At 43.7% G+C, this 72,089-nt stretch overlaps 2 protein-coding genes across 2 annotated transcripts; one reads left to right on the top strand and one right to left on the bottom strand.

The window, feature by feature from the left end:
- Positions 1-7,818: 7,818 nt before the first annotated feature.
- Positions 7,819-8,640, bottom strand: LOC142662938 (olfactory receptor 5V1-like). Its single transcript, XM_075841232.1, has one exon. It carries the CDS (start codon positions 8,638-8,640, stop codon positions 7,819-7,821), a length of 822 nt encoding a protein of 273 aa, XP_075697347.1.
- Positions 8,641-25,382: 16,742 nt separating this feature from the next.
- Positions 25,383-55,219, top strand: LOC142663651 (natural killer cells antigen CD94-like). Its single transcript, XM_075842403.1, has 6 exons — positions 25,383-25,558; positions 26,862-26,972; positions 37,829-37,942; positions 51,567-51,715; positions 52,773-52,885; positions 55,072-55,219. Exons 1-6 carry the CDS (start codon positions 25,471-25,473, stop codon positions 55,193-55,195), a joined length of 699 nt encoding a protein of 232 aa, XP_075698518.1. The 5' UTR covers positions 25,383-25,470; the 3' UTR covers positions 55,196-55,219.
- The last annotated feature ends 16,870 nt before the right edge of the window (positions 55,220-72,089 follow it).

Raw genomic sequence — 72,089 nt, 5'->3', positions numbered from 1 at the left:
CGACCTCACAAATGTTCTTCTGGATGATTGGTCAAATATATTTCCACAGGCACACTCCAACAGTCTTCCCAGAAGAGTAAAAGATGTTTTAGCTGCAAAGGGGGACCAACTCCATATTATTTCCTATGAATTGAGAATAGGATGTCATAAAAGCTCCTGTAGGTGTAATGTGTCGGTGTCCCAATACTTGTGTCCATATAGTGTATTTAACATGTGTAGTGTTTCTTATAAACAAGAGACAAATGAAGACATGTATTCATTACCATCTACCAGGGGACTTTTTCTTTCTGTGGAAGAATTATTTATAACTACAGTATTCAACGTGGCTTCAAAAACAATTAACTATCTTAGCTTATATGAGAGTTCGCCTCTAAATCTTATCTGACAACTAGAGGCATTTTTAAGGAGCCTGTATGGCAGTGCACAGAGCTATACAGCTTTCTATATTGTAACCACTGGGGCTTAACTATAGGGGGTGCCGTAGCTCCCGGGCCCATGAGCGTGAGAGGGCCCAAAAGGATAGATGATTATTGTCTGATTACTCGGGCTTCACCTCTGGGCCCCCCATCGATCGCGAGAACGGTAGTTTCAATCCCCCTTCCTTCTCACTGCACCTCCCGTAGTGAGGGGGAGCTTGAATGAAGTGGAAATCGATCATGTGCCCGCCGCTCCATTTAATGTCTATGGGACTGATGGAAATAGCCAAACGCTGCATACGGTTGTTTCTGTCATTCCCATAGACTTTGAATTAAAGGGCAGCGCGCATGCTCGACCGCCGCTCCATTCAATGTCCTCCTCACTGCAGTCAAGCAGTGAGGAGGAACAAGGGGTTCCAGACCCCTGTTTTCGTGAACGGTGATCAGACAATTATCACCTTTGCTATGAATAGGTAATAATTATGGATCCTGGGATTACCTATTTAACCATGATTAACCCTTTCTGCTACTGGAGATTGATCCTATTTTTCCTCAAGTCATAGAGGGGACATTCGCTTGAGAAAGCGGACATGAGTTCCATTATCAACTTAGCCCCTCCCCTTTTCAAATATCTGCGTTTTTTTCCGCACAAAGCAATAATAAATTTTTTTACATTGATTTGTGCCAAAAAATAAGGCGCAACTTAGGCTAGAATTCTGGTGCAACAACAATCGTAAATCTGCCTGGGACAAATATGCATGTTTTACAGATATTGAGGGTTTGTAGTATGTATGTACTGATGCTCACAAGACCTTAGCACCCTTCCCTGCTCTAGATACTAGAGCATACATTTCAGGGAAGTCATGTCCACACATCCATCCGGAAAAACGCAACATCTACCTTATAGTCTAATATAGCAGAACTCCAGCATATTGGGTTACTTTTACCTTTATACTACACACTATTGCTATAGTGCATATTTTTTTACATCACTTTGAAAATATTTAAAGGAAAATATATAATTTTTTTCCCTCACTAAAAGGATTGTCTTTAATGGATACGTGCATATTTATACACTTAGCTTTTATTGGTACCATTCTGGGGTACATATCATTTATTAATTATACAAATAATGACGAAAACTGCAGATCAGCGATCATTTTTTATATTCTATTTTTAGACTATGCACCGTGTGGTATAAATAATATGTTAACTTTATTCTACAGATTTTTTTTACGATTGCGGAGTACCTTTATACTTTTTTCTTGTTTAACTTTTTTTTTTTTTTAAATAATATATTTTTTAACGAAAAAAAGTGGTTTATTTCTTTTTTAAAAAAGGTGTTTCTGCAAATAGCGCATGGTAATATGATAGACTGACCTTTATGATTTGGAGAGTCAGAGTTCTGTTACATGGTACAACGAAAGGACAGGAACAGAGGCTAATAAATCGGGAATAAAGTGTTGAGTAGGATTTTTAACTACACAACTATGTACCCGATGTCCACTTCAAATGGGGGAAAAGATGACACATTTGGTGGAAGTGCTTCTTTAACTTAGTTGAATTGTTTAATTTTGAAAAACAAAACCATATGTAAAGGATCTGCCAGGCACAGCTTCGGGGTTAACTCCCAGAACTAATCAGTCAGCACCTGAGAATACATCCCTGAGACTGACTCCTGCTTCCACCATTCAGGCTGGCAGGCTTAGGAGTGGGAGAGCCTATCGTAACCTGGCCAGACTCAGCTAGCTCCCGCCCTCGGTCTATTTAAGCCTGCACTTCCTGTCCCTCGGTGCTTGTTATTGCTTGTGTTTCCCTCCTTGTGGTTTCCTGGCCCAGCTACAGCTCCTGCTATTTTTGATCCTGCTCCATACAGACCCTGGCTTACCGACTACTCTTCTGCTTTTCGTTTTGTACCTCGCACACTCCTGGCTTGACTCGGCTCGTTCACCACTCTGGTTGCTCACGGTGTTGCCGTGGGCAACGGCCCCTTTTCCTTGCTTGTGTTCCTTTGTATGTTTGTCGTGTTTGTCGTGCACTTACTGAGCGCAGGGACCGCCGCCCAGTTGTACCCCGTCGCCTAGGGCGGGTCGTTGCAAGTAGGCAGGGTCAGAGTGGCGGGTAGATCAGGGCTCACTTGTCCGTCTCCCTACCCCCTGCCATTACATAATAACAAGCCCATACCTAGTCTACCCCTGGTCCCTGACACCACTATGGATCCCCGTGAGACCCTGGCTCAGCAAATGCAGGGTCTCTCCCTACAGGTCCAGGCCCTGGCTCAGAGGGTCAACCAGCCTGATGCTACCCTGGTAGTTCCCCTCACTGCACCTCTTGAACCCCACCTCAAGTTGCCCGACCGGTTCTCAGGGGACCGGAGGGCTTTTCTCTCCTTTCGGGAGAGTTGTAGGCTTTACTTTCGTTTAAAGCCTCATTCCTCAGGTTCTGAGAGCCAGCGGGTGGGTATAATTATGTCCCGGCTCCAGGAAGGGCCCCAAGAGTGGGCCTTCTCCTTGGCTCCTGACGCCCCTGAACTTTCCTCCGTTGATTGTTTCTTTTCTGCTCTCGGACTTATTTATGACGAGACTGACAGGACTGCCTTTGCCGAGAGTCAGCTGGTGACCTTAAGTCAGGGTAAGAGACCTGTTGAGGAGTATTGCTCTGACTTTCGGAAATGGTGCGTAGCTTCTCGGTGGAATGACCCTGCCTTAAGGTGCCAGTTTAGGTTGGGTCTGTCGAATGCCCTGAAAGACCTGCTAGTTAGCTATCCCTCTTCTGACTCCCTAGACCAGGTTATGGCTTTAGCGATACGACTTGACCGACGTCTCAGGGAACGACAACGTGAACGTTTATGTGTTTTCTCCTCCGACTCCCCCATGATGCCTCCCGAAGCTCCGTTGCTTCGTTCCTCCCCGAAAGATTCAGAGATACCTATGCAACTCGGGGCCTCCGTGTCCCCCCAACAACGTAGAGAATTCCGCAGGAAGAATGGTCTCTGCTTCTACTGTGGGGACGACAAGCATCAAGTGAACAACTGTCCTAAGCGTAAGATTGCAGCCAGAGAACTTCCGCGTCTAAGTGATCATCGGGGAGGTCACTTGGGCGCACAGGTATTTCCCGTAAATATGAAACGTACTAAGATCTTGCTTCCCTTTCAGGTCTCTTTTGGTGGTAGGTCTGCTACCGGCAGTGCCTTCGTGGATTCAGGGTCCTCTACTAATATCATGTCTGTGGAATTTGCTATGTCCCTTGCTATGCCTCTGATTGATTTGCCTAAACCTGTCCCGGTAGTGGGTATTGACTCCACTCCTCTTGCTAATGGTTATTTTACACAGCATACCCCTGTTTTTGAACTCCTTGTTGGCTCCATGCATTTGGAGCAATGCTCTGTACCGTTGATGCAGGGATTATCGTACGATTTGGTTCTAGGTCTTCCCTGGTTGCAGTTGCATAATCCTACGTTTGACTGGAATACTGGGGAGCTAACCAAATGGGGTAATGAATGTTGTACGTCATGTTTTTCTGTTAATTCTATTTCTCCCCCTAAGGAGGCGAATACGCTACCAGAGTTTGTTCAGGACTTCGCTGATGTTTTCTCTAGGGAGGCCTCCGAAGTGTTACCTCCTCATAGAGAATACGATTGCGCTATCGAATTGGTACCAGGAGCTAAACTTCCTAAGGGTAGGATATTTAATCTTTCTTGTCCCGAACGTGAAGCTATGAGAGTGTATATCCAGGAATCCCTGGCCAAGGGTTACATTCGACCCTCTTCTTCTCCGGTAGGTGCTGGCTTCTTCTTCGTGGGGAAGAAGGATGGTGGTCTTAGGCCATGCATTGACTACCGTAGCCTGAATAAGGTCACGGTAAGGAACCAGTATCCCCTTCCTTTGATTCCTGATCTCTTTAATCAGGTTCAGGGGGCCCAATGGTTTTCTAAATTGGATCTACGGGGGGCGTATAACCTTATTCGCATCAAAGAGGGGGATGAGTGGAAGACTGCGTTTAACACGCCCGAAGGCCATTTCGAATACCTCGTCATGCCCTTTGGGTTGTGTAATGCCCCTGCGGTCTTCCAGAATTTCATAAATGAGATTTTGAGAAATTACCTGGGGATTTTTCTGGTAGTGTACCTTGATGACATACTGGTGTTTTCCAAGGACTGGTCCTCCCACATTGAGCATGTCAGGAAGGTGCTCCAGGTCCTTCGGGAAAATAAACTGTTTGCCAAAACCGAAAAATGTGTGTTTGGGGTACAGGAGATTCCATTTTTGGGTCAAATCCTCACTCCTCATGAATTTCGCATGGACCCCGCCAAGGTTCAGGCTGTGGCGGAATGGGTCCAACCTGCCTCCCTGAAGGCGTTACAGTGTTTTTTGGGGTTCGCTAATTATTACAGGAGATTTATTGCTAACTTCTCGGTCATCGCTAGGCCCCTTACGGACCTCACTCGCAAAGGTGCTGATCTCCTCCACTGGCCTCCTGAGGCTGTCCAGGCTTTTGAGGTCCTTAAGAAGTGCTTTGTCTCGGCCCCGGTGCTGGTTCAGCCCAACCAAATGGAGCCATTTATCGTGGAAGTTGACGCATCTGAGGTGGGAGTGGGGGCTGTCTTGTCCCAGGGTACCAGGTCCCTCACCCATCTCCGCCCCTGTGCCTACTTCTCCAGGAAGTTTTCGCCAACTGAAAGTAACTATGATATTGGCAACCGCAAACTCTTAGCCATTAAATGGGCATTTGAAGAGTGGCGCCACTTCCTGGAGGGGGCTAGGCACCAGGTAACGGTCCTTACCGACCACAAGAATCTGCTTTTCCTAGAATCTGCCCGGAGGCTAAACCCGAGACAAGCTCGATGGGCGTTATTTTTTACCAGATTCAATTTTTTGGTTACCTATAGGGCTGGGTCTAAAAATATTAAGGCTGATGCACTGTCGCGTAGCTTCATGGCCAGCCCTCCTTCGGAGGAAGATCCTGCTTGTATTTTGCCTCCAGGTATAATCATTTCCTCGATCGATTCTGATTTAGTCTCTGATATTGCTGCTGATCAAGGTGCAGCTCCCGGGAACCTTCCTGAGAACAAGCTGTTTGTTCCCCTGCAATTCCGGCTAAGGGTACTTAGGGAAAATCATGACTCCGCACTATCTGGTCATCCAGGCACCCTGGGTACCAAACACCTCATTACCAGAAATTATTGGTGGCCTGGGTTGCCTAAAGACGTTAAGGCCTACGTCGCCGCTTGTGAGGTTTGTGCTAGGTCCAAGACTCCCAGGTCCCGACCAGCGGGCTTACTGCGTTCGTTGCCCATTCCCCAGAGACCTTGGACACATATCTCCATGGATTTTATCACCGATTTACCTCCATCCCAAGGCAAGTCGGTGGTGTGGGTGGTGGTGGACCGCTTCAGTAAGATGTGCCACTTTGTGCCCCTCAAGAAACTACCCAACGCCAAAACGTTGGCTACCTTGTTTGTCAATATTGTTTCGGACAGAGGGGTACAATTTGTTTCATTGTTTTGGAGAGCCTTCTGTATGAAGTTGAGGATTGATCTGTCCTTCTCCTCTGCCTTCCATCCTGAAACCAATGGCCAAACGGAGAGGACTAATCAATCTCTAGAACAATACTTAAGGTGTTTTGTCTCTGACTGTCAATTTGATTTGGTCTCTTTCATTCCCCTCGCCGAATTTTCCCTTAATAACCGGGTCAGTAACTCGTCAGGGGTCTCTCCTTTTTTTTGTAATTTTGGGTTTAATCCACGGTTCTCCTCCGTTTCACCTGGTAGTTCCAACAATCCCGAGGTAGAGGTCGTTCATCGGGAACTGTGCACAGTCTGGGCCCAGGTTCAGAAAAACCTAGAGGTGTCCCAGAGCGTACAAAAAACTCAGGCTGATAAAAAACGTTCTGCTAACCCCCTGTTTATGGTCGGGGATCTGGTGTGGTTGTCGTCTAGGAACTTGCGTCTCAAGGTTCCGTCCAAGAAGTTTGCTCCCCGGTTTATTGGGCCATATAAGGTCATTGAGGTCCTCAATCCTGTCTCCTTCCGGCTGGAGTTACCCCCGTCTTTTCGGATACACGACGTGTTTCATGCCTCCCTCCTCAAACGCTGCTCCCCGTCCTTGGCTCCCTCGAGGAGACCTCCTGTTCCCATCCTCACCCCGGAGGGGGTGGAATTCGAGGTGGCCAGGATTGTGGACAGCAAGATGGTCCAAGGCTCCCTCCAGTACCTGGTCCATTGGAGAGGATACGGGCCCGAGGAGAGGACTTGGGTACCCGCCCGGGATGTTCACGCTGGGGTATTGGTCAGGAGGTTCCACCTGCGTTTCCCCAGTAAGCCAGGTCCACTTAGAAAGGGTCCGGTGGCCCCTCATAAAAGGGGGGGTACTGTAAAGGATCTGCCAGGCACAGCTTCGGGGTTAACTCCCAGAACTAATCAGTCAGCACCTGAGAATACATCCCTGAGACTGACTCCTGCTTCCACCATTCAGGCTGGCAGGCTTAGGAGTGGGAGAGCCTATCGTAACCTGGCCAGACTCAGCTAGCTCCCGCCCTCGGTCTATTTAAGCCTGCACTTCCTGTCCCTCGGTGCTTGTTATTGCTTGTGTTTCCCTCCTTGTGGTTTCCTGGCCCAGCTACAGATCCTGCTATTTTTGATCCTGCTCCATACAGACCCTGGCTTATCGACTACTCTTCTGCTTTTCGTTTTGTACCTCGCACACTCCTGGCTTGACTCGGCTCGTTCACCACTCTGGTTGCTCACGGTGTTGCCGTGGGCAACGGCCCCTTTTCCTTGCTTGTGTTCCTTTGTATGTTTGTCGTGTTTGTCGTGCACTTACTGAGCGCAGGGACCGCCGCCCAGTTGTACCCCGTCGCCTAGGGCGGGTCGTTGCAAGTAGGCAGGGTCAGAGTGGCGGGTAGATCAGGGCTCACTTGTCCGTCTCCCTACCCCCTGCCATTACACCATAATTTTATATATACACAAAATTAGGTTCATTAAAACACAAGTAATGTATGTTACAATTTATTGTTCATAAGTTCATTACAGCATAATTCTACTCTTAGATGGTTAGGAACTTTCAGTAGTACATTTTTGCAGATTTGGACATAAATTTTTCTCCCCAAAAAAATTATTCTCCTCATTCTTCTGCCACCTATTATATCCTCTATATAACAGGACTAGTTTTATATGCAGGATTTCTTCAAGGTCGGTAGGTGTCATCATTAATATAAAGACTTGCGACACATGAACCCAGGTTTGAGTACAGCTGCACAGAGACAAAACAATAATGCCAAGTTCTGCCAATTGCCGTTGTCGTAGTCAACTTGGAGGAGTGTAGAAGAAAACTCCTGTGGCCATAGCTTTAAGCCAGTAGAGTGGAGGTATTAACCCTTATTCACCGTCTTCCATACGCCATAACTACCTGGAAATTCCTGGAAATTTACTGAATTGAAATATAATTTTAAGAGCCTGATTGAGTTCCCTATTCCTCAGACTATAAATAACAGGATTTATCAACGGAATAATCATGACATAAATTAGAGTGATTATCTTGTTGACTTCCAGTGAAAATGTAGAAGTAGGACGCATGTACATGCTTAATGTTGTACCATAAAATATGACCACAATTATCAGGTGAGAAGAACAGGTGGAAAAGGCCTTTGATCTTCCTTCCGTAGACTGAATTTTTAAGATGGTATTAACAATAAAAACATAAGAGGTCAAAGTGAGTACAAATGGACCAAACCCTAAAAATGCTCCTTCCACATACGTAATTCTTTCTATACTGTGAGTTTCAGAGCAAGACATTTTCAGTAGAGCTGTTAAGTCACAGAAGAAATGATTTAGCCTATTAGACCTGCAGTAGCACGCCCTGAGAGTAAACCAGGCATGTGGAACTGTATCCGCAAAGCCTAGCAGCCAACAACCGGCAGCAAAACCGGAACAAAATCTCTTGTTCATGGTGACGTAGTAATGTAGCGGGTTACAGATGGCTACGTAGCGGTCATATGCCATGGCTGAGAGCAGTAGAAACTCTGAGCTTGTGAAAGACAGGAAGCCATACATTTGCATGACACAAGACGTTAGGGATATTGTCCTGTTGTTTAGTAAGATAGAGGTGATGATCCACGGCAACGTGACTGAACTAAAGCAAATATCAGCTGCAGACAGGTTCATGAGAAAGAAAAACATGGGCTTCTGCAGTTGGCGACAAGTACACCCAAGAAAAACTATCAGCATATTGGCCACAATGACCTGCAGGTAGGCTACAGAAAACAGAGTGATGAAGATGAACTCATGTCCGCAGTAATATTTGAATCCCAAAATTAATAATACATTTGCACATGTTCCATTTCCATCAGTAAGTAGGGTTTCTGCAATAAATTAAAGAGAATGGGGTTTGACTTTGAACACTGAAACAAATACACAGTACATTTAATTTATTTATTTCTGAGAAAAATTAGAAAATTCAGCAAAATCTAGGTAAAGGTGTTAACTGTTTTAGAAAACCCATTTTGAATAGATTGGGAGTCAATCATTTAGGACCTTTACCAATGAGAGAAGCAACAGAGAACGTCTCTGTTAGGGTATGACCAGACGTGGCATATTTCTTCCGCCACTGTCCGCATCAATGCCGCACATAATCTGCGTTGCAGATTCTGTTGCGGCTCTGCCTAAAATGGGCATTCAATTGATCCGGATTAGCCTTTGCGTATTGAGGTGAAAATAATTCCCTTCTCTCTATCAGTGCAGGATAGAGAGAGGGGACAGCCCTTCCCCTAGTAAAAGAAATTCATACTTACCCGGCCGTTGTCTTGGTGACGCGTCCCTCTTTCGACATCCAGCCCGACCTCCCTGGATGACGCGGCAGTCCATGTGACCGCTGCAGCCTGTGATTGGCCTGTGATTGGCTGCAGCCGTCACTTGGACTGAAACGTCATCCCGGGAGGCTGGATTGGAGGAAGAAGCAGGGAGTTCTCGGTAAGTATGAACTTATTTTTTTTTACATGTCAATCTATATAGTGATCGGTAGTCACTGTCCAGGGTGCTGAAACAGTTACTGCCAATCGCTTAACTCTTTCAGCACCCTGGACAGTGAGTATATCCTGACGTCGCCTAGCAACGCTCCCGTAATTACGGGTGCACACACGTAGTCACCCCTAATTACGGGAGCCCCATTGACTTCTATGGGCCTGCCCGTGCCTTAATAACGGCCCGTGATTACGGGCGTTCAGTCTGGCTATAGACCTAGAAATACATAGGTCAACCCAGAATGAAGAAAGATCATGTTCTTAAAACCAATACGCTACGCAACACACATAACATCTGCGGATTTCATTGCGGAATTTTGAATCTCCATTGAAGTCAATGGAGAAATTCCGCAATGAGTCCGCAACAAGTCCGCTACACGTCCGCAACAGCCAGTGTATGCTGCGGACACCAAATTCCGCACCGCAGCCTATGGTCCACAGCGCAGTTTTCCGCAACATGTGCACGAACCTTACTAAAAAGCAGTGGAAAGCAATGGAGAATATGTCTGCAGCGGAATTCCAGAGCAATTCCACAGCGTCTGGCCATGCCCTTACAGCCAGCAGGGTGTGTACCCACTTGGCTTCTCCACCGATGAGAGTAGCGTCTGGCTGCAGATAACAGGACGCTGGCAGTAGCGGGTAGCTGGATACAGGCTGATAACAGAGGTCTGGATAAAGGCTGGTAGCGGTTAGCTGGATACAGGCTGATAAAAGAGAGCTGGATACAGGCTGGTAGCATGTAGATTGACACAGGGAGGATGTAGGCACCTGGACACCTGCAGATAAGAGATAGCAACAGCGGACTGGATACAGACTGAAACAGGCTGACCACAGATAGCAACACTGTATTAAATATATAGGCTGATGATGATTAACTGGATGCAGGCTAACCACAGATAGCATTAGCGGACTGGATACAGGTTGGTAACGGACAACTGGATACAGGCTGATAACTGATAGTAAAAGCAGACAGGAGCAAACACGCGGCCTGCGGGCTGTCATCTGCGGCCCGTGGGGCACCTTAACTCCCTCGGGAGAGGAAAGGGCAGGACGAAGGAGGAGTGCGTCGGCAAATGACGAAGCTCTGAGGAAGCCCCTGACATCAGTTTCCATATATGGACAGTGATGTCAGGAGCAGAGTTTGAGTCCCGGGCAGAGCGCTAGTATAGGCTCTGCCTGGGACTCCGGATCTGGGGTAGCCCGTGACATCACTGTCCATATATGGACAGTGATGTCAGGAGAAGAGCTGGAGTCCCAGGAAGAGCGCTTCTAGAGCTCTGGGACTCCGGCTCTATAATTTCAGCCTAAAAAACGATAGTAATGTAGTATTATTATAGTAATGTAGTATTATTATAGTAATGTGGTATTGTTATAGTAACGTAGTATTATTATAGTAATGTAGTATTCTTACAGTAATGTAGTATTATTATAGTAATGTGGTATTATGGTAATGTAGTATTATTATAGTAATATAGTATTGTTATAGTAATGTAGTATTATAGTAATGTAGTATTGTTATAGTAATGTGGTATTATTATAGTAATGTAGTATTATAGTAATGTAATATTATAGTAATGTAGTATTGTTATTGTAATGTAGTATTATTATAGTAATGTAGTGTTATTATAGTAATGTAGCACTGTTATAGTAATGTAGTATTATTATAGTAATGTAGTATTGTTATAGTAATGGAGTATTATTATAGTAATGTAGTATTGTTATAGTAGCTTAAATAACTAATTGATTAACAATAATTTTGTATTGTATCAAATCTGAAAGTAATGCGGCCCGTCAACTTCAAATTTTTTCTATGTGCGGCCCATTTACCCATCCGAGTTTGAGACCCCTGCATTAGACTGTCTTCACTTAGTATAAATTCTTTATTTCTTTAATCCGTAATCTGGCAGTGTGCATGAAACCTACATCTGGATTTGCTCAGGGTATTTTGTCCAGTATTTTTGTGTTTTTTCCATCTGAAAAGGTAGTGTACAGGTGTTAACCCCTTCCATATCAGGCCGTACTATTGTGCCCGCTCCATCAGTAAAAGGTCTTAGCTATTCTATATCCCACAAAAAAATCCATAAACAACCCATACGTTTGATTTAAAAAAAAAACACAAAAAAACATAAAGCTAAAAAAAATTAGGCTGCTCTAAAAAGTCAAAAATACAGTTTGTAAAAAGGCTGTGTGTGAATAGAAAAACCTCCTTTCTGTATTCACTCATAGGTTACATAGGGCACGTTCAGACGTGGAGGAATTGCTGTGGAATTCCGCTGCGGCCATTTTTAAAATTTCTTTCTATACATTTTTATGAAACTTAGTTCAGACTTTGCAGAAAATTACTTTGCGGAAATTAGACTGCAGTGCAGATTTTTCCCTCCACAGCATGCACTTTCCATTGCGGAGAAGAAGCGGAATTTCACTGCGGATTTCAGCCTTTGCAATGCAAAAACTGAAATCTGTGGCAAGTCCGCTGTGATATCTGCAACGTCTGAATTACCTGTCAAATATGCTAATGTTGCTGCAGATTCATTGCATAATTGCCCCAAATCTGCACCAACATGTGCAGCAGAAAAATTCCGCCACGTCTGAACATGCCCTTAGGGTATACATCTGTATTCTGATTTTTTCACATAAACACAAAACGGAAAAAAGTGGAAAAATACCCTTTGGGAAATTTCTCAACTTCCTTTCTTTATGTAATAGCCGTTACATGGGATAACCTGATTATTAGACTCATATAATAAAAAATAATCACATTACCTTTACACATCCCTGTAGCATCCAGCTGTGATATTCTGGAAAAAAACATGCTTTATAGGCAAGTAAGTCCCCTCTGAGTTCATTATCTTTTTACTGTTACTGTCTCTGTGGGAAAACTGCACATGTTCCAATTATAAACTTTAAGCTAGTTATAAAAGGGAAAAAGAAAACTTTAACTCTTAAAGGAAATTTCAGTTTTTCCAACCAATGTCTCTCCAAACAATGTGCCTCTATAGAGAAAAGTTTTACAAAGAGAAAAACAGTAAAAATAGTATAAAACTAAACTTTTCTTCTTTTTATTCATTTTAATTCAATTTGACAAAATAAATCCGTACCAAAATATAAATGAACCTATATCATTCCTGAAATACCTATGTTTCAGCCTGAGGAAGAGACTGGTCCGGTCTCGAAACATGTTGCTATTTGAACATTGTAATAAATTCTTGGACCAGTAAACGAAATTGTAGAATCCTATCTTGTCCATGGGGTTTCTACCACCCGAATATTTCAAGCAAGCACTGCTATAGAAGAGGGACAGCGCCAAGATCAGATTTCATTTTCCCTTCCATTCTCTTCACAGTGCCAGCCCAATCTCTTAAATGCAGAGTGTTATACAGCAAGATTTACCATTAGGGTAGGAGCACACAGGGCCGATATGCTGCGTAAAAGTACACCTCGTATCTGTCCTGAAAAATGTGGTGCAATTTTTCAGGCGGAATGTCCACTGCGGAAATACTCTGGAAAAAAAAAAGATTACACTTACCACCCTGGCATCCGTCTGTACTGAACGCAGCCCGGCCTCCTGGGATGAGGCTGTAGTTCATGTGACCGCTACATGCCCGGGAAGCGCTCAGAACAGAGGATCGCGTCGCTATGACTGCGGCTGGGCGTTTTGCGCGCGCAAAAGTTCCATAACAGCTCCGTGTATCAGCAGCGTATGATGTGTGGCTGCGTGATTTTCGCGCAGCCGCCATCATTATGACACTCTGTTTGTATGTTTGTAAACAGAAAAGCACGTGGTGCTTTTCTGTTTTCATTCATACTTTTTACTGCTGTTGCGCGAATCGCGAGCGTCACACGGAAGTGCTTCCGTGTGTTGCACGTGATTTTCGTGCACCCATTGACCTCAATGGGTGCGTGAGGCGCGAACAACGCACAAATATCAGACATGTCGTGAGTTTTACGCAGCGGACAGACGCTGCGTGAAAATCACTGACAGTCTGCACGGCCCCATAGACTAACATAGGTCCATTCAAGGTGCGTGAAAATCACGCGCCTTGCACGCACGTATATCACGTTCGTCTAAACAAGCCCTAAGGGTATGTTGACACGGCTGATTTTCAGCCGCTTTTCGGGCCGTAAACTCCCCGAAAAATGGCTAAAAATACGGAGGCTCCAAACATCTGCCCATTGATTTTAATGGGAAAAACTGCGTTTCATTCTGACGGGGCATTTTTTACGCGGCCGTTTGTAAAAATGGCGCGTAAAAACGCACCTTAAAAAGAAGTGCATGTCACTTCTTGAACTGTTTTTGGAGCCGTTTTTCATTGTCTCAATAGAAAAACAGCCCTGAAAACATCCGAAAAAAAACGCATAAAAAAACGCTTGATGCTTTAAGAATGGTTGAGAATCAGAAGCTGTTTTCTCTTGAATTTTAAGGTCGCTTTTAATTTGCTGTGTGAACATACTCTTAGGCCACGTTCAGACGTGGCAGAATTGCTGTTGAATTCCGCTGCTGACAGTCCACAGTGGAATTCTGCAGCAGCCGTTTTTTTCATTTGTTTCTATACATTTTTAGGAAACTTAGTTCAGACGTTGCGGAAAATAACTTTGCGGAAATTAGGCTGCGGTGCAGAATTTCCCCTCCGCAGCCTGCTCATTACATTGCGGAGAAGAAGCGGAATTTCACTGCGGATTTCAGCCTTTGCAATTCAAAAACTGAAATCTGTGGCAAGTCCGCTGTGATATCTGCAACGTCTGAACTACCTGTCAAATATGCAAATGTTGCTGCAGATTCGTTGCGTAATTGCTCCAAATCTGCACCAACATTTGCAGCGGAAAAATTCTGCCACGTGTGAACGTGGCCTTCTAATTTTGATTAGAATCAGTGACGGACTTGCTCTGCCTATCTTGATTACCCTGACACTATGTTCACACGCTAAACAAAAAATGGCTGTAAAATATGGAACTGTTTTCAAGGGAAAACAGCCTCTGATTTTCAGCCGTTTTTTATGCATCAGGCATTTTTTGATGTGTTTTTTACGACAATTTTTGGAGCTGTTTTTCTATTGAGACAATGAAAAACGGCTCCAAAAACGGCTTCTTACGCATCATTTTTACAAACGGCACGTAAGAAAACGCCCCGAGGGGACGAAATTACGTTTTCCCTATAGAAATCAATGGGCAGATGTTTGGAGGCCTTCAGCCCCTGTATTTTTAACCGTTTTTCGGGGCATTCATGGCCCGAAAAACGTCTGAAAGTAGGCCGTGTGAACATACCCTAAAGACAGGTAGAGCAGCCGTGTGCCCATAATGTGCACTTATTAACAGAGGACATTTAGAACATACAATTTCTATAATATACTGTGTGAAAACATTAGAGGACTAATTTCAGTACTGCTGCATACAAATACTCCTTGCAGGAACTGTACATCTGTTCAGCTTCTCTATTTGTGTTCAAGACACACTTTGTGGACTATTCCTGTAGAATTCCTGTATAATTTTGTCAAGGCAGGTTGAAGATAAGAGTATGTAAAGGCATGTCATACCCCATTTCTACCACTAGGTGGCAATTAGGTTCTTATTGAAGGCATTGTTCTTACTAGCACAGGATAGCAATATGTGGTCACATTCTATGGGGACATGTGTGGGTTTGGATGCTTCCCTACATTCAGTAAGGGATTTGCAATATATCAGTATATATACACACGCAGTTTTTGGATAATAAGATACATATTCTATGCAAATTCTGAAATATCTTTCACATTATTAGTAATTATTGAAAATCAATACATAAAAAAATGGCATTCAGGTTCAATTATAGAGTACAATTCCAGTATTCTCTTTATAATTCGTTATCTATCCCTGGATTTGTCTCTATGACGTCTCTCACCAGAGAAGTAGATCCTTTAACTGCAATCAGGTTACTAAGGTGCACTCGGAGTCTAAGGAATCTCCCTCCCTGTTCTTCACTCTTAACACCTGCAAGGAGGTATTGACTTTCCCAGTCACATTCCCAGGTTGTGGTTCTCAGAGTAGTCACAGATTGGCAGCTAGCCGCAAGCAGGAGGATATCTCTGGATAGTGCAGTAGTTATGGCAACCTGACATGGCCGGCGGCTGAAGGAAGGGGAGCCGTGGCCACCAGTGGGAAATGGCTGCTGTAACATACAAAGGGGAGTAAGGGTGCGCTCACACGTGGCCTACTTGCTTTGTATTTTCGCAGTGTAAAAATACGCTGTGGAAAACTATAATGTATGCCTATGGTAAAAAAATATTTTGTAATGCAAGAACAAGAGAAATCGGTCTGAGTTGCAGAATGTTTTTCACATAGGCATACATTGTAAAGTTTTCTGCAGTGTATAATTACGCTGTGGAAGTACAATGCAATTCCGCATCCTCAAGACTCAGATACAATGAAAAATATGGTGGGGCAGGCAGCTCTCAGCTCCACAGTTCACAAAGCCACAGATCATGTTAGTCCTGCAGCCTATAAGACACTGGGACAGGATCCCTGCGCAGGCCGGCATGTTGACGTTACTGCATCGCACCGACCTACGCAAGGGTCCCGTCTCGGCGTCTCATCGGCTGCAGACTTAACATGGCTAAGGAGGCCTGCTGTGCAGTTCTGTTCATCGTGGGAATGGGTGAGTGCAAGTTTTATATGTTTTTGGGCACTATTTGTTAATGGGGCACTATCTACAGGGGGTGTGTAGCACTATCTACAGGGGGGGGTGACACTATCTACAGGAAGCACTATCTACAGGGGGTGTGTAGCACTATCTACAGGGGGTGTGTAGCACTATCTACAGGGGGGGTGACACTATCTACAGGAGGCACTATCTACAGGGGGGGTGGCTGTACAGCACTATCTACACGTGGCTGTGTGGTACTACCTAAAGGGTGTGTGTGACACTATCTACAGGGGGGTGACACTATCTACAGGACACACTATCTACAGCGGGGTGTGGCACTATCTAAATGTGGCTGTGTGGCACTTCCTACAAGGGGGGTGTAGCACTATCTAGAGGGGACATTGTGTTGCATTATCTACAGGGCTCGTTGTGGCGCCGATTCACTTTTCGCCTCAGGCAGCAGAAAGGCTAGGTGTACCCCCGAATAGAAGGTCTTCACCAACTAGCAGTGTTTCTTTTTCCACTCATTCCTGCTGTTTTGTTCTCATTTTATCACTTCCCCTTCACATATACGAGTCAAGTAAATACAGTTTGACACTCATCAGTTTGCAGTTTGTATAGACTAATTCCAAAAGTTCCGGGCATCTAAAACCTTCACGATGATTACAATCCTCTGCTGATTTTTTACACTGAAAAAAATAAATGGGATTTTGTAAAACCCAATTCACTTGAATTGTACTGTGCGGAGATTTGGATTTAGGGTATGGATTCCGTGGCAAAACTCCACCATAATACTCCATTGTTTGCAGGCTGGAGCACCACTGCCCCTTCATTTTGCGGATTGGCAGTTCGGATACCCACTGATTGCCTAAGGATAGTCTTAGAAAACCCCTTTAGAATGAATCAAGCTGACAAGGAAAATCTATTATTAGTTTAGGTTTGAATCTTAATGACAGGTTTTTCATTATTATAAGACTCAATCACATTGAGATTTTAATCTACCACTACGTATTTCATTTTTTACCAGAAACTGCAGAACAATGTTATTGCTAACAAGCTAAATGTGCACCAAGCGTAGTATTCCTCTGAATGGTAGAATGAAAGGGCTACCACGGTCATTAATGCACCATGCCCCTTTTGCTATCGTTGGCCTATTTTGGCTTCTCTTGGGAGAGACGCTCTAAGGCTATTATAGTCTGCAGTTGTAGTGGAGCAAAAAGGGACATGGCCAGGGTGAGATTCAGTTGTACTATGTGGGATGCTATATGGGTATGGTACTATCTGCACTGCATGACAATATTATTATTGGCAATATGTGTGACTATTTTTATAGTCAGTGTATGGTATAATTCCTATGGGCACTCCTGTGTAGAACTTTTTAATGGACACTCTCTGTGTGGCACCGTTACTATGGGAACTATATGGTACAATTTAAATGGGTACTGTCTGTATGGATCTACCTTAATGGCCTTGTCTATGTTGCACTTTTAACCCATTTAGGACGCAGCCTGTTTTGGTCTTTTGGACACAGATGATTTTTTCAAATCTGACATGTGTCGCTTTATGTGGTAATAACTTTAGAATGCTTTCATTTATCCAAGCAATTCTGAGGGCTAGTTCACACAGAGTTTTTTGCAGGAGGAAAATTCCTCCTGCAAAATCTGCTCCAGTCGTTTTTTGCACAGTGGTTTGACAAAAGCGTGTGAAAACACTCGTCGAGGCGGTTTTTTTTCCTTCTCCCACTGATTGAAATGGGTTTTGGAGGCGGAAACTGCCTCAAGATACGTCATGTCTCCTCTTTTTACCGCTAGGCGGTTTTTCCGCTCGCGGTATAAAACCGCCTCCACCTCCCATTGAAATCAATGGGAGGCATTTTCGGGCGTTTATTGACGAGTTTTGCGAAGCCGTTTCCGCGCCAAAAAACTCGTCCAAAAACTCAGTGTGAACAGGGCCTGAGATTGTTTTCTCGTGACATATTGTACTTTTTGTTAGTGAAAAATTTGGTCTATAAATTCAATATTTATTTGTGAAAAACGTCAAATTTTAGAGACAATTTGCAAAAATGTGAATTTTTCTAAATTTAAATGTATATACTTGTAAAACAGATAGTTATACCACATACTAGTTAACATTTCCTATATGTCTACTTTATGTTTGCATCATTTTTTTCCACGTCTTTTTATTTTTCTAGGATGTTACAAGGCTTAAAACGTTAGCAGCAATTTCTCAAATTATAAAGAAAATTTCAAAAGGCTATTTTTTCAGGGACCAGTTCAGTTCTGAAGGGCCTTATTTATATATTAGAGGGCCTTATATATTAGAAAGTCCCCGTAAATCACCCCATTTTGAAAACTGCACACCTTAAAGTATTCAAAACAGCATTCAGAAAGTATTATAAACCTTTAGGCGTCTCACAGGATTTTTTTTTTGCTGAAATTCATTCGTAATACATTTTTTTCTGTAACACAGAAGGTTTTACCAGAGAAACACAACTAAATATTTATTGCCCACATTCTGATGTTTTTAGAAATATCCGACATGTGGCCCTAGTTTCCTATTGGACTGAAACACAGGCCCCAGAAGCCCAGGAACACCTAGAGGATTTTGGGGCCTCCTTTTTTTAGGAATATATTTTAGGCACCATGTCAGGTTTGAAGAGGTCTAACAGTCGAAATCCCCCAAAAGTGTCCCCATTTTGGAAACTACACCCTTTAAGGCATTTTTCTATGGGAAAAGTAAGCATTTTGACCCCACAGTTTTTTTTGCAGAGTTTAGTGGAATTAGTCTGTGAAGATGAAAATCTACCTTTTTTTCTGCTAAAATATAGAATGTTTTCATTTTTACAAGGAATAAAGGAGAAAAAGCTCCCCAACATTTGTAAAGTAATTTCTCCCGATTCCAGCAATACCCCATATGTGGTCATAAACTGATGTTTGGACCCACAGCAGGGCTCAGAAGGGAAGGAGTGCCATTTGGATTTTGGAGTGCAGATTTTGCTGGATTGGTTTTCAGTGCCATGTTGAGTTTGCAGTGCCGTGGAGGGACCAGAACAGTGGAAACCAACCAAAAGTGACTCAATTTTGGAAACTACCCCTCTCAAGGAATTTTTCTAGGGGTATAGTTAGCATTTTGACCCCACAGGATTTTTGTAGAATTTAGTGGAATTAGGCAGTGAAAATTAATATCAACAGTTTTGTTCACTAAAATGTTTAATTTTTTTTAATTTTCACAAGGGATAAAAGAGAAAAAAACACCCAACATTTGAAAAGCAATTATCTACAGAGGACGGCAATACCCCATATGTGGTAATAAATGGTTTTTTTTTTAATTAGAAAGTAATTAACCCTTTCAGGACTGATTCTTTTTTGCTTTTTCACTTTTGTTTTTCACTCCCCGCATTCCAAGAGCCTTATTTTTTAAAACATTTTCATCAATAGAGAAATGTGAGGGCTTATTTTTAGCAGGAGGAGTTGTAATTTCTATTGACACGATTTAAAGTACCATATAACATACTGGGAAACTAAAAAAAAAAATACTTTGCGGGCTGAAATTGAAACAAACTGTGATTCCTCCATTATTTTTGGAGTTTTGTTTTTACGTCTTTCACCGTGCAGTAATAACGACAACTTAACTTTATTATGCGCCTCAATAAAATGACGGTGATACCAAATTTATATAGGTTTTTTTTATAGTCTACTACTTTTACAAAGAGAAGACTATTTGTTGAAAAAAAAGAATTGTTTTGTATCACATTCTGAGAGCCATAACTTTTTTATTTTTTGGTCGATTGAGCGGTCTGGGGGCTTATTTTTGGCGGGACGAGTTGTAGTTTTTATTAGTACATACAACTTGTTGATCACTTTTCATTAAAATTTTTTTAGAGCTATGGTGACCAAAAAACAGGGATTTTGGCGTTTTAAATTCTTTATTTCTTACGGCGTTCACCGTGCGCAATAAAGTACATTTACTTTATTCTGCAAGTAGGTACGATTACGGCGATACCATATGTATATAGTTATTTTTATGTTTTGCAGCGTTTGCACAATAAAATCAAATTTTTATAAAATTATTTCTTTTCTGTGTCACCATATTCTGAGAGCCGTAACTTATTTATTTTTCAGCCCGAAAACCTGTGGAAGGACTAGTTTTTAGTTGTACTATTTTGGGGTACATATGACTTTTTGATCACTTTTTATTCTATATCTTGGGAGGGGTGGTGGCCAAAAAATAGCGATGCTTGCATAGTTTTTCGTTTATTTGTTTTGCAGTGTTCACCGTCTGGGAAAAATAACATTATAGTTTTATCTTTTGGGTCATTACAAACGCGGCGATACCAAATATGTGTACTTATTTTTAAAGTTTTCGTTTCTTTCCTATAATAATAGACTTATTATAGGGGAAAAAAACTTTTATTTTTACACTTTCTTTTTTTTACCTGCAGCTCCGATCACTGCTAAGAATACATTACACTACATAGTAGTGTAATGTATTCCAACTGTCAGTGTGACGTCACAGTCACCCTGACAGCAAGCCTATGAGGACCAGCCAGAGGCTGGCTCTCATAGGCTTCCATACATGGCAGATCCAGAGGCCATTGTCTGGCCTCTGGTTGCCATGGCAACCCCCACAATTGCATGGGGCTGCCGATGTGCTACAAACACCCAAAATGCGGCAATCGATTGCTATCGCCGCATTTAAGGGGTTAATTGACTAGATCAGCGGCGATGAGCCACTGATCGGCAACACTGGAGTGTCAGCTGTCGGGGACAGCTGACCTCCCAGTTCCCGATCAACGACCGGAGGCTGGTCCTGATAGACTTCCGTCCATGGCAGGCACGGAGGCCATTGTTTGGCCTCCGGTTGCCATGCCAATCATCGGCAAACTCCCCGATTTCAGAGCATCGTCTGCCGATGTGCTAGAAACCCCTAAAATGTGGCGATCGCTACCGATCGCCGCATTTAAGGGGTTAATTGCCAAAATCAGCAGCAAAGGACTGCTGGCCGGCAAGAGTGGAGTGTCAGCTGTCGGAGATAGCTGACCTCCCGGTTCCCGGTGCAACACTGTCACCGACAGTGTGCACCAGGAACAACTCAGTAACTATACGTCCTTGTGTGGGAAGTAACCTCCCGCGACGACTTATAGTTACTGAGTGGTGTGGCTAGGGGTTAATATGAACATATGAACACTGTCTAAGAAGATATATATATTTTTTTTACATCAAATGATTTCAAGTTTTAATCCCTTCCCTCTGCAGCCATTTTTCTGTTTTTCATTTGCGCTTTTTCCTCCCTACCTTCCAAAAGTCTGAGGGCTTATTTTTTGTGGAAGTTGTAGAATTTTCTTGGCACCATTTATTGTACCATATAATGTAATGGAAAACGTTTTTTGTGGGGTAGCATCTTTGTGTATTGCAGTATATTGTGATTTTTACAGGCTCCTCAATGGTTATCTTGATTTTTACAGGCTCCTATTAAAGGGCAACTAAACGTTCAACAAACTTCTGACATGTCATAGTGACATGTCAGAAGTTTTGATCGCTGGGGGTCTGAGCACTGAGACCCCCATATTGATTTCTAAAACGAAGCGGCAGAAGGGCTCGTGTGGGCAATGAGCCGCTTGCTTTCTGTTCTGCTTTTCATGGAAATCCGAGCAGTTGGTGTACGGACTAAATAGAAAGTCTATGAGCCAGAAGACCGCTACATCGGTTTTTCCAAGAAAAGCAGAGCAGAAATCAAGCGGTTCAGTGCTCACACGAGCGCTTCTGCCGCTTCATTCTAGCGATCGGTGGGGGTCTCAGTGCTCAGACACCCAGCGATCAAAACTTCTGACATATCACTATGTCATTAGTTACCCTTTAGGCACAAACATACCTCCCAACTTTCAAGTATCACAAAGAGGGACAAACGATTTTTCTTTTAAGCCACACCTCTAATCCCACCCAATCCCCGCCCATACACGCCCGGTTCAGCCCACACGGTATCATGCTCCCATAGTGCCTCCCACATAGTATAATACCTGCCACCATACAGTATAATGCCCCATAGATGCATCCATACAGTATAAAGCCCACACAGATGCCCCCATACAGTATAATGCCCACACAGATTCCCCCATGCAGTATAATGCCCAAACAAATTTCCCCATACACCATAATGCCCAATAGCTGCCCCCATACACTATAATGCCCCATACAGTATAATGCACTCATATAGTATAATGCCCCCATAGTGTCCCATATATTATAATGCCCATAGCTGCCCCATACAGATTAATGCCCTCAAAGCTGCCCATACAGCATAATGCCCCCCATAGTTGCCCCCATACAGTATAATGATCCTATAGCTGCTCTTAAACAGTATAATGCCCCCAGAGCTTCCCCATACAGTATAATGCCTCCGTAGCTTCCCCCATAGAGTATAATGCCCCCATAGCTGCCCCCATACAGTATAATGCCCCCTTAGCTGCCACAATACAATATAATGCCCCCACAGCTGCCACATATAGTATAATGCCCCTATAGCTTACCCCATACATTATAATGTTGCCTTAGATGCCCCTAGTGCCAGTGGTCACATAGAAAGTGTCAGTGCCCATGTAGATAGTGCCCATGTATATAGCACCAGTGTCCCCAGTAGATAGTGCCCCAATGTAGTGCCACAGTGCCCATGTAGATAGTTCCACAGCCCTCTTGAAGATAGTTCCACCGTTCCTGTAGATAGCGCTAATCCTCCCTAGAAGAGCACCATTGGGATTCCCTTTAAGAGCAGATTGCCCAGCCAGAGCATAGGCCGGGGATTCTGCTCCTAGAGGGAACCCTTGATGTCTATATATGGACAGTGATGCCGGAGCTATTCCTGGAGCGGAATCCCCTGCCAGAGTGTTGCCAACAGGAATTCCACTCCAGAGGAGCCTCTAAGTAGTGCTGTGCCCGGGGAGTCCTCGGCGAGTGGAGGAGCTCCCCTTGCTCCTTCGCTCTGAACTAATTGCCGTTTCAGCAATGGTTTCAACTGTATCTGTGTGCAGAGGACATACATACAGTTGACAGCGGGAGGTACCCCCGGCCGCCCGGGACAGCGGAATACCACCCGGAATCCGGGACAGTCCCGCTAAATTCCAGACAGTTGGGAGGTATGCCACACAGATGGCTGACCAGGGTGCCTTTATTAGGACCCTACGCTGCTATGATAACCATCAGTACCCCACAATCGCTTCGCGGGTGGCTATGAGATGTTGGAGGGGGCTGCTGTAATGACGGGGTAGGAAGACAGACAGGTGAGCCCTAATCTACCCGCCACTCAGTCCCTGCCTACTTGCAACGGCCCGTCCTAGGCGACGGCGTACAACTGGGCGACGGTCACTACGCTCAATAAGTGCATGACAGACAAACAGACAAGGGTACACAGAAGCTAAGGGAAATGGGGCAGTTGCCCACGGCAACACAGTGAGCAACAAGAGTAGTGAACGAGCCGAGTCAAACCAGGAGTGTACGAGGTACAAATCGCAGAGCAGGAGCGTAGTCAGTAAAGCCAGCGTCAAAAATGAAGCAAGGTCAATGATCATAGCAGGAGCAGCAGAGCCAGGAAACAGGAAAGAATCACAGGCACTGGAGGAGCAGGAAATGCAGGTAGAAATAGACAGAGGGCGGGAGCTAGCTCCGTCTGGCCAGGCTGTGATAGGCTCTCCCACTCCTCAGCTTCCCAGCCTGACTGGTAGAAGATCGTGTCACTCTCTCAGACTTAGGAGCAGGTGCAGACTGATTACCCACGGGCGTCGACACAGAAGCTGTGTCTGGCAGATCCTTTACAGCTGCCACCTATTTCTAATGGCTATGATGCAGCGGTCGCTATTGACGGCGTCATCTAAAGAGATAAACGAGCGGGATCCTGCTTGTAAGGCCGGATTCACACGAGCGTGTTCAGTCCATGATATACGGTCCGCATGTCGGCCGCATTTCCTGGACCGAATACACTGCAGGGAGCCGGTCTCCTAGCGTCATAGCTATCTATGACGCTAGGAGTCCCTGCCTCGCTGCGGAAAACTGTCCCGTACTGAAAACACGATTACAGTATGGGACAGTTTTCCTGCAGCGAGGCAGGGACTTCTAGCACATAGATAACTATGAAGCTAAGAGCCCGGCTCCTTGCAGTGTGTTCGGTACGGGAAATAAGGCTTACATCCGGACCATATACACCGTGTTCCAAATTATTATGCACATTGGATTTAAGTGTCATAAACATTTAATTATTAGTTTTTCAATGAAACTCATGGATGGTATTGTGTCTTAAGGCTCTTTGGATCATTGTAATCAATCTCAGACACCTGTGATAATTTGTTTGCCAGGTGTGCCCAATCAAAGGAAAACTACTTAAGAAGGACGTTCCACATTATTAAGCAGGCCACAGGTTTCAAGCAATATGGGAAAGAAAAAGGATCTCTCTGCTGCCGAAAAGCGTGAAATAGTGATGAAAACATTGGATATTTCAAGAAAACATAAGCGTGATCATCGTACTGTGAAAAGATTTGTGGCTGATTCAGAGCACAGACCGGTTCGTTCAGATAAAGGCATAATGAGGAAGGTTTCTACCAGACAAATTAATAGGATTAGGTGAGCAGCTGCTAAAATGCCATTGCAAAGCAGCAAACAGGTATTTGAAGCCGCTGGTGCCTCTGGAGTCCCGCGAACCTCAAGGTGTAGGATCCTCCAGAGGTTTGCAAGTGTGCATAAAGCTATTATTCGGCCACCCCTAAACAATCCTCACAAGCAGAAACGGTTGCAGAGGGCTCAGAAATACATGAAGACTAATTTTCAAACCGTGTTGTTTACTGATGAGTGCGGTGCAACCCTGTATGGTCCAGATGGATGGAGTAGTGGATGGTTGGTGAATGGCCACCATGTCCCAACAAGGCTGTGACGTCAGCAAGGAGGTGGCAGAGTCATGTTTTGGGCTGGAATCATGGGGAGAGAGCTGGTAGGTCCCTTTTGGGTCCCTGACGGTGTGAAAATGACCTCTGCAAAGGTGAACATCTGGAACAGAATGAGCATGCTGCAGATGTGAAAATCCACTGTGTGCCCTGATTTCTGTGCAGTAAATGTTCAGCAGCACGTAGATGAAATTTGGAATAATCTTCTCCAAGATTTTTTTACACCCGCAAATCCATACGGATAATTCGCAACAAATCAGCTTTGTGTGTGGGTATCTTTACCCTGTCACTGTGCACATCCACCAGGACATATCCAGCTGCCATTCTCCATTGTAAAATCTTCTAACAAGAATCTGTGACCTGTCTTCAGTGGAAAGCCTCTTACCACACTTTGATGTGTCATGAGGAAGTTTGGTTGCAATATAAGTTATTTATATCAGGACACTCAGTGCTTGTTTTAAATCACTTGTGTATTAGTTCAACACTAGTTTCCTCTAACAATGGATGAAGAGATAACATATGCTGACCTTAGGTTTAATGATTCCAGCAATGTGTCTACTAGTCGTACATTGGAGAAGAACACAGAAGGTAAGTGCCCAAAATCATGACATTACATTTGTAAACCACATGAATATGGTTATATTATTATAGCAATCATTTATTCATTTGGCTTCAAAAAATGGATCTAACTAAACTAAAGAGAATCTGTCACCAGGTTTATGCTGCTTCACATGCATGAAAGTGATGACAGACATCCAGATTATAGTAGAGTGTCATTTACTTATTATATTGCAGTCGTTTTCACATAAATCACTATTTAGATCAGCGCGAGTCGGGCCAGGGTCCCTGTCACTAATTTATGCTGCCCTTAAGTACGGCAGCATAAATCTTGTGACAAATTCCCTTAAATGATTTATCCCATACGCAAAAAAAACTGTTAAATGACGAGTTCAACACTGCTACATCTGTAAGTGCCAATACGAGATAATTTTCTTCTACAGACACAATTTATTAAGCAAAATGCACCAGAATTCTAGCGCAAATTGCGCCAAAAATGTAGTTCATAGAGTACATGGTGTGCATCAAATTTATTATGTGTTTTAGAAACATTTTGCACCTTCCTTGACAATTTGAAAGCATCTAGAAAAAGGAACCAGGATAAGCAGAGTTATAAAATGCAAAAAATGTATTGACATGTGCATTTTTTTTTTGCACAAAATATTTTTTGAGTACGTTAGACATAAGGTGGCGTAAGGAAGGCGAAAATGTCTGACCTATCTAGCTCTGTTTACTGGTGGTTTCTAGATTTCATCCGCATTTTATTTGCACAGGACAGAAAATTGGGAATAATATTCAGTTTTCATTATACATATAGGGATCACATTTTAAAGGGCATAAACAAAGGTGTAACTTGAAGCTCTTTGGCTCCAATGCAAAACATGTAACCTGGCCTTCCATCTACCATGTACTATTTATAATGCCCGGGCTCTGTTCACGAGTTGGGTTTACTAGAGGGTCCGAGGCTGAAAGTCAGATTTCTGCGTTTGTGATAAGATTCCTTTCTATATTAAAGGGTAACTAAACGTTCAAAAAACTTCTGACTTGTCATAGTGACATGTCAGAAGTTTTGATCGATGGAGGAGTTGGTGTGCGGGCTCATAGACTTTCTATTGAGTCCATACACCGCTCCATCGGCTTTCCGAGAAAATTTGGTCAGAAACGAAGCGGCTCAGCGCTCACCACTTCACTATGACATGTCAGAAGTTTTTTGAACGTTTAGTTACCCTTTAAGCACCGTATTATACTGTAAAAATTAGCTTAGAAGTATTGGCCATGTGACATGAGATTTCTGTATAACGTTTTTGTTGTTGTTTTTTTTGCTTCCTTGCAGTTACTTCCTCTGAACATAATGTTAGTCACTGCAGATGTCAGAAGAAAATGTACATTATAATAGGGATACTGGTCTGCGTTCTTCTTCTTCTGCTAGTAATGACTATTTCATGTAAGTCCTGGTAAAAGTCTCAATGTGTTAGGGTAAAGCCACACGATGCGGCCACATTGCGTTTATGCTGCGTTTGAAAACCGCAGCATCATTTTTCAATAGAAGTCAATGGTTAAATCTTTGTTACGGACAGACTGCTGCTATTATATTACAATGTGTTTTTTGTGTAGTTGACCGTATCTTCATAATGTCTGACCGCATGCGGTTAATGACCGCGCAACCAATATTGTTGCTGAACTGCTTGCGTTTTTGCTAAGGGTATGTTCACACAGCCTATTTTCGGCCGTTTTTCGTAAACGGCAAGAAAAATGGCTGAAAAATCGATAGCAGAACGCCTCCAAACATCTGCCCATTGATTTCAATTGTACAGGAGGCACCTAACAAACTTTAACACCAGTGAAAACTATGTCCATAAACTATGTGCGTAAAAAACCGCAACAAAACTGCAGGATTACAGAGACAAAAGACGCATGCAGTTGACCACATGCGGTTTTCAAACACAACAAAACCGCAACAAAACCGCGTCAACGACGCACCGTGTGGCCTTACCCTTAAGGTACCTGCAGAAACTGAGCAAACTTTCAACAAGTATCCATATGGATGAGGCAAACCAAATCCTAAGAAGAGACCAGGGCACATATCCAACTAGACTAAGGCCTTATTCACACGAGCGTGTGCGTTTTGCGTGCGTTGCAGTTCGTGTGTCATCAGTGAATGGTGCGTGGCTGTGTGATTTTCACGCATATGCCATCTTTATCACACGCTATTAAGGCTAATCTGCATGTGCAGTTATCATGTGGAATATGCGCGGAAACCATATCAAGAAGTGATGTCACTTTTTTTTTTCTGCGATGCGGTTTTCAATTTTGCGCTTGGAAAATTCATATAAAATGGGACACTTTTTGTAAGCAGATTTTATGCTTATACAGGATCGAATACTAAAGTTTTCCATACCCAAATAAGTGTGAATATCTGCCATATGAACATGTCCAAAGATAGATAGATTATACAAATATTTATTAGGCCACAGAAGATAGGTAGAAAACATCTAAAAACAGAACCAGCACAGTTAGAGCATGCCCAAACGTGGCGGAGTTCTTCTGTGTTGCAGATTCTGTTGCGGCTTTGCCTAATATGGGCATTAAATTGATGCGGACTAGCCGTTGCGTATTGAGGGGAAGAGGGCTTCCCTTCTCTCTATCAGTGCAGGATAGAGAGAAGGGACAGCCCTTTCCCTAGTAAAAGTAAAAATAAATTCATACTTACCCGGCCGTTGTCTTGGTGACGCGTCCCTCTTTCGCCATCCAGCCTGACCTCCCTGGATGACACGGCAGCCCATGTGACCGCTGCAGCCTATGATTGGCTGCAGCCGTCACTTGGACTGAAACGTCATCCCGGGAGGCCGGACTGGAGCAAGAAGCAGGGAGCTCTCGGTAAGTATGAACTTCTATTTTTTTTACAGGTTGATGTATATTGTGATCGGAAGTCACTGTCCAAGGTGCTGAAACAGTTACTGCCGATCGCTTAACTCTTTCAGCACCCTGCACAGTGACTATTTACTGACGTTGCCTAGCAACACTCCCGTAATTACGGGTGCACACACGTAGTCACCCGTATTTACGGAAGCCCCATTGACTTCCTCAGTCTGGCTGTAGACCTAGAAATACATAGGTCCAGCCAGAATGAAGAAATGTCATGTTCGTAAAACCAATACGCTCCGCAGCACACATAACATCTACATAACATCTGCGGACTTCATTGCGGAATTTTAACTCTCCATTGAAGTCAATGGAGAAATTCCGTAATGAGTCCGCAGCAAGTCCGCAACAACCAGTGTATGCTGCAGACACCAAATTCCGCACCACAGCCTATGCTCCGAAGCGGAATTGTCCGCAACGTGTAAACTAAACCAACTAAAAAGCTGTGGAAGGCAATGGAGAAATGTGTACGCTGCGGATTTCTTCTGTGGACTGTCCGCAGCGGAATTCCAGAGCAATTCCGCCACGTCTGGTCATGCCCTAAGACCCCATGCACACAAACTTATTTTTGTGGCCGCAACTCACCTGCAAATCTGCGGGAGAATTGCAGCCCCATTCATTTCAATGGGCCCATGCACACGACCCTGGTTTCCACGGTCCGTGCATGGCCCAGGAGCCTGGACTGCAAAAAGAACGGACATGTCTTATTACGGCCGTGTTCTGCGGTCCAGGCTCATAGAAATGAAAGCATGGCCCGTGATTTGCGGGCAGCCCGCGAGTGACACTCTGCGGCCGTCCGCCCTTAAAATCCTGGCCGTGCACATAGCTACGGTCGTGTGGATGAGGCCTAATAAAACATAAATAAACAGCAGTAAAATATTTAAATCCAATACCTAAAAGGGAAAAAACAGTAAATGTGAATGTAAATATTGATAGAGAAGGGAAGGAGTAGTGCCGAAATAATGTAACATCAAAACAAACACTAGTTAATATTTTGCTATGAAACAAAAAAGCAAAAATACAAAAAGCATTAAATAGTAGAGATTCATTTCCATTGCCCATATAGATAGAGGTTGTAATGTGCATTGCTGCTATCCAGTACAGAATTGACCTGGTAGGGTATGTTCACACGCAACTCAAAAACGTCTGAAAATACGGAGCTGTTTTCAAGGGAAATTAGCTCCTGATTTTCAGCCGTTTTTTAAGGAACTCACAATTTTCGTGGCATCTTTTTACGGCCGTTTTTCAAACTGTTTTCTATAGAGTCAATAAAAAACAGTTCTGAAAAGTCCCAAGAAGTGACATGCACTTCTTTTTTGCGGCCGTTTTTAAAAACGGCCGCCTAAAGAAAAGGCCTGTCGGAACAGAACGCCGTTTTTCCATTGCAATCAATGGGCAGATGTTTGGAGGCGTTCTGCTTCCGATTTTTCGGCCGAAAATAGGCTGTGTGACTATAGCCTAATGGGGCAGTCACATTTGTCTTATCTTTTCCATTCTTCTGAATGGGGTTGTTTCTGTAGCAAGTGGATAGATTTCTGAAAGCTCCGGTTAGGACGGTTTCACATGGGCGTGTTCAGTCTGTGATATACAGACCGTACGTCAGCAATATTTCCCGGATGAAACACAGCTCAGGGAGGGCTCATAACATCATAGTTATCTATGATGCTAGGAGTCTCTGCCTCCCATGGGAATGCTGTTCTGTACTGAAAACATGATTACAGTATGGGACAGTATTCCCGTACTATATGATGCTATTAGCCCGCCTTCCTGAACTGCGTTGGGTCCGGGAAATACTGCCAAACATACGGTCCATATTTCACGGACCGAAGACGCCCGTGTGAATCTGGTCTTAGATGAATGGAACTGATTTTTAGTCGCAGAAATTTCTGCAACAAAATCTGCCAAGTGTGTCTGCACCCTTAGTAGCCTATAGGCACAAAACACCTGCTTAGCACTTTAGGTCACACCCTTTATTCTTTTTAAAAAAAAATATATAGTGCACGTGTAGCCTTTGTAAAATATAAAGAGCTTAATAAAATCTGTAAAAAGATAATAAAATCAGCAAAAATACAAAATGAAAGGCAGGTGGCCAAGGATAGTAAAACAAATCCTAAAAAATTCTTCAAGCATATAAATGCAAAAAAGCCAAGGTCTGAACATGTAGGACCCTTAGATAGCGGTAATGGGAAGTTGGTCACAGGGGATCAAGAGAAGGCAGAGTTACTAAATGGGTTCTTCCGCTCTGTATATACAACAGAAGAAAGAGCAGCTGATGTAGCCGCTGCCAGTGCTGTTAATATATCAGTTGATATACTGAATTGGATGAATGTAGATATGGTGCAAGCTAAATTATATAAAATAAACGTACACAAGGCCCCGGGACCAGATGGGTTACACCCTAGAGTTCTTAAGGAGCTTAGTTCAGTTATTTCTGTCCCCCTCTTCATAATATTTAGAGAGTCTCTCATGACTGGTATAGTGCCAAGGGACTGGCGCAGGGCAAATGTGGTGCCTATTTTCAAAAAGGGCTCTAGGTCTTCGCCGGGTAATAGATAGACCAGTAAGCTTAACATCAATTGTGGGGAAAATGTTTGAGGGGCTATTAAGGGACTATATACAGAATTATGTGACAATAAATAGTATTATAAGTGACAGCCAACACGGTTTTACAAAGGACAGAAGCTGTCAAACCAACCTGATTTGTTTTTATGAAGAGGTAAGCGAAGCCTAGACAGAGGGGCCGCTGTGGATATAGTGTTTTTGGACTTTGCAAAGGCATTTGACACCGTCCCCCATAGATGTCTAATGGGTAAATTAAGGACTATAGGCTTAGAAAGTATAGTTTGTAATTGGATTGAGAATTGGCTCAAGGACCGTATCCAGAGAGTTGTGGTCAATGATTCCTACTCTGAATGGTCCCCGGTTATAAGTGGTGTACCCCAGGGTTCAGTGCTGGGACCACTATTATTCAACTTATTTATTAATGATATAGAGGATGGGATTAATAGCACTATTTCTATTTTTGCAGATGACACCAAGCTATGCAATATAGTTCAGACTATGGAAGATGTTTCTGAATTGCAAGCGGATTTAAACAAACTGAGTGTTTGGGCGTCCACTTGGTAAATGAAGGTTAATGTAGATAAATGTAAAGTTCTGCATCTGGGTACGAACAACCTGCATGCATCATATGTCCTAGGGGAGCTACACTGGGGGAGTCACTTATTGAGAAGGATCTGGGTGTACTTGTAAATCATAAACTAAATAACAGCATGCAGTGTCAATCAGCTGCTTCAAAGGCCAGCAAAATATTGTCGTGTATCAAAAGAGGCATGGACTCACGGGACAGGGATGTAATATTACCACTTTACAAAGCATTAGTGAGGCCTCATCTAGAATAAGAAGTTCAGTTCCGGGCTCCAGTTCATAGAAAGGATGCTCTGGAGTTGGAAAAAATACAAAGAAGAGCAACGAAGCTAATAAGGGGCATGGATAATCTAAGTTATGAGGAAAGATTAAAAGAACTAAACCTATTTAGCCTTGAGAAAAGACTGTTAAGGGGGGACATGATTAACTTATATAAATATATGAATGGCACATACAAAAAATATGGTGAAATCCTGTTCCATGTAAAACCCCCTCAAAAAACAAGGGGGCACTCCCTCCGTCTGGAAAAAGAAAGGTTCAACCTGCAGAGACGACAAGCCTTCTTTACTGTGAGAACAGTGAATTTATGGAATAGACTACCGCAGGAGCCGTCACAGCAGGGACAGTAGATCGCTTTAAAAAAGGCTTAGATAATTTCCTAGAAGAAAAAAATATTAGCTCATATGTGTAGACATTTTTTACTTCCCCTTTCCCATCCCTTGGTTGAACTTGATGGACATGTGTCTTTTTTCAACCGTACAAACTATGTAACTATGTAACTATGTGTAGGTTTTTGGTAGGAAACAGAATCTACCCATTCCCCCAGTAGTCACAGAAGTGCACCCTCCTCCCAGAGTAGCTTACCGTAAAAGGGCTCTTCTGCTTTTCCAGAGTAGTCCCAGCAGTCCCCCTTTTCCACAGCGGTCATTGCAAGTTCTCCCTTGGTTATAGCAGGACTTCACCCCTTTCCTAGGTCAAAGTAGGGTGTCTACCCTTTCTCCTTGGTCACAGTAGCATAGTAACAGAGAACGATGCAGGACTAGCACACAGTAGTCGTCATTATCTGACAGCAACTGTGTGCTCTATCTGCCTAGCAAAAACAGTCACAGCCCTCTTTTGCTGGAGCCCTTGAAGAAGGGCCACCCTAAAGGCACATGCCTTATGTGCCCTAAGAGAAATACGATTACTTAATCCTCGGGTCTGTATGAGATTTCCTTAGATTGGGTCATTATAGGTGGCCTTTTATAAGATATATTTTAGGGTAAGGGCACATGTTGCAGCCGCAGTGCATTTTTTAAATAGAACTACCAAAAATGTATGCAGCGTACCGCATGTGGTTTTTCTAGTTTTAAACATGTGGTTTTGGTGCGCACATTCGCTATCCATGTAGACTACGATGATGGTCATGGTATGTTTTTAATGCATTGGCATTGGTTACATTAGGGTAAGACCACACGTTGCCACTTACCATGCCATGCGGCTGTGAAAAAACTGCTGGTGGCAAACCGCACAAACACCTGCCTTAATTCACTATTCACTTCTATTGACATATTACTTGGCGCGGTTCGGAAGACACAAAACCGCAATTCGAAACCGCATAAGGGCACCAGCATGAGGCTTTACCCTTACCGGGACAGAACAGCTGCACAGTTCTTTAGTTGTTCTCTTTTACAAATTTTTGTTTTACTTCTGTTAATAATAAGCCATCAGTGGTTTGAAAAATTGATCTCAAGGATCTGTTGGACGTTTCTATCATAACGATCCTTGCATCTAGTCAGAAGTTTTCTATTCGCCCGGCTATGATTGTCATTGTTTCTTTGTGAGAGACATGCATCGGGCAGTACTACTGTGCTGTAAATAAAGCTTTGTGCAACAATGACAGGTCCGGCCACCATGGCAATGATTTTAATGATAGCACGATCGAGAAAGATCTGCAATAAACAATCATCTTATCACCGATCTTTTGGTATATTTGCACTGGGCAGTTATTGTTGCAATCGTTTGATCATAAGAAACAATAATTGTCCATTGTAAAGGGACCTTAAGAAAACTGACAGGCAATCGATATGGCCACCAATACAGCTCCCACAGGTGTAGTATGTGAATCTTAAAGGGGAAGTGCACTCTCAGCAAATTAATGTTAATTTTTGTATACTTAAAAGTTATAATTTTTCAATATATTTTCTGTATTAATTCCTCATAGTTTTCAAGATCTCTGCTAGTTGTTTTTTAGTAGGAACATTCAGTGTTTACTTCCAGTGGATACAATTCTGTCCTGGTCATGTGATGGACACACAGGCAGTGGTGTAGCTATAGGGGTCGCAGTTGCGACCAGGCCCCAAGCCTGGGGGGCCCGCAAGGCCCCTGTTGCCACGCAGTGCGCTAATACAAATTTTGTATGTGCCGTGATGCCGGCACTTCCTGGTTACGGGCATGGTTTGTTTAGACGTCACATTCACATGGTACACTCAGTGTACCATGTGACCGTGACGTCACGTGAGGGGGTGTTCCAGCCACTGTGGAAGAGCTGATGCGGAAGAGCATGGAAGACTGCAGGTGAGCTGCAGAGGGGGGCCCGTAATGTATGTGTGTTGTATTGTACTGTCTGTGTTTGCGGTGGAGAGAGGAGAGGGGGGCTTTAAATTACAGGCCCCCCTCTCCACTGCAAACACAAACTGCATGACACATTACATTACAAACTGTGGGTCGCACTCCCCCTGGGGGGTCGTGTGAAGACCTCCGGGGGGTCGCAAACCACGCACCGAGGTCCTGCTTCCAACTGTATTTGCGTCCTCAGGATGCAGATCCAGTTGAATTTAATCCTGGAGCAAGGAGCTGACAGCTCTTTCCTCCAGCATTCACTGCCGTGAGCTATTAGCGGGTTGGCGCAGACAGGCGCGATTTAGTGATGTCATCGCGCCTGTCTGCGCCGAGTCACTCATAACACAGGGCAAAGGAGGAGAAGGATCTCCTCCACCCGTCGTAGGAACGGGGATAAGTAAGTAACTTTATTATTTTTCTATTATGCACATATGGAGGAATTATACTGTATAAGGAGGGGGGCTGATATGGTGGCAGCTATGAGGGGCATTACTGATTACTGTATGGGGGCTGATATGGTGGCAGCTATGAGGGGCATTATACTGTCTGGGGGCTGATATTGTGGCAGCTATGAGGGGTATTATACTGTATGGGGCTGCTATGGGGCATTATACTGTGTTGGGCAGCTATGAGGGACATTATACGTATGGGGTCTGCTATGGGGGCATTATACTGTCTGGGGGCTGATATGGTGGCAGCTATGGGGCATTACACTGTAGGGAGACAGCTATGGGAGCTTTATACTGTGTGGGAGCAGCTAAAGGGGGCATTATACTGTATGGGGCTGCTATGGGAGCATTATACTGTATGGGGCAGCTAAGGAGGGCATTATACTGTGTGGGGGCAGCTATGAGGGGCATTATACTGTATGGGGCTGCTATGCGGGTATTATACTGCATGGGGGCATTTATGGGGAGCACTATACTGTATGGGGCAGCTATGGAGGCATTATACTGTATGGGGCTGCTATGGGGGCATTATACTGTATGGGGGCATTATACTGTGTGGGGGCAGCTATGAGGGGCATTATACTGTATGGGGCTGCTATGGGGGCATTATACTGTATGGGGGAATTTATGAGGGGCATTATACTGTATGGGGTCTGCTATGGGGGGCATTATACTGTGTGAGGGCGGCTATGGGGGGAATTATACTGGGGGCTGTTGGGCAAGGTGGCTGGCCATAGGCGCGGCAGGGGTCCTGTGGTGTTGGGGAGGGGGGCCAAGTTGAATTCTTGCATCAAGGCCAATGAGCCATTTAGCTACGCCCCTGCACATAGGTGCACGGCTCGTTACAGTTACTGTATATGTATCAGAGCGGTGTCTTCTAATGATTCCAGCACCTGTGTGTCCATCACATGACCATGGACCGAATTTTATCCACTAGAAGCAAATAATGAATGTTCCTACTCAAGGACAACAAGCAGGGATCTTGAAAACCATGATGAATTAATACTGAAAACATTATGGAAAATAGTATATCTTTTAATTATACAAAAAAAAATAACATTAATTTGCTGAAAGTGGACAACCCCTTTAAGTGCCTAGTTATGTGATGATACCCAAGCATGCAATTTATCGCTACATACATTGTAGTCTGGGCAAGCTAAGTGACGACCTGTAATGGTGGCCTTATTGACTGCCCCCTACAATTTTTCCTATTTAATTCCAAGTACAAAAAGTATCTTATTACAACATATTACTATGATATATATTTTTTAAACTGTTTGCATATGTATTTGTCATGGATTTGTAAGTTGATGTTGCTGGAAAACTTATATATTACTGAGGTTTCTAAAAAATTTGTTTTCTAAGGCTGGGTTCACACAGAGTTTTTTGCAGGCGGAAAATCTGCCTCAAAATGACGTTTGGAAGTTTGAGGCAGATTTTCCTCTGCCTGAACGCCGATTTTCACGCCGTTTTTCGCTGCCTTTTTCGCCCGCGGCCATTGAGCGCTGCAGGCATAAAACGCCGCGAAATACGCTTTCTCTGCATCCCATTGATGTCAATGGGAGGTCAGAGGCGTAACCGAGCGAACATAGGGCATGTCCCACCTCTTTCTCCCGCGAGCTGGCTTTACCGCTCGCGGGAGAAAACCGGCTCCTGACTAGTTTTGCGGCGCGGATTCCGCGTAAAAAAAAACTCTGTGTGAACATAGCCTAAAGGTTACTTTTTGAGTTTTTGCAGGAGGAAAATTCTGCCTCAAAATTCAGTTTGGGATTTTTAGGAAGATTTTGACCTGCCTGCACGCCGTTTGCTGCGATTTTCGTGGCGTTTTTCGCCAGTGAGTGTTATGGGCAAAAAACGCAGCAAAATACGCTTTCTCTGCCTTCCATTGATGTCAATGGGAGGTCAAAGGCGTAAACGCCCGAAGATAGGGCATGACGCTTCTTTTTTCCGTGAGACGGAAGAAAGAAGGGACATGCCCTATCTTCGCGCGGTTACGCCTCTGACCTCCCATTGACTTCAATGGGAGGCAGGGAAAGCGTATTTCGCTGCGTTTTATGCCCGCGGTGCTCAATGGCCGCGGGTGAAAAATGCAGCGAAAATCGGCGTGCAGGGAGAGGAAAATCTGCCTCAAACTTCCAAACTGAATTTTGAGGCAGAAATTCCACCTGCAAAAAACTCAGTGTGAACATAGCCTTATTGGATTTGTTTAAAAAGATACAAAATAAAAAATAAAAAAAATACCACCCCCTCCCTGTTCACACCCCCCCTACTAGGTGTCACATATATCCATCTAATATGTCCCGATAATGGGTGAGTTTTAGGAGACTGGTTTATTACTATCTATATGATGCAGCGTCCACTCATGCGCACACTGGATAAATGGTTTGTGAGATTTCTCTGCTGCAATGTCTTCTGATCAGGAGATCTGACAGCTCCGTTATGGTTACAGAGCTGTGGGGAAGCCATGTTTGGTCGCCATGGTTACTCTATCTCACACGCCCATCTCCCGCCCCTCTTACATCAGAGAATAGGTGGCGCTGGGCTCTCTAGCCGCGCCTTCCTTGCTCTTGATTGGATACAGGGGGGGGTGTGAACAGGGAGGGGGCGTGGCTATGAGTATATAGCAGCAGCAATCCTGTATTCTGGTTGCCATCATCAAATCTGTCCTGTTATGCTGCCAGTTTGCTCCCTGAGGAGCCAGTAAAAGTGGCTGGTGAAACATGTTGGAGCAGTGATATGAATATAGGGACCATCTACCACAATAGTATAGAAGCTCTGTGAGTCTGGAGATCGCTCTTGTCAGAGCAAACCAGCAGCCTCCAACATACACAGAGGAAAGGACTACAACTCCCACACAAACAAGAGGACTTGTGATCAGGGTCCAGGCTAGTGTGGGAATTGTATAGATAGTCGGTCCCTAGTGCACACAAACAGAAAGTGACACTAGTGGATACAGTCCTGAGACTCTAACTCTGGTCAGAATTGTATTTTAAACACTTTCACACCAGGGTGTTTATTTTTTTAGTTTATTTTTTTGTATCTTTTTAAACAAATCCAATAAAGGTTCCTTTTTAGATTAAGGGTCACGTCCTGCCACTATTGCATATTATTTAGCCCAGCAGAGCAATCTGCTAAGTGAACACTACTACAATCACTTAATAAGTACAATTGTTTTCTAAAGTATTGCAGGCTTCTGAAAAGCAAAATTATTACCGGGCTAGAATTCAAATCATGTCCCAAACAATGTCAAATGTGAAAGATGAGCTGTGCACAAGAAACGAAGGGGACCAAAAAGGTAAAGAGTTTAAGCAAATAACATGTCCTGCTGTAGAAGTTCTCCTAGATTTTGATGCAAAATAAATATTTTCTGGTTTGAGAACCTGGATGCTTATGTAAATAAAGTAACATTTCTTTGACAAATGGCAATGTTATTTGGGCCAGAACTCTCAAAATCCACAATTGAGGAGAATAAGTTGCAGAGTTTGGCCATGAAATGATTCCTCAGGACGCAGATACAATTGAGTACTATGGCAGAGCAGGAAACGATCCGCTTCCTGCTCTGCCATTCACTCCTACTATATGGACAGTGAAGTCAGAGGCTCCTCCTGGAGCGCCAAAATCCCCGACCAGAGCGTTAGCAACACTCTGGCTGGAGATTCCCCGCCTAGGGAGAGCCACAATGACTCTATCGACAGAGGCATGTGTGGCACCATCAGCAGCAGAGGGGTGTGTGGCATTAGCTACAGGGGGGGCTGTGTGGCACCAGCTACACAGGGGGCTGTATGACCCACCCACCCTAAGTGTCCCTGGAAAAAAATGTAAATTGTTGGTAATTATGAAACAGCTGACAGAGCAATATAGGGGATGGGGTGTGCATTGTAACTATACCTTTTGGCTAGGTCAGGCAAGTTGCAATGGTTAATTCCCCCTGGGCCATGATCACAAGTGCCACTAAGGCGGGTACCTGATGTGCTAGTGCTCCTGGACTGCACGCTGCCAGTCTCGCCCCTCTACTCTGAGTGACTGCTCTGTCTCCTGACTGGTCACTAGAACCGTCACTCAGAGCAGAAAGTGGCACTTGCGACCGATGCGCTGGGGGAGTCAAACGTTGGTTTTGCGGTCATGTAACTTGCATGACCAAGACAAAATAAATATTTACATTGCCGTCCCCCTCCCCAGTATCGCTCTGTTAGCAGTTTTGAGGCGTCAAAACTGCTGACAGATACCCTTTAATTAAAATGTCATTGAAAGAAAAACACACAACTGGGCCATTTCGTGTTATCATCCATTATCATTCATACCTGTGTTCACAGTTCTGCAGGCTGCTTTGCTGCAATTTTCCAACAATTTGTTACCTTTCAGTTAGTGGATCCTTAGTAACCACTACTAGATTACCGATGTAACCTGAAATAAAGATACAACGAGAGTCCTTGTCCTCACAAAGTATGGACTCAGTCAGGGAGGGACTCAGAGAGCAGAGGGCCCCTGTTCAAGAACAATATATGAAATTCTTGCTCTCTAATAGTTTTTCATAGAGAATCCATCTTGTTTCTCTACCAATCCACGAATAGTTGTGAGCTATAGACCATAAGAAGCTGTTAGCTGTGCATAAGGTGGAAGAGGGGCCCCTTTTCTACAGGGCCCATGTGTAGCTGCAGAGGTTGCACCAATTTTTATGTTTGTCCCTGGACTCCGTAGTTACGCTTGGTTATAGTGGCACTAAGATCAGCAGCAAACGATGGTGGAAAGGTCATATGTAGCCGGTGGTCGGAACCAGAAGTCTAAATACAGTGGCACCAGGGAGCAGATAAAGGCCTGGTCAGTAGTCAAGGATCAGGCATTAGCAGCCAAAATGAGAAATTAGAAGGAAATGTACATGAAGATGTCAACAATTAAGTAAAGTCGGAGCCAGAAGTATCATAAACAGAATATCAGAGATAAAGGCAGACACAGGGCACAAAATACACTTGTATACTGGCCTGCAGGGTTTTGTTTTTTTAAACTCGTTTTATTGAAAATTTTTCAAAGTTTAACAAAAGTCAAATTCAAAATAGTGAATGGACCACAATGTCCTATAACTTTGTAACAAAGTACTCGCAGGTGCTAACAACATAAGTGCCATAATTTCACGCAATGCCAGCATTATCTTGCGAACAGTTACACCATATTTGTAAAACGTAACCATCTGAGCGTTCATTAATAATAACAGTACAAGTGTTTGATTGTATGCGAGAGGCCCGGGACATCCACTGTCACCCCTTCCAACTGTGATTATCTCCCCTCCCCCAGCGCACTCCTTGCTTGCCCCAGTTCTCTGGAGGAGTAATTAGTATCTGGTGCTTCACACTACAGGTCCCAAATTTTGTGGAATTTGACAGGTAAGTTTCTGTGTTTGTAGATGATGCGTTCGTACGACACTGTCGAATTTACCATGTTTTTCCACACCGTTACTTTCGGGGGTCGTCTATCCATCCACCTCATTGATATACCTTTGCGAGCTAGAAATAGTGTCTCCTGTATAAAAATTCTGGTGTAATGTGGCCATTGGTCTTCCTCCATTATGCCAAACAAACATATTTCTAGTGAGCTGTTGATCGGGAATGGCAGTATCCGATTTAGGACTTCAACCACTTCCGCCCAGTATTTCTTGATATGAGGACACGTCCACACCATATGCCAAAAATCTGCAGGAGCATGTGAGCATTTAGGACAGGCAGGTTCCGCTATACAATGCATTTTAAACAGACGAATAGGCGTTAGATAGGCTTGATGTATGTAGTATAACTGAATGAGCTTGTTATTAGCCGCCGGCGACACATGTAAGTGAGATTGCAGTAAATCATCAATTTTCTCTTCAGTTAGCGATGGTATCAATTGGACCCATTTAGAGATAGCTGGTAGGGGTGCCGCTGAAGCCTTTTTATCCAAGAGGTGAGCGTATATGGTGGAGATCAGTCCTTTAGGACCCTGAGATCTGATCACCCCGATGAGGGGATATGAGGAGATGGGCTGACGATGTGCCGGGAACTGTGTGGGAAGGAGATGGCGCAGTTGTAGGTATTTGAAGAGGTGCTGCCTTGGAATGCGAAATCTTTCCTGCGCCTGTTCAAAGGATATAAAGGTGTCATTTTCATAGATATCATTGAGCACCCGTACGCGCGCAGCTGTCCAGTATGCTGCGTCCGGGAAGGTGTGCAAGGCTTTCAAGTCCATATTGTGCCATAATGGAGTCTCCTCCGGTATTGTGGGGGCACCTGAAATTTCCGCCGCCGCTTTCCACACTCCTCGGGCTAGTCGACAAATGGGCAGTAGAGGTGTCCCTAGGTTCCCTCGATGGAACAATATAGGCCATAGTATTTCATGCGCGGAGTATTCCAGTAAAACTCTTTCCGTTCCGGCCGGTCGGTTTGCTTGTGTCCAGGGGCCCAAATATTTGAGTTGGCCAACCAAGTAGTATAGGTAGATATCTGGAAGAGCAATTCCAGCCATCTCTTTTGGGCGTTGTAATTTTTGTACGGCCAATTTAGATCTAGAACGGCCCCATATGAAGGATATGATTAATGAGTCCAGTTGTTTGAAAAAGGATTTTGGTATAGGACTACATACATGTTGTAGTACATACAGGCTCTTTGGTAGTACCACCATTTTGATCAAATTAATACGGCCCATGACTGATAAGGGAAGGGCCGCCCACACCTTGAATTTTTCTCTAAAGATAGCCAGAAGCGGATGGACATTGAGTGGAAGTGAGCGCGATGCGTTCCTGGCAATATGCAGTCCCAGATATTTGAAGTGATCCACTACTGCCAGACCTTCCATCGTGGAGCCCACCAGTTGAGATTCGTTTTGGTAAAGAAACATTACTGACGACTTTGACCAATTTATGCGCAATCCAGAATAGTCTCCAAATGTGTTAATTAGGCTCATTGCCCTAGGAAGGGAAGACTGCACCCTTGAAATGAAGAGCATGATGTCATCTGCGTATAAGGCAATTCGATCCTCTTTTGCCGCGTGCTCGATACCTTGTAGCTCTGTGTCTGATCTTAGAAGTATCGCCAACGGTTCCATTGCCATGGCAAAGAGTAGTGGCGATAGAGGGCATCCCTGCCTTGTCCCACGGCCGAGCTCAAATGAAGTCGATGTCATATCATTCAGTGCCACGGTAGCTTTCGGATGAGTATATATGAGTTGTATCCAAGACACAAAGGCCGGTCCGAAGCCAAAGCATGTGAGAACACTGGAGAGATAGGGCCACTCCACTGAGTCGAAGGCCTTAGCAGCATCTAGGGAAGCCAGAGCCCAATCATTGCTGTTCCGTTCCGCTATTTGTGCCACCGCGTGTACTCTCCTCAGGTTGTCCGAGGTGCTCCTTCCCGGTATGAATCCCGATTGGTCAGGATGGACGAGCTCTGCTATGATCAGGTTCAGCCTGTTCGCGAACACTTTGGTCAATAATTTATAGTCGGTGTTGAGCAAGGATATAGGCCTGTATGACCCGCAGTCTAATGGTGACTTGTCCGGTTTCAGAAGTACAATTATAGTAGCGTCATAGAATGAAGCCGGTAACATTCCCTTTTCAAATGACGTATTCAAGACTTCCAGTAGCTGAGGCAAGAGTTGTTCCTGGTATTTGACGTATACTTCAAGCGGTATGCCATCCGGGCCAGATGCTTTGCCCTTCGCCATTGAGGATAATGCTTCTGTCAATTCCTGAAGTGTTAGAGGGGCATCCATAGACTCCCTTTGCATGTCCGTCATTTTGGGTATATTTATTTCCGACAAATAATCCTTGATGTTCTGAGGAGACACCTGCAATGTCGGGCTATAGAGGTCCTTGTAGAAGTCTGTAAAGCAATTGAGGATTTGCACATTATCATGAAGCATGTTCCCTTCAGAAGTTTTAATACGTAATATGGCAGGAGAGGCAGAGTTGCAGTGTATGAGATGTGCCAAGAGACTACTGGATTGATTGCCATGCTCGAAATATCTCTGCTTAGAAAAGAAGATGCAACGTTTAATCTTTTCGTGGAGAAGATTTACGTATTCTCTGCCCTTCTGTAGCCAGTTGTGTTGAGAGCTTGGGGAGGGATCTGCAATGAATGCGGCCTCCAAGTTGGTGCATTCGTTCTCCAGCAGCTGTTCCATCTTGGAAGATTGTCGTTTATGATAGGAAATTGATGACTGCAAACATCCGCGAAGGTATGCCTTCAGGGCATCCCAGAGGGCCGAGTGATTATCAAAGGGAAGGTTATCCGCAAAGAACATTTCAAGTTGGTCAGGTATTCGATCTTGAGCGCCGAGCACTGTAAGCCAGAATGGGTGTATCTTCCTGGGCCCTCTGTTCACGTGTGGGCGGAGGGTAAGCTTAACCAGCATAGGGGAGTGGTCCGACATTGCACGGGGTAAGTGTGAAATAATTTCCATCATACTATATACTTTGGGATTACCGCACATATGATCAATCCGAGACAGTGTGTTTCTCCCAGGTGTAAAGCAGGTAAACTCTCGTTTATCAGGGTATCGGTGGATTCCCCAGTGCCGCTCCAGAATTAAACTTATCAATAGACGGGTCCAGCAGCAGATTGAAATCTCCCATGCACAACACTCCGGCCATAGGAAACTGTGAGGCAAACTTTGCCGCTTCATAAAGTATCGACATGGGGGCCGGTGGTGGAAGATAAAGTCCAATCAGCACAAAGGGATGACCTTCTATCCAGGCATGTATGAATATCCATCTGCCGTCTGTATCCTTTAGTACCACGTCCAGTTCCCATCTAAGTGACTTATGGACTAAAATGGAAACCCCTCTGGAATAGGAGCTATAAGTGGAGTGGGCCGACCATTGTATCCACGAGGGATTCAAGCAATGAATAGTGGGAGGAGTTACATGCGTTTCCTGGAGACATATTAATTGTGGCCCTTGGTTGCGGATAAAGGAAAACGTTAGATTTATTTTATGGGAGTCTCCCAGGCCTCTCACATTTACAGACAAAACATTCAAAGTCATGGCACTTATCACCTTACATATCAATACAATGCAATTTTCTGGGTAAACAGCTGGTGCAAAGAACAAGACACCATTACCAACAGTTTGTAACCGAAGCTTTCAAGGTTATTAAGTTACTTTATATCACAGGTGTGATATTGTGGGTAAACGGGGGATCACTTATATACCTTATATCTGATATAGGTGAACAAGTTATAAAATAACAGAAGAAAAACCAGCACTATGTTTCCTCATACGTGAATCATTTTAACCGCTATTACATGTATCCAAGCATGCTATGAGCCACGCACTGCCTCTCAATATCTATCCCTGCCAGGGGCCCTCAACAGATTCTATTGATTCTATACAAGGCAGTTATCCCGTTATTTCCTACTAATCATATACCTGAGAAAAGCACGATATAGCATAAATGTAAGAAATAACCTTATTACTAAAACTAAGGGAGAAGAAAAAGAGATACACGGCGCCACATAGTGCAAATAAAAGCGAGGGAGTACAAGGAGCAATATAAGTAAGAAAATTGCTCACCTTCGGTAGTGGATACCGTTAAGTATCTCAAAAGCCAGAAAGCTGCTGCCAGGTCCGTGCACATGCAAAACTAATTTTGCTGTCAAAATGGATCAATAAATGAGAGAAAAAAGGGGGACCACCGGCGCTGCTATAAACGATGTCAAGGCAAGAGATGAATTATAATGTTTAATGAAAGAGGCTACGCGTTTCGACGTTCCATTTTGGCCTGATGAAGACGCCGGTCCGGCGTCGAAACGCGTAGCCTCTTTCATTAAACATTATAATTCATCTCTTGCCTTGACATCGTTTATAGCAGCGCCGGTGGTCCCCCTTTTTTCTCTCACTTATTACTAAAAGGATGAACCGCAGGTTTCTCTCTCCAATCCGCCCTGCCAAGCGAAATCTGCGTCCACAGTATAAGTTGAATATATGGTAAGGCCACTAGCAGCAGGATGCATATTATGTCAAAAAACATCTTATCTATACATTGCATACTCATCTGAGAGTCCCATACGATATTCCGACAGTGCAGGCAATGTAGACATGGTATACATATAGAACAGTCCCGATGATTCAAATGTTAGCGACGGGGCGAGCGACCAACCGAACTCAGCCATTCATCTGCCTCAGCCGGATCAGTGAAGAAGATAGTTTTCTCTTGATGGACGACTCTCAATCTTGCTGGGAACGCCATTGAGTGAGATATTTGTAGGTCCCGGAGTCTCCTCTTGACTTGCATGAAGGAGGCCCTCATTTTCTGTAATGCAGCTGAGAAATCTGGAAAGAGTAGTATGGTGGCATTCTGAAAACGAATCTCTCCGTGTTTGCGCGCAGCCTGTAGAATGGCATCTCGATCTCTGCTGCTGAGTAGACGAGCTATCATGGGTCTCGGTGGGGCTCCAGGCGGTGGTGGTCTGCTCCGACTTTACCTCTGCAATCCTGCCAGTCAAGGAAGATGTGGATAATTGAATCGCAACCAGCAATCTGGAAGACACTTGTGCCAAAGTAAGCTCTGTTTCAGGAGCTGGGGGAGGTTCAGGCTGTTCCTGCTCTGAGGAGGGAGACAGTGAAGATGCAGATGCGCCGGCGCCATCTTGTGGAACAGCCCTAGCGTATTCCTTCAGCCGTTCAGCCGCCAAGGATTGCCTGGTTCGGTTCATGACAGCGTATCCTCTTCGGTAAGTATGCAGGTCGGTTTTGGTAGAAGTTATAGCGGTATTTCAGCAGGATAAATAGAGGAAAACCTTAGCTGGGTACGGAGCGCTCAAAGCATGCGACCGCTCATGTCCGTCGTTGGCCACGCCCCCTGGCCTGCAGGGTTTACATCTCATTGACCAATGTACAGGCTACCTTGCTCAATACATAACACTTAATAACCGTTTTAACAATAATACACAGACACCTGATTGTGGTATAAATTTAGCCAAGGCTATTTATTAAATTGTAAACCAATTGTACCTGCGTACAAAAAACGTTAGCCAGCCATATCAACCGTATAAAATTTGTTAACATAAATTAACATGTAAATTAAATAACATACCGGAAGGGACTCGTCATCATTCCCCACCCAGTTTTACCAACTGAGTGAACATGCGCTCAGAGTCCCCACATTTCCAGCCTAAAAGCACCCCCCAGGCTGACTACCCATGCCAAGAGCCAGAGGTATGACACCTCATGCCGTCTGCGCTCCCCCACCAATAGCCAAGGCCTCTTCCAGGCCATCGTGCAGCCCCACGTTAACAAACCTATCGCCACCCCTTCCAATAGGCGGTGAGGCACCACCACACCCCCGAGGAGCCGAATAAAGGCCGCCATCTTCTTGTTGACCTTGCCACGGGACCTAGCCAATGCTAGTGGGTCCCTTGCATGAAGCCACACCAACCTCGGCAACCAGACCAACCGTACACCTGGCAAAAGACCCAGTAGCCGAACAACATCCCTCTTCATTGCCTTCAATAAGTCTCGCTGAGACAGTTTTCCCAGGTCATTGCCTCCCACGTGCAGCACCAATATCTTCGGAACTCCAACCAGCCTGGACAGGCAGACCACTTCTGACACCAGAGTGTCCCACTGAAGACCTCTGAAGCCGAACCACCGCAACTCCAATTGGTCCATCGAAAAACCGAGCCGTTCGCCATTTCTCCTCACTCCAGCTCTCCGATGTGCCTAGTAAATGTACGAGTGTCCAAAGATCCATGCCCCTGCAGGACATGCGGCTGCGGAGAGAAGTACCAACCAACATACATCAGCCCTACAGCGCAAAAACCTTATACTCTCTCCATCACACCCTTCCCATTCACATGTCAGGCACCCACACTCGCCCTGGGCGTACATACCTCTTATATGCCCCCGACTTCCAGCGACCAATGCCTTTTACTCTGTCCACACCTAAACCCAAATAAGATGCCTCGGTGGCGGCACCCACTCGAAATGAATTGGTGCCGAACTCCTTTGCCGCACCTCCTATAAGACCAATGGCCTTCCGAAGAACAGCCAAGAATTGAAAACGAGATAGAAAGGAGCGATCAGAATGAACAAAAACAGGGCCTAAACTGACAGGAATCCTAATGCTACGAAAGAATTGAAACAGAGAAACCGGACAGATTCGCTCATCCTCGATGGCAGACAACAAAACTGACACTCCCTTCCCCTCTTGATCCGTCTTGGAGATCCGGAGCCAAATGTTCACAGAAGCAGAATCACAATTCACATCCTCAAACAACACCCCCCATGGCCGAATCTTAATCACACTCACCAATTCCCCCACCCTAAAAGCCCCAAAGAAGGCCCAAGAAAAAAAACAATGAAAACATCAAAGATTCATAACTGGATGAACAGACCTCGCCCAACACCCCTAACAACTTCTTAAGCAGCATTACTGTAATCGGCCGTCTGGAATCCACTGCCTTCTTCTGGCGGTTCCATCCTTTCAGGGCCCGCCGTATCCTAAAGTCCTTGGACACATCCAGTCTCCCGGATAGCTTAAAATAAAAAGTCAAAGCAGCCAGCCGCTCTCCCACGGCTGATGCCGACACCCCCATGTCCATTAAGTAAACCACATAGGCCTCAAGCAGTCCGTCCAACGACTCAGGCTGGAAAGAAGCCGGCCTCCCTCCAGGAGACATGGCTTCAGACTCCCGCCACGTCTTCTCATAGCACCTCAAAGTAGACGGTGCCAACGACCTCCGGACCAATTCACCCATCATGGCTTGACAATGGTCCACAGATGAACTGGGCAGGCATCCCCCATCTCCATGGCTTCCAGAGCCTACATCTGAAAGCACGCCCACTGAAAATGGGAGAGAGCGTCAGCAGCAAAATTCGATAGCCCAGGTGCATGTGCCACCCGGAAAAACAGATTCAAGTGAAGACATTGCAGAACCAGCAGGCACACTCAAGAGCCGAACTACCGGATCCGACCCAGCAGATAACTTGTTCACCGCATGCACCACTCCCATGTTATCCGACAGAAAAACCACCCTCTGGTAGCAAAACTCATCACCCCAAATGTGAACTGCCACCAAGATGGGGAACAACTTCAAAATCTTCAAATTCCTCAATAACGGGGAGCCCTCCCATGCCGCCGGCCACCTGGCCGCACACCATCTCCTGCCAAGTAACGCTCCAAATCCCACATTAGAAGCCGAATCGGTCTGTAGACCGAACTACACAGAATCAACCAAACCTGACTGGAAAACCGAAACTCCATTAAAAGACGCTAAGAATGACACTTCCAGGTCCTCCCGATGCTCCCTTGTCACTCTGATTAAATGGTGCAGTTCGGAAATACATGCCGTTGCACTTCACAAGCGCCCGCTAAAGATCCTGCCCATAGGGATAACTCTGCAAGCAAAATTTAACTTCCCAAATACTGATTGTAATTCCTGAAGTCTGACTTTCTTGAAACTCCCGAGATGCCCTATTGCCGCCCTCAGGTCTTCCAACTTGTCTGCTGGCAGACGACAGATCCCCTTACTCTAGTCAATCTCTAAACCTAGGAATGTCAGGCAGGGCATGGGGCCCACTGTTTTGTCCATTGTCATAGGGATACCAAACTCCTGTGCCACGTTCAACAATGTATCCAGCATGTGCCGGCAAATTTGGGACCCAGCTGGGCCCACTCACAGGAAATCGTCTAGGTAGTGGATGATGCTGCCAAAACCAGACGACTCCCTAACCACCCACTCCGCAAAACCACTAAAAGCCTCAAAGTAAGAGCATGACAGAGACAACCCCATGGGCAAACAAAGGTCTACAAAATAACTTCCGTCAAAAAAGCAGCCAAGGAGATTATAACTATCCGGGTGAATAGGAAGCAGCCTAAAAGCTGCCTCCACATCCGCTTTTGCCAATAGGGCCCCCGAACTCGCCTCTCTCACTAGATTCACCGCCCTATCAAAAGAAGCATACGACACAGAACAAAGTTCCTTGTCTATGCTGTCCTTCACTGAGCTGCCTTTCGGAAAGGACAGATGATGTAACATCCGAAACTTCCCCGACTCTTTCTTTGGAACAACCCCCAACGGTGACACACGAAAATCCGAAAGGGGTGGGAAGGAAAACTGGCCCGCCATCCGGCCCAGTTCCACTTCCGCTCTGAGTTTAACCCGAACCACCTCCGGAAACTGAATGGCAGATTTAAAATTTGCCGGAACCCCGGAACCACCCCCAGTCAAGTTAATCGGAATGGGAAAACCGCTCCCAAAACCATCCCTCAATAACGTTGCATGCGCTCTATTGCTGTAAAACTCAAGCCACGGCAGCATCGCACCTAGCTTCACTGGAGTCTTCCCCTTTTGCAGCAGAATCCCCCGGGTGCTTTCCAAGATGTTTGAAACAGCGGGAGTAAGGGTGTGAACCCCCACATCCAGAGCATTCATGCCGGAACTTACATCACAGACTCACTTTTCATTGTCCCTCATTAAAGAGCCATCACACACCTTTTTTATTAGGGTCGGTTGGGCAGACCCCTGCCCCCCCGGCCCCTCCGTGAAAGGGAGCAGGTCGCTGAGACATCATCAGCCTCATCCATAATGGCAGATCTAACTGATCCCACCACAGGGCATGCCGCCAGGCGCTGACGAAACTGCTCATCATAACGCCACTACGCCAGACACCCATAGGTCTTACAAGCATCCCAAATACCCTCAATGTAACAAAACAAAGACGCACAATGTTTCGGGAATTTAGCCCCCCAAACGCTCACATAGATACAAAAGGCTCTCAAACAATTCCCAAATGTCTTCGGAATCTTCCTATACCTACGTTTGCATTCTTCCTCTTCCCATTTCTTCAACTTCTCACCCATATCCGTTTCCTTCGTCTCTGGGAAATCCTCAAGCAGCAGCAGCGAAAATAGTTCCACATACTCCCCCTTCTCAATCTTCTGTCGGGCCTCGTCCTTCAAAACGCGCACAGCGGGCCCGAAAAGGCAAAATAAGAGCCCCCGTGAGCAACATCCGTCACGGGCCCCACATCCACCACAGGCTGCTCTGAAATCCCAAAAGGTGAACCACGTACCACTGAACCCGGTCCCTCTTCCACTCCCGCCATACTACCCCGTGGGGAAGACCGCACTGAATCCCAAACTTCCCTCCAGGCCCCTGCAAACTCCACATCAGCTGGATCCACTACAGCACCTTAGCAGCCAGCAATTCCTTCACATCCACCAGGCCCCTCAAAAAATTGCCAGCAGAAAAAACAGACTCACCTCCCGATCTAGAAGACGATCCTGCTGCTGCACTGCTTCTCTGCAAAGCGGGGTGATTACCCTCGGCCTTCTCCACCAGCCCCGATACTTGGGCAAGACTCCCATTGCCCCTTCTATCCAAGAGGATCGTGCCGCACTTCGTACCGGTGACAAGGCCTCCCAGTTCAATCTAGCCGAACCTCTCCCGCCATCCAACCGGCCACTGTACACCTCGAAATCACGGTGGCGTTCTGACACAGACTTCACCTGCAATCCAGACCCACGTCTTCCCGTAAGAGCTGGCCTCCGATCCCGACTCTGAGTCCTGGTCCTGAACCGCCAAATAACACTTCCCACCGACGAGCGGCACGACGGCCCCCGCCGCCCTCGGGACCTGTGAGAAAAATACACCACATCATCCAAACGATCCCAGTCCAACGGAACTAACTGCATACTCCCCTCCTCCATCGCTAACCCTCTTTCGGGGGCCCTGGCTGTAGCTTTGAGAAGCACCTCTCCGACCAGCGACATGCGACCAGGCGCCAGCCGTGAGGCTGCACTTCACTGTTTCTCCAGCCTTCTGTCCCACATTAGCTATATCCAGTAACAGCTTTGAGGCGTTCACCACAGTGTTGCCCTTCACTTGCCTGCCAGATGCTGATCCCGGGTCCATCCCCTCTCCTGCCGACACCTTCCCGTTGCTCTGCGTCTTCCTCCTATCACAGGTGGGCTCGCCCCTCTTCCGCCCGCTCACTCGACGAGCGGGGCTCGGACACCTCCGCCTCCAACCAGGCTGCACCGGACTGGGGCTCAGCCGCACTGGCGGTCTAGCATTGCGTACCGGCTGTGTGCCAACCTCCGCCACTGCCTGCATCCCGGCAACCTGCTCCACCAACCATGCCAATCCCCTCTCAATGACTAAGGCCCTCACTCTGTTCATCAGCTCCTCCATCTTGAAAGCGTGAGCTAACCACAACAAGTCCTTCTTCCTAGCTCGTTTGGCGCTTCTGCCAAACCCCGCCTCCTGATGTCAGGCAATACGTCCCCCCACATGGTCAAGCCGCTTCTCCTCTGACGTGCTGCTGATCCGGAGCTCCCCTTCTGGGTGATGTCATTAGGAAGAGCTGGTTGCCATGGCAAAACAGCAGAAACAGTCAAAACAATACACAGAAAGCATTGAGACACGGGTGCCTGGTGCGGTGGGTAACATGTTCATTGCAGACTCAAGGTCTGTATGATTTAAATTCTAGGAAGTGTAGTCCTTTTTTGTTTGTCTACAGTCTGATGTAGTTTTTCTTCCATAATGCAGTATTTTGTATTACAAAAGTTCAGCTAAGCTGTGAGAAATGGATCTGGTGACAGGCAAGTTAATCAAGTAGCATCTAACAGAATTGTGAATGCAGCTCTGCACTATAATAAAGGCTGTAACTCAGTACAAAGCAAAAAAAAACAACACAATATATGTAATGAAATGTATGTACAAGTATATATATATACATATATATATATATATATATATATATATGTATATATATATACATATGTATATATATATATATATATATATATATATACATATGTATATATATATATATATATATATATATATATATATATATATATATATATATATATATATATAAAATATAAAACATAGTTAAAATTTTAAGGTTTTTTAATTATAAAAGCTAAATGTCCGTCTCCTTGGTTTAGAATCCTGTCTGCTTTGTCCAATGAACTGGGTTCTAATACAGAAGAAATGTTACTATATGCCTGATAAAACGCTGTCATGGAATGAATCGCAGGGGTTTTGCTCAGCTCAAAACTCCAGTCTCATAATGCCAAAAACATATCAAGAAGGGGTAAGCAAATATTAATTTGATTAAAAGAAATGAAAAAAAACATAACAAAAGGATATTGACAATTGTCATAATATTATATAACCTTATACACATTATTAAAGAGACTGCCCAGGATTAGAAAAACATAACTTCTTTTTTTCCAGAACCAGCGCCACATTTTTCCTTGGACTGTGACTTATATTGCAGCTCAATTCCATTCACTAAAATAGGGTTGAGCTGCAATACTAGACACAGCCTATTAACATTGGTAGTGCTGTTTCTGAAAAAAAAGCTGATCATATTGTCTTATCCTGGGCAAACCCTTTTATTGTGTGATATATATATATATATATATATATATATATATATATATATAACATTGCACATTTATGGTTGGCTTGCTGGATATCTAAATTGCTTGGCGTCTGGAGATGCCGTTTCAGCTAGTGTTTTGCTGTGCCATTAGAGAGCCAGGACATTGCAGCGTGGCTACCTCGTATCCTCACGCTGGGGTCGGCACTTTCTGCATAAAAGGGTAGTGTGGAAGACGAGGAACCTGTCTAGTAAGAGAACTGCTGTCAAGTTCTGGAGAGAGAGCTGTGAAGCGGTAGAAGCAGCAAGTATGATTGAAGGAACAGGGGGAGTAGGAAAAGTAGTGTGTTTGATCGATGTACAAAATAAAAAATAAAAAATACTTTATTGTTAAATTGTTATTAAAAACAATGTTGGATGTAATTCACGTTGCGCCAAAAATCCCCTAGTCGGGGTCTGACTCCCGACTTGCAGTGGCGGTTCACAGTATTACAGCCTTCTCCCATCCACTTTAATGGGAGAAGGCTGTAATACTGTGAACCGCAGCTACTGCTCTATCGGCGAATTCACACTGTGAGCCGTGACCAGAATGAAGGGGAAGCAGCGCTTATACGAGTGCTGCGGCCCCTTCAAAACAGGTGATCGGCGGGGGGGTGCTGGGAGTTGGATCCTGACCAATCAGATATTGATGGCCTATCCAGAAGATCATTTAGGGAAGGGACAACCCGTTTAAGCTCAGAACTAGAAGCTTATTTTTTATTTTTAGGAATTTATCATTTGTAACTTCCGAAGGTGGATGGAAACTCCTCTATGGATAGGCCTATCATGTTCCTTAAAATCAAATGAGAAATGGCTGTGGTTAGATAACACAACATACAGGTGAGTAAGTAACAGCAATATGTTTTTTACGATCTTTATCATAAGCGCTGCTCTATTTAACATGAAAAGGACTGTTTTATATTCATCATTACCCTAGAAATGGGCCTGCCAATGTTCTAGTGACTGCATGTTATAATGGCATGAAAAGAAATGTGGCGCAGGAAATTCCAAAAGGCAGAAGGGAGAAAGCCGCTGCCGGACTCCTCTGGCAGCGGCTAATCTACTAACAAACATAAAGATTGGGCATGTTGAAACTTAACATGTCTCACCTTTCTCTCCTCCAACATCTGCCGTCAGAAGAGGGTCAGGATGTCGCTATTCACATTTGATGGTCAGCCAGTCCCGCTGAAATTAATCGGTTCGGCCAACATACATCTAATGTGTATGACAATCTATAGTTCTGTAAGTTGCGATGTGGGTCCTTCATAGATCGGACTTGTTTTTCCAGGACATCCCACTTAAGCTCAGTCGGATTGAGATCTGGGGGATTTGGATGCCAAATCAACACCTTCAACTTCTTTGTCATGTTTCTCAATCTATTCCTGAACAATTTTTTGCAGTCTGCTAGGGTGCATTACCCTGATGAAAGAGGACTCTGGCATTACGGAATACATTTGCCATAAATGCATGTACTTGGTCTGTAAAAATGTTTAGATAGGTGGTACGTACCAAAGTACCATCCACATGAATTCCAGGAGCCAAGGCTTTCCAGCAAAACATTGATAGAGCATCACACTGCCTCCGCCGGCTTGCTTTCTTCCTATAGTGCATTCTGGTGCCATCTCTTTCCCAGATAAGCGATGCCAACATACCCAGCTGTCCACATTATATAAAATAAAATGTGATTTCTACTATTCTACTATTGCTCCATCGTCCAGTTCTTACGTGCCCCTTATAGGTGCTTTCGGCAGGGTACAGGGGTCAGTATGGGCACTCTGCCAGTTCTGTGGCTACATAGCCCTGAATGCAAGAAGTTGCAATCACTTTCTATTATTACTAGCATTAACTTTTTCAGCAATTTCTGCTCCAGTGACTTATCTGTCGTATCGGACCCGACGGGTTAGCTTTCGCTTCCCATTTACATCAATGAGCCTTGGGCGCCCATGACTCTTTTCCTTGCACCACTTTTAGTAGGTACTGCATATCAGGAACACCCCACAAGACTTGCTGTTTTTGAGATGCTCTGACCCAGTCATTCAGCCATCTAAATTTGGCCCTTGTCAAAGTCACTCAGATCCTTACACTTGCCCTTTTTTCCTGCTACCAACACATCAACTTCATGAACTGACTACTCACTTACACCCTAATATTATATCCCACTTCTTAACAGGTGCCATTGTAACGAGATAATAAATCTTATTCACTTCAACTCTCAGTGGTCTTAATGTTGTGGCTAAATGGTGTGTGTGTGTGTGTGTGTGTGTGTGTGTGTGTGTGTGTGTGTGTGTGTATATACATATGATTTTTATAAGATCCAGTATTAGTCCAACCTCAAAGGGGTAATGCGGTGACCGAAAAGTATTTCTAATATACGTTTTGGTCCACCATCACGCGGATTAGGAGATTTTAATAGATTTTTATAGCGCTGGCAGTGGATCGGAAGTCTAGTGGCACAGTCTTCCTTCATAACGAGACGACTCTTCGTCATGTGACCAGCCCCGTTATACTCTATGTAATCGCTTTAGCAGTAGTACAGCGATTACATAGAGTACAGTGGGGCCAGTCACATGACGAAGAGTCGTGCTGTCATGAAGGAAGACTGTGCAACTAGACCTCCGGTCCCCCGCCAGCGCTATAAAAATTGATTAAAAGCGCGATGGGGGACCGGAATGTATATTAGTGAGTGTACTCACATACCGCAGTGACTACACTGCTAATACTTTTTCGGACCCCACATGACCCCTTTAAGAATTCAAAAGAATCCCTAACAGAGAATAGCATCAACTTATTTAAACGTTATATTCATAGGCATATATAAATAGGATTTTTAACATTATTTCACCTACAAGCTCACAAGAACATTTCTAGTTACACAGGAGCTTAGAATGATGAAATGGGAATTGGAAATAAATGGCTGCATCTTCTAGTGGTTTAGTAGTACACAGTTAAATAGATTCTGAATAGTCTTCTTTTTTTTATTATTATTATGATGATGATGTTTATTATGATTTCCTATTATTTTGCAGCAGTTTACCGTGCAGAAACATGAAATGTGCCTATCTTGACTACGGGATCTTCTTTTCACCATGCAGTCAGAAACTGAAATTGGTCTGTGAAAAGTTACCTGTAAATCTTCCTGACATTAATTAATTAATACAGCAAGAGAACTGCGAACCTTCTGTCTCAGTGTACAAATATGCCTTTTTCAGTCATGTGTTAAGTTTCCTTTTAACTGGTGACCAATATGAGATAAACCTGTATTCAAATTTCCAGATGTTATTTGCATGCTGGAATCATATAAGTCAAATAAGCTGTCTATTTACAGCAAATAACTTCAAATCTGTTTGCCTACACGATTAGCATCTGAAGCAGGACGTTCTTATTTTGCAAGTAAAATTCAAAAATAAATTAGGATTAGCACAGGTAGTGGTAGAAAAGACTTTAACATAATAGGCAAAGATTGAATAGAAATGTAAACTATATGAGAAAAAAGTAAGGTTTCCTATATTAATGTATTAACATTATTAGATACAATGAAATGTTACATTTAGGGCAGCCTTTATGAGGGATTCTGCTTTCTGTCGGTGTGTTACCGGATATAGTTTGCTGTTATAGGGTATACAAATAGCCATACTAAACAGTGCCAAATTCTAAGCATCATACACTCTAATACCTACATATGAGTGCTAAGTTAGCTAAATCGGACTTCTATACATGTGACTATATAACAATCCTATACAGTGCCCTAGTAAATATTACCATGCAGTGCTCAAATGCCAACCTACAGTGACCATACAGCTCCATACTGTACGTAAAGTAATCTAAAAGCAGTGTTATATAATGTCTAAATAATACCACTATATGATTCAAGATTGTAGCAAGCATGGACTGCCAGGCTAATGCCTTATGCACATGACCGTTGTACCACTCGTGCCGTTTTTGACGGCATCCGAGTGGCACCCGATAGTCTTCACGCCCCCTTTCACTTTAGCGGGTGAATCGGGTCCGTGAAAAATGGTCCGAGTCTCCGATCCGACGAAAGATAGAACACGTCCTATCCTTCCTCGGATCACTAACGGGACTCGGACGGCACACACGGTCGTGTGCATGAGGCGTAACTGTGGTGCCCCCTTTAGCAGAAGTGGTTAATGCGCCCTGTGCGATCATAAACTTCACACACCCCTATGGCCATCCCTGGTTACTATTTGCTCTTTTATACATGAAACAATTAATTTCCAAAGGGATATCTGTTCATTTAATATCAATGGGTTATATATGAAAAATATTGTGTATTTTTTTTGGTAGATAAAACAGAACAAAATATAGTAGTTCACCTTGTCCTGTCAAATATTCAGAAGTGCCTAAAATAAAATTCCCTTTTAATATAGTTCTCTGATTTGTCCTTTTGTATGACATCTTTTCTATGACAAGTTGTTTCTGAGTTAAACCAAATGATAGGCATTGGTAGTTTTTTTTTTACGTTTTTGTAATGATAAATCTATCGGCTCAATGTCAGTAATGCCTGTGTATTTGTATGCTTTTTTTTAAATCCTAATTGTTTATATACAACCTTAGGCTTTATTCAGACGAACAGGAATTACGTCCGTGCAATGTGCGTCGCACGGACCTGTATTAGTCTATGGGGCCGTGCGGACGTGTGCGTGATTTTTACTCAGCGTGAGTCCGCTGAAAAAAAGTCACGACATGTCCGTTCTTTCTGCGTTTTGCGTGAATCACGCACCCATTGAAGTCAATGGGTGCGTGAAAACCACGCATGCCGCATGGAAGCACTTCCGTGCGAACTGCGTGATTCGCGCAACAGCTGTCAAAAGGATGAATGTAAACAGAAAAGCACCACGTGCTTTTCTGTTTACAAACATCCAAATGGAGTTTCATAATGATGGCGGCTGAGCGAAAAGCACGCAGCCGCGCATTATATGCTGCTGCCACACAGAGCTGTTAAGTGGCTTTTGCGCACGCAAAACGCAACGCTCGTGTGAATCCAGCCTTAAGGGGATTTTTACTATGAACTTAGGTGGGGGTCTACTAAAGTCCTCTTAAATGATTTGTCAGTGTGCTTTGCCCATGTCATAGATGAAAAACAACTGCAATGTTGTGAAGAGCACTCATGGAAATTATACTGATTATTTAGTTAGTAGTGCGTCTGCCTAGGTCACAGATGAAAAATCTAGAATGCATTATGTGCAGAGCAATACAATTACGCTTTTTATTTAATTGGCAAACAGTGCCTTGGGCATTTCACATATATATAAAAAAAAATATTCTGTCTTTACAAAGCAACAAAATTACTGCTCAAGTCAAAGAAAAAACCCTGAAATGCTGTGGTTGTTTTTTTTTGGATGGGTTTAGAGGGTAGAAACAGGGAACAATAATCTGGAATAGCTGCTGCCTGTCCTGCCTAGATCTCCTGCACACTAGCAGGGTGAAAACATAGACTAAGGGCAATTTTACACCAGCGTATTATTTGGCTGTAAAATCCCGGGCCCGGCCCTTGGTATAATTACTTGAACTAACACCAGCATATGAAATGCATCCGTATTACACGCATGTGACACTGGCAGGACAGCGAGAAGCTAGATAGGCACTAATAGGTGTCTTTTCTTGTGCTCTTCCTCTATGTGTGGCACAAAAATGGTTTCGGTTCTAGAATTTATTCATCGTTTGAATGGTAAGAGGAATATTTTCTTTAAAGGGGTATTCCCACTTCAAATATTTATGGCATATGCACAGGATAGGCATGGTCCCATCTCAGGGACACCAATCTCTTGGCAAGCTAAACCGGCAGGCAGCAGCCACCCATAGGAGTAGTCAATAGTGGCCACACATCACACTGCTTGCCCCATTAGGAGTTACTGAAACCTCTTCTCCCAAAGTCTTTAAAGTTGAGAAGTCATCCCTATTATTAGTCGGAATCTGTGGCTGCAGTATACTGGGTTTGATTGTTTACGTCTTTAAGATATATTGGGTTGTGATTTTAAATATATATGTTTTCTAAGTCTTAATGGTTAAACTCTGGACATATGCCCATTCCTGAAGTGGCAACTACCTTGCAACCCATATTCCTAGTTCATTCTCAGGAGAATAAGTATCTTCAAATTTATACGCATTCCATATGAAAAATAAAACTTCATGGAAACTTTATTTTTATTTTATTTGCATGTCATGCTAAACGTTTCTATTACATTAATGGGAAAATTGTACGTAATTTCATACTCCAGTTTAGTTCCCGTTATCCTTCTGTAAAGTAAAATAATATAGCATTATTAGAAATTTATGAAAATCTGAATCTACACAAATAAATAAAATCTTACACACATTTCTCACTAACAAATTCAAGTTGGAAAATAAATCCTGCTTTGTAAGGGTATGTGCACACGCAAACTCAAAAACTTCTGAAAATACGGAGCTGTTTTCAAGGGAAAACAGCTCCTGATTTTCAGACGTATTTTAAGGCACTCGCGTTTTTCACGGCTGTTTTTGGAGCTGTTTTTTCTATAGAGGCAAAACGGCTGAAGAAGTGACCTGCACTTCTTTTTTGCGGCTGTTTTTTTATGCGGCTATTTAGAAAAAAGGCAGCGAAAAAAACGGCCTGTCGGAACAGAACGCTGTTTTTCCATTGCAATCAATGGGCAGATGTTTGGAGGCGTTATGCTTCCAATTTTTCAGCCGTTTTAACATACCCTAACAATTGTTATCCTATCTATCACTTGTATAATGCTCTTTCAGAGATGGGAATTAATCTGGTTATACTGATTCCCTGCTTTAAAACTAATTTAACCCCTAAGGGCATGTTCACATGTGGCGGAATTACTGTGGAATTCCGCTGCGGACAGTCACATTACATTTGTTTCAATACATTTTTAGGCAAGTTAGTTCAGACATTGCGGAAAACTTCACTGCGGACCATAGGCTGCAGTGCAGAATTTTCCCTCTGCAGCATGCACTGTCTGTTGCGGAGAAGCATCGGAATTTCACTGCGGATTTCAGCCTTTGCAATGCAAAAACTGAAATCTGTGGCAAGTCCGCTCTCTTTTTTGCAACGTCTGAATTACCTGTCAAATATGCAAATGTTGGTGCAGATTTGTTGCGTAATTGCCCCGAATCTGCACCAACATTAGCAGCGAATCATCAAGAATTCAAATTTGCCAAGCAAAAAAAAAAACTATTTTGTTGTTAATTTTTTTTTGAAAATGTAACTAAACATTCAACAAACTTTTGACATGTCATAGTGAGGGTCTCGGTGCTCGGACCCCCTCCAATCACTAAAACGATGCTGCAGAAGCGCTCGTGTGAGCGCTGAGCCGCTTTGTTTCTGTTCGGCTTTTTCCGGAAACCGATATAGCAGTGTACGGGCTCATAGACTTAATATTGAGCCCGTACACCACTACATCGATTTCCGGAAAAAGCCGAACAGAAATGAAGCGGCTGAGTGCTCACACGAGCATTTCGACAGCTTCGTTTTAGTGATTGGTGGGGGTCTCAGTGCTTGGACCCCAACCAATCACAACTTCTGACATGTCACTATGACATGTCACAAGTTTGTTGAACATTTAGTTACTCTTTAAGTCTTTGCTGTCCCAAAAAACAGACCATCATTTTATATATTAGGGGTATTTTATTTTATATGGAGTCTATTGAATAATGTATGTTCTTATTTTTAAAAATTGTGTTTTGTGTAATTTTTTTTCCCACTTTTTGCCACTTATGTATGCCAGTATATTATGCCTGTTCATGGAAATATGCACAGGCACCACAAGAGACAGGCTTGGGGACCTTTGTCAAGTATCGGGCTGTCTCCATCGTGTTTCCAGCCAGGATTCCCCCTTGTACAGCGTCTCTATTACATTTAATTGTGGCAACTAAAGGGTTAACTACTGGAAATGTTTCTCTCATTCCATGTTGTGGAGAGTGGGCAACTACGTACTACAGCCATATTCTCACCATGATCATGTGGGCACAGTGCCCACGCGGTCACTTTGATTTAATAAATACGTTGTGTCTCAAATACCTCAGGCCCTGTAATATTATGAGAATTTAATAAAGAAGACGTAAACTGTGGCAGCTGACTATAAAATAAAAACATTACTTACTATGGCCTTTGTTTCCCAGGGATGGTCGTGGCTCCTTGCCTGCCCCATGTTTTTCCTGCATACCATTGGCTGGGTGGGTGGGTTTGGATGGTCGGCTTGCATCATTTAGATGTGTGTGGTCTTCTAGATGTGGAGCCCCTGTAGGATGACTCCCATCACCTTTCAGATGTCGTTTGGGTCTAGGTTTGGGACCCTGAAATAGATGTTATGCTTATGCAGATACAGATACTTATGTAGCTTAAAGTATCCATAACAATCACAGTCAACTTTATTTTAGTGTATTTAGAAATACATGTAATCTTTTATTATTGCACTCTATATCACACATCTACGTAACTATACACAGAACATTTCCCTCTAAAATCCAAACATTTCCACTAAGAATACGTCTTTAAAGAGGCTCTGTCACCAGATTTTGCAACCCCTATCTGCTATTGCAGCAGATAGGCGCTGCAATGTAGATTACAGTAACGTTTTTATTTTTAAAAAACGAGCATTTTTGGCCAAGTTATGACCATTTTTGTAGTTATGCAAATGAGGCTTGCAAAAGTCCAAGTGGGTGTGTTTAAAAGTAAAAGTCCAAGTGGGCGTGTATTATGTGCGTACATCGGGGCGTGTTTACTACTTTTACTAGCTGGGCGCTCTGAAGAGAAGTATCATCCACTTCTCTTCAGAACGCCCAGCTTCTGACAGTGCAGATCTGTGACGTCACTCACAGGTCCTGCATCGTGTCGGCCACATCGGCACCAGAGGCTACAGTTGATTCTGCAGCAGCATCAGCGTTTGCAGGTAAGATCGACTTACCTGCAAACGCTGATGCTGCTGCAGAATCAACTGTAACCTCTGGTGCCGATGTGGCCGACATGATGCAGGACCTGTGAGTGACGTCACAGATCTGCACTGTCAGAAGCTGGGCGTTCTGAAGAGAAGTGGATGATACTTCTCATCAGAACGCCCAGCTAGTAAAAGTATTAAAAACGCCCCAATGTACGCACATAATACACGCCCACTTGGACTTTTACTTTTAAACACACCCACTTGGACTTTTGCCAGCCTCATTTGCATAACTACAAAAATGGTCATAACTTGGCCAAAAATGCTCGTTTTTTAAAAATAAAAACGTTACTGTAATCTACATTGCAGCGCCTATCTGCTAAAATAGCAGATAGGGGTTGCAAAATCTGGTGACAGAGCCTCTTTAAGTACCTCTTTTATGTCAGACTGAAACATTTTTTTTTTCTTATGCATTCTTGTGTCCTGAAAAGATGGATGACAACCAATTTTGCTGCTATTACTGCTCCCACATGGGTTGTCCTCCACCTTTACTAAAGTCTTTAATGTGAAATCTGTTTTGTTATGCAGAAATTAAAACAAAGGTACGTATGTGTATGTAAATTTGCATAGCTGGAGAGATTTGCTAAGATTCTGAGACACATGAATGACAATTTTCCGGTGACTTGTAATGGAGGCCTTATCGCTTATCACCCACCATTGCCAGAAACCGGTACAAGTAACAAAAAGTTGAATACCTATTACAATGGGTTTTTTTTCTAATTATTACACAATTTACCTGTCCAGGTTTGCCTTGTGGTGCACCCCCAGCAGGTGGCTTGCCAGCGGGTGGTGGACCTCCAGCAGGTCTAGAGCCATTGGCTGGTGGAGGATTGCCATTATTGGGTGGTGCTGAACCTGATACTTCTGGAGCTTGTCTGAGAGGTATTGGGGGGCCATCTAAACCTTTTGGAGGAGGTGGTCTGGAAGAGTCATTGTGTGGGGGTTGTCCTGTAACATTGGGATCATCAAATGGATGGATATCGCCAATGGGTGGTGGATGTGAAGGTTTAGGACCAAGAGGACCCCCTGGGGGACCAAAGCCGGGACCACGTTTTTCTGTTACAAAAATATACATTTTTTTTAAATCTCACATATTCCAAACATATATATTTTTTTAACAATGCATATGTTTATTGTAGGTCAAATAATATAAAAATGGATTTAAAAAAAATACATACAATTCACATTTAAATGGAAAGGTAAAATAAAATTAAGACAAAATGACATTGTGAGCCTATGTACTAAATAATATCTGCAGAAAATAATAAAGACACATACAGATAATGGCATAATTTACAAAGTATACACATTTATATTGTACCATGGCACACGTTCCTACAGCTTCGTACTAATATGGCATCTGACATAAAAAAATAGAACAATGAACAATATGAATCCAACATAATGTAACATATAATATGAAAGGCATATGGAGGTACAGTATGGTCCACAAAATTCTATGGGTGCCGTATTAAAGCTTCTACAGAGCTGTAATATGAAGAGGGCATGCCCATACAGTCAGAGCGCAGGGCACTCTATTCTATTCTACTATATTTTAAATCCTTTGCATGCTTGCCTCAGCGCCAGTTATCAGTGCTAGTTCCCTGTTTTTGCTATTTTGAGCTTGAACTTCCTATTGTGACCTATTTCTATTTCTGACTACTCTCTTATATTACTCCCTGTACCGCAACTTGGCTCGGCTACATTCCCGTTACAGATCCCTGGATTGCATGACTACCCTCCTCACTACTGCTCCTATGCAATCCACCCAGATCTACTACATTAGGTTACCGAATCTTGGATTGCCGGACAACCCCCCTGACTACTGCTTTTGTACCACATACTCGACTCTTCTATATTTAGCCAACCCAAACCATGAACTGGTTGACTCTGCTCCATGACTATCTTAGTACGTGTTATAGACTTTTACTGCTGTTACACATAACCACCGTAACACCAACCTCCCAATCATTTGTCTGGTTCCCATTCTAGCTAGAGGCACAGAAGTCCTGTGGCCAGCTGAATACCTTTGATCCTAGCTGAAGTCATAGGTATAGGAGGTGTAGCAGTGCAGCTACTGGACAGTGCAGAAACTCAGGTTTTAAGCAACCAGGGAGCATGTACAGCAGAGAGGGTTTTCTCTGCTGTTGCTTGGGTGTAAAGCCTGGAATAGGGCCTGGTTTGCTGGAGTGTGAAGGAGAAGGACGTCTTCCACTCCATACAGACAGTCCGTGTCTTGGGCTTCCATTCCATACAGACAGTCCATGTCTTGGGCTGTCTGATGAGCTTAGTTAGGCTTCACCTGAGACGGCTCTTTAATTCAGGGGTGTGCAGTTCACACAGGGCTCTCTGTCTGGGAAAGACAGGCATGCTAGCCTATGAGAGTCACCACCGTGTGAGGTAAAACTGTGAAGATTTTGAGGTGCTGGGCACAAGGCTCAGTGTCTCGTAGTGAGGGACACTGAATGTGTTAGTTAGAGGCTGGACGGCCTAGGGTTTTTTTTGTATGTTTATTGTTGTAACACTGACTTCTGTGGTGAAGACAATAAAGCTAGTTGCGGCTGGTTTAAACCTTTTATTCAAGGAGTTGGAGTGAAATTTCTATGTGTGCCAACCATCTCACCCGGGAGATGGCGATCCTGTGAGCTAAGTGGTCCCCAGGTTGTCACAGAGGGTACTACAGGTAAATTATGCTGCCCGGTTCGTTCATTCTCTGGGTATTGTAGAAACCAGACTCTCACTACTATACAACATTTCTTTAATAAGAGACATTTCCTAATTTGATCCCTCCTCTCAGTTTTCAGGTTTGGTGAAATTTTATATATTATATATAAGGAATAAGGATTGTCACCCTACTTTTAACATCAATTTGCACAATGCAAATCTAATGGCACAATTTGTTTGAGTACAGGCTTTGGTAACAAGAGTGGGCCCATTCAAAGGAGAAAAATAATAATTTCCAACTAATAAAAATTTTAATACTTGATCGAAAACTGATAATTTATCAACGTAAATGTAACCATGAAGACTTAACTTTTGTCTGCTTTTCCGAAACTTTGTTTTAGACCAACCTTCATTACTAACCTCTGCATAAGTAATAAGGGGGGCCTCTAAAAATAACAGGTGGAATCTGATTGGTTGCCAATAGGAAACGACTTCACTTTTCCTTTGCAACTTTTTTAACACATCTCCCTATAGTGTTCATGCAACAATTGTCTACAAATGATATTGCAAGTCAATTAAAACAACAAACAACCTTTCTCATGAACCTTTATCTGAACGGACATGACATTGCTAGATCTACGGTTAGCTTCATTGACAAACAGATCAATGTTCTTGATCAATTTGTGCATCAGTAAGGGCTTGTCCACATGTAACGGAATTGCTGACCAAAATTTCTGCAGCAATTCCATTGAAAGTAGCAGACTTTCCGGTGCGGCAAAAAACGCACCATTTCCTGTGTTTTTGCTGCAGAAAATGTTGCATATTTTGCTGCATTTTTCTCAATGTTGGGAGTTGGTGACATCTCCTCTGAAAAACGCAGCAATTCAGTCCACTTTCCACAGCAGGAATCGTACGAAAATTACGCACCGCAAGTCAGTTTCTGTTCGGAATATTTAGGCAGCGTGTGGATGAGATTTGTTCAATCTCACCCACTTTGCTGCTACTGTATTCTGCTGCGTATTTCCCGTCTGCAATTCCGCTACATGTGGACGAGCCCTAATTCTTTATGAGAAAATCGCATACATTCTACGAGTGGAAAGATTCTTACCAGGTTTGCCAGCTGGACCAGCGAGCGCTTGGACCACTATGGCTAGGAAGATGAGGTACTTCATGTCTGCTGACAGCTCCTGAGGGCACTTCTCCAGAGAATGGGAAGAGAGCTGCCTCGGATGACTACAGTATGTCAGTTACTCTATATTTAAAGTCCTTCTTCAGTCCCTCCCCTTGTAAATAGGGTTTGTTGATTTGTAGGGACAGGTGAGCAGGTAGGGGAGGAGAGCGTGAGTCTGCAAAAATCATTTTGATGTAAAGAACAAATACACTGTGGATAAGGATTATGTGAATGTATATGTGATATTATCCTGGAATGTAGGCAGAAACAATATTATACTATTTAGATTTAATGAAGCATTTATGTGGCAAGGTATTGAATTGCAAATTCATGGAAACCAAAATTTCTCAGTGATTCTTGTTTATTTTTAGTTCTGATAAAATTGTTAGGTGATACATAAGCACACCCCATATGTGATCACCGTATACAACTCTTTATTATAATAATTGTACTAATGTTTGGTTTAAAAAAAACAATGTTAAATACTTCATTTTTAATGGATTTCGATAATGCATAATGTACTGTTTTAATATACTGTTAGGAAACTGTCCAATATGTAGAAAGCTATATATAATCATTTTTATTTATTATTTTGCATATACAACATGCTATGGACCCCCTGAGGAAGCGGACATGTAAAGCGCATTTTGGGGCCGGGGCAGGCTAGTTATTTCTATTTAGTGTGAGAACATGGGCTGCCAAGCTATTTGTATCATGGGTAAGGTGATTCATTGGCCATAAGCACTAATATAAATTTGTATTACACTTTATATTTGCATTTTATTCTTAATAAGTGGCTTTTTTACCATCCGGTTGGGAGTGTGTATTTATTTACTGTTGCTAACATAGAAGTTAGTGCAACGCATGTTACATCTACCCAGGCGATAAATAGAGTCTGCCCTAATTCTGTGGATATTTAGCTTCTGATATTCTAATTAAACCTTATGTTGTATTTTTATTGTATGTTTTTGTAAATGAATAAAACTTAAAATGGCAATTTAAGAGATTGTAGTGGATATTTCTTGACTCTTTATGTAGATGATGTGTATAAGTACTTTATCTTATATTTTCTATCTATCTATCTATCTATCTATCTATCTATCTATCTATCTATCTATCTATCTATCATCTACCCAGTGGCGTACATAGACAGCAAAGGGGCCCCGTGCAAGAACAGTTTGTGTTACTCTCCATTAGCTCACCAAAGAACAACCTGTCGTCATGTGTCCCTAACAATCCACCAATAATTCTGAGCCATTGTCAATAGCTATGTCCCTTACACGCAATCCAACAGACAGTAAAAGTCTGCTTTTAAGGTAGCAGTGTGCCCCCTACATACTATGCCCTTGTGCAGCTGCACAGGTTGCACCAATGGTATGTTACCCTTGTATCTAATCTATCTATCTATCTATCTATCTATCTATCTATCTATCTATCTATCTATCCGTCTGTTTATCTATCGACTATCTTTGCTTTGCATGTTTTGTTTATACAGTGTTCCCGAGTACTAGTCACCGCTGCAATATATATTATGTGGACCTAGTGGCCTCTGCTTCTGTGTGTGATGCTTCTCTTTTTAAGCTTGTCCAAATCCAAATAAAGATGAGTTGATTATTTGCATTTTGTTCTGTGTCCTATTTTGTATTTTAGTAGTGTGTGTATTTAGTGTCACAGGTTTTTATTTTGATCGTCCATTCCATATAGGTTTGCTGCCCCAATACAGGTAGCCTAGAAGCTTACTGCATATGGTAGCTCTTAGCTTTTGCATCAATTGCAGGTATCTAAGTGTTATTAATTTAACTATGTCAATGTGTAGACATTTTTCCCTCCCTTTTCCCATCCTTTGGTTGAACTTGATGGACATGTGTCTTTTTCCAACCGTACTAACTATGTAACTATGTATGTCAAAGCAGAGGATTTGGAATTATGTATCAGAAAAAGAAAGCTCAAACCTCTAAAAAGATATATTATGAAATTAATTGGCACAGATTTTTGGATCTATTTCGTTTTTTAAAAAAAATGGTGTTCAGGGGTAGATATTGACTTTAAGGGATACTGTTATATATAATTAACTTCACAAAGGTGAACCTACTGTAGCTTATACCAAGTTTGGTACACAAATTCCTAATGCTTAACCTCCATAAATAATACTGAATTTCGGCTTATATTAAGATAAAGTTGTCAATTTTCTCTAGGTTTGCAGCAGAACTAAACAGTAACAGAAAAATCATATAAAATAACACATTATAGACATATTAAAAAGGGTTATCCACCAAATAATATTATGTTTAGTCAAATAAAGCACCATATTTAAACCTGTTTTGTATTAACATTTGTGAAACCTATTATAACTCATTAACATTTATAAACCTATTATAGCGCCACCTAGTCTTTCAGCGCCCCCCCCCCCCTATAGTGCGTTCACCTTGCTAAGCATTTAGAGCAGTGGCAGATTAAGTAGAACATAGGCCCTGGGCTGTTCCCCAAATTCTGGCCCACCTTCTCCACCGCTGCCTTGACACTCTGTGTCTATAATCACTTTTCTGTGCAAGCATTGATAAATAGGTGTTGCAATTCCCCTTGTCAAAAAGCTGGGTCTCTACATAGTGACTGTCTCCCACCATCGCTGACAGCATCACACTTCTGACAAGGGGAATGGTAACACCCATTTGTCTATTAGTCCTGGACTGCACAAAGACTTTTTGTGGAATATAAGAATTTCCTACAACAGACAGCTCCTCAATAAGAGGAGAGAGGTGATAGATCCTCTATAAATTCAGTGACTCACAGGAGATGTCTTCTCTGATGGGAATTGTTCTCTTTCTCTTTACTTCTCCATCTGGTCCAGCCCTCATGACGATTTCTCCCAACCAGGAACCATTTATGCTGTATTTGCCACTCATTTTTCACACTGCATTCCTGAATATAATAATACCATACACTATGCCCTGAATATAAAAGTACCATACACTGTGCCCCTGAATACAATTGTGTCAAACATTGTAAAGTAAAGCACCACATACACAGTGCCCCCTGTAGGTAGTGTCACTCACAATGACCCCTATGGATAGTGCCATTCACAATGCCCCCTATAGATAGTGCCCCATATGGAGCCCCCTGTAGATAGTGCCCTTCATAGAGGCCCCTGTAGATAGTGCCCCCATAGAGCCCCCTGTAGATAATACCCCTCGAAACCCCCTGCAGATAGTGCCCTCTTGAGCACCCTATAGATTATGACCTTGTAAATAGTACTCCCCATAGAGTCCCCTGTAGATAGTGACCCCATAGAACCAGTCACAATGCCCCCTGCAGATAGTGCCCTATATAGAGCCACCTGTAGAAAGTGTCCCTCATACTGTCCCCTGTAGATAGTGCCCCTCATAGAGCCCCTTGTAGATAGATAGTGCCCCCATAGAGCCCCCTGTAGATAGTGCTCCCTATAGAGTGCCCTGTAGATAGTGCCCCCTGTAGAGTCCCCTGTAGATAGTGCCCCACTGCTCCTCTGGTTTCTCTGCTCGGTCTCATCTTTGGTGATACAGTGGAATCCCTGCTGGTGAGCAGGCTCTCCCATAATCTTCAGCATTTTCTTTGCTTGTTAAATTAGGAGAATGTCATCTTCAATGTCTTCTCTGCTTGTCACAGGAGATGCTGAGCATGCACAATGGCATTCTCCTTCTCTGACAAGCAAAGAAAACGATGATGATGGCATTTCCTTCTTTGAGAAGTAGAGAAGACGATGAAGATGGCTCCCAATACCCCTCATAAACAGCTGATTTTGCCAGGGCAAGCATCGGCCAGCTAGACATGTCCCCTACAGTGGCAACTGCAGGGGAAGTGTAGTATGTAGTATTACATGGTCGCAGTTTAGATGAATGGCCATACATGTAATACATGGATGGCTCATGTCCGCCAGAGCTCTAAGTGGTGGACATCCATATGCCCTAATAGATATAAATATTACACTGTTGAGCCAGCCTAGTAATCCACCCAAACCTTCAATGGAACCCAAATGTGTTACATGCAGAATACGTTGCGGATTTAGGTGCAGATTTCACCCATTGCACTGAAATTAAACAAACCTGCAATGAAAATCTGAGGCATTTCTGCTACAGAAAGGGCATTCTGCAGATTTGAAATAATGCAACACGTCTATAATCTGCTGCAGATATTTTATGCTATAAGTGAATGGGGTTTCTTAAAAGAGATTGTACTGTATTTTATTGCGGAATTTCCTTGTGTTTTTCCTGAATAGCGACTATTCTGCCAACTAAAAATAACAGAAACCTAATGGAACGGAGGCTTAATTTGCCAAATGATCGCATATTCCATCAGAAAAATCTGTTTTAAATTTATGGTGACATTTATGGAAAAGTTTTTCTGTAAAAATAACATATAGAATATTGTACAGACATAAGTGAACAGAGCATAATAATAAACTACAGTACATCATCTAAAGCAGGGGTCTCAAGCACGCAGCCCACAGGCCACATGCGGCAACTGAGGCTATCATCTGCGGCCCGCGACCCGTGGGGAGAGGAGAGCGTTTAAAAGGACCATCGCTCCTTTATGACGTCAGTGGTGAGCCCACGGGGAGAGGATAGTGCCGTCGGAAGGAGGAGCGCTCCTTCATGACGTCAGTCCTCCCGCACTGTGAACGCATTAGTGAGCAGTGGCCCGACAGTACCATGTAGTGGAAACCACCTGTAATAGCGGCCCACACACCCCACTTTTGACAGCGCTACACACCCCGGTCGAGGAGGGAGTCTCAATGTAGCTACCTACATGGAGGGGGCGTGTGGCGCTGTCAGCAGGATGGTCTGTGTTGGTCCCATTCTACAGCACAGGAATCCAAGGCCAGTGCATTGGCATGCTCTGGCTTGGGATTCCAGTCCTATAGGGGGGGATGTAGTACTATCTATAGTGGGGGGTGTGTGTGTGATGATCTACAGGGAACTGTGACACTACAGAGGGCAGTGTGTGGCCGCATCTACAGAGGGCAGTGTGTGGCCGCATCTACAGAGGGCAGTGTGTGGCCGCATCTACAGAGGGCAGTGTGTGGCCGCATCTACAGAGGGCAGTGTGTGGCCGCATCTACAGAGGGCAGTGTGTGGCCGCATCTACAGAGGGAACTGTGGCTGCATCTACAGAGGGCACTGTGGCAGCATTTACAGAGGGCACTGTGGCAGCATCTACAGAGGGCACTGTGGCAGCATCTACAAGTGGATGTGTGGCAGTATCTACAGAGGACGCTGTGGCATAATCTACGAGTGGGTGTGTGGCAGTATCTACAGAAGACACTGTGGCATTATATAGGGGTGTGTGGCATTATCTACAGAGGGCACTGTGGCATTGTCTACAGAGGGCACTGTGGCATTATCTACAGAGGGCACTGTGGCAGTATCTACAGAGGGCACTGTGGCATTATCTACAGAGGGCACTGTGGCAGTATCTACAGAGGTCACTGTGGCAGTATCTACAGAGGCAGTATTCTCTTAAATTTTAAACCTAGCGCTATTATTATAGTAACGTAGTATTATTATAGTAATGTAGTAGTATTATAGTAATGTAGTATTATTATAGCAGTTCAAATAACTAATTGATTAACAATAATTTTGTACTGTATAAAATTTTAAAGTAATGCGGCCCGCCAACTTCTCATTTTTTCTATATGTGGCCCACTTACCCGGCCGAGTTTGAGACCCCTGATCTAAAGCTTGAGAACTATCTCAGTAAAGAATGTCTGAGAGTCAAGTGATGTTTTTGTGTAAGACCGTGAAGATAAGTTTTGTTATTGTCATTCTATTATTGGATTACCTGAGTTTTCATACCATTATGTCATTATATGTAGATCTCTTGTGATTTCCGAAGGGCTTAAAAATAAACACACACCCAATGACTGGATTTTTTACAATGGCAAATGATTATCCACACGATTGTAATGGTCCATGTCATGAATTGCTATTTTTAGTAAGCATTAGTCTTATATATCAATTAACGTCTTGCTTACACCCTGTGTTGGCATTGTAAACATTTGTGTATGGATTGATTTCTTATCCTAATCCATGTTTAATCCTGTTATTGTTGATTTCTTTTGTCTTGCTTTGTCAGTAAATTTTTCCGGTTTCACGAGATACGGTTTGGTGAGACTATGTTTGGCTAGTGTATGTATTAATTGATATATATATATAATATATATATAAAACGATAACTATATATAAAATATATAGTTTTTCTCATGTGTATAGTCAATTATCAGTTTTCTTCTCTCACTACCAGGTGTTTCTGATATAAAACCACCATTCCAAGATGGTTGTCTATATTGGTAAAATTGAATTATTGTGAATAATTGGCTGCTGTACAATGAACAACTTGAACAATATTTAACTGGTACTAATATTGCTGCTTTGAGGAGGGTGCCAGTGTTAGGCTGGATTCACACGAGCGTGTTCAGTCCGTGATATACGGTCCGCAGGTCGGCCACATTTCCCAGACTGAGCACACTGCAGGGAGCTGGGCTCCTAGCATCATCGTTATGTATGACGCTAGAAGTCACTGCCTCGCTGCGGGAAAACTGTCACGTACTGAAAACATGTTTTCAGTATGTGACAGTAGTTCCGCGGAGAGGCAGGGACTCCTAGCGTCAGTGCTAGTGGCACCACCAGGCATGGGGGGCATGTTCCAGCGGGTGGCACGAGCGCCCTCCTGCCTGGTGTCGCCGCTAGCAGCCGCTATGCTTGCTAAAGCGGTAGCGATGCCACTGAGAAAAGAAGCACCTAGGGGGAAAGGCAGCTGCAGATTCGCCGGGCCCAGGCGCTTCTGAAACAAAAGCAGGGGAAGGGAGCCAGCGCAGCCTTCTGCCTGCTGGAGTGATGCACCCTGTGCAAAGGCACAGGTCGCACACCTCAAATGCCGGCCCTGACCGCAACATCTGAAATACACCCTCAGGCTGGGATCTCATGTGGGGGTTTAAATGCATTTGAAGCGGTTTTGCCGCACAATTTATACTACAGTACCTTTAAACTTTTTCGTTTTTTTATATTAATGCCTATGTTTAAACGAGTAACTCATAAACCCCCCCACATCAAAGTAAAACTTTTTGCACCACTAGTATTTTGCTATACTGGTCTTTTGTTCCCGAAATCTCCATTTACAATTTTTCCCACCAATTCCAGCCCATTTACTCACCTTTCTTCTACTGTGTACAACAGTAACTGAGACAGGCAGCAGCGCATCCTACATGACTACTGTGCTGCTTAAGTCCGGC

Source organism: Rhinoderma darwinii, chromosome 11, assembly GCF_050947455.1.
Source record: "Rhinoderma darwinii isolate aRhiDar2 chromosome 11, aRhiDar2.hap1, whole genome shotgun sequence".
NCBI lineage: Eukaryota > Metazoa > Chordata > Amphibia > Anura > Rhinodermatidae > Rhinoderma > Rhinoderma darwinii.
The sequence above is the reverse complement of the archived record's forward strand: the minus strand, read 5'-3'. Positions and strand labels throughout refer to the sequence as shown.

Coding starts and splice junctions, on each gene's coding strand:
- LOC142663651 (XM_075842403.1), top strand. CDS start 25,471: ATGGATGAAGAGATAACATATGCTGACCTTAGGTTTAATGATTCCAGC. Junction 25,559..26,861: donor ATTGGAGAAGAACACAGAAG/GTAAGTGCCCAA, acceptor GCTTCCTTGCAG/TTACTTCCTCTGAACATAAT. Junction 51,716..52,772: donor CAAAAACATATCAAGAAGGG/GTAAGCAAATAT, acceptor TTTTATTTTTAG/GAATTTATCATTTGTAACTT.
- LOC142662938 (XM_075841232.1), bottom strand. CDS start 8,640: ATGCTGATAGTTTTTCTTGGGTGTACTTGTCGCCAACTGCAGAAGCCC.